The 66,009-nt window shown below is 43.6% G+C and overlaps 4 protein-coding genes across 4 annotated transcripts; 2 read left to right on the top strand and 2 right to left on the bottom strand.

The window, feature by feature from the left end:
* Window positions 1-8,492: 8,492 nt before the first annotated feature.
* On the bottom strand, window positions 8,493-35,493 carry CFAP57 (cilia and flagella associated protein 57; the record flags this gene model as incomplete). Its single annotated transcript, XM_082003064.1, has 22 exons — window positions 8,493-8,704; window positions 8,993-9,119; window positions 12,981-13,124; window positions 13,208-13,342; window positions 16,506-16,622; window positions 17,789-17,932; window positions 18,341-18,499; window positions 21,160-21,333; window positions 22,344-22,534; window positions 23,592-23,685; window positions 25,765-25,920; window positions 26,392-26,553; window positions 27,680-27,853; window positions 28,435-28,647; window positions 29,144-29,257; window positions 29,602-29,767; window positions 30,479-30,618; window positions 31,689-31,841; window positions 32,810-32,990; window positions 33,176-33,462; window positions 34,928-35,244; window positions 35,328-35,493. The coding sequence occupies 22 exons, from the start codon at window positions 35,491-35,493 to the stop codon at window positions 8,493-8,495; spliced, it is 3,726 nt and encodes a 1,241-aa protein (XP_081859190.1).
* A 117-nt stretch (window positions 35,494-35,610) lies between these two features.
* Window positions 35,611-40,013, top strand: EBNA1BP2 (EBNA1 binding protein 2; the record flags this gene model as incomplete). The annotated part of the gene is made up of 9 exons (XM_082002848.1): window positions 35,611-35,673; window positions 35,773-35,856; window positions 36,183-36,340; window positions 36,945-37,068; window positions 38,356-38,445; window positions 38,688-38,763; window positions 39,020-39,110; window positions 39,436-39,607; window positions 39,963-40,013. The coding sequence occupies 9 exons, from the start codon at window positions 35,611-35,613 to the stop codon at window positions 40,011-40,013; spliced, it is 909 nt and encodes a 302-aa protein (XP_081858974.1).
* Window positions 40,014-40,701: 688 nt separating this feature from the next.
* Window positions 40,702-43,819, bottom strand: CFAP144 (cilia and flagella associated protein 144; the record flags this gene model as incomplete). The annotated part of the gene is made up of 4 exons (XM_082002791.1): window positions 40,702-40,767; window positions 41,831-41,934; window positions 42,835-42,894; window positions 43,687-43,819. 4 exons carry the CDS (start codon window positions 43,817-43,819, stop codon window positions 40,702-40,704), a joined length of 363 nt encoding a protein of 120 aa, XP_081858917.1.
* A 217-nt stretch (window positions 43,820-44,036) lies between these two features.
* On the top strand, window positions 44,037-51,040 carry PIF1 (PIF1 5'-to-3' DNA helicase; the record flags this gene model as incomplete). Its single annotated transcript, XM_082002709.1, has 12 exons — window positions 44,037-44,513; window positions 44,600-44,705; window positions 44,783-44,908; window positions 45,005-45,158; window positions 45,738-45,852; window positions 45,927-46,033; window positions 46,452-46,591; window positions 47,246-47,352; window positions 48,144-48,231; window positions 48,859-49,004; window positions 49,978-50,169; window positions 50,505-51,040. 12 exons carry the CDS (start codon window positions 44,037-44,039, stop codon window positions 50,559-50,561), a joined length of 1,815 nt encoding a protein of 604 aa, XP_081858835.1. The 3' UTR covers window positions 50,562-51,040.
* Between the last annotated feature and the right edge of the window lie 14,969 nt (window positions 51,041-66,009).

Below are 66,009 nucleotides of genomic sequence, written 5' to 3'. Positions count from 1 at the left end.
GGGCAAGGGCACGGGCGGCTGCCCCGTGGTGCTGTGCTTAGCTGGGCTCCCCTCGGCACGGCGCCGTGTTTCAACCCGCAGCCCGGCTTCCCAGGCTCAACACCGCCCCGGCGTCCTGCCCGCCTTAACGCTTCTCTGGGTACAGTTTTACACCAAGCGTGGGAACCACTTGCATTTCTCTCATATAGCATCCTGCCCCAGCATGCGAGTGCTCCAGCTGATCCTGCAGCACCAGAGGGACCCTCCAGCACAGCTGATACCCAAAGCAAGAAGAGGTGCTGGGGAGGAGGGTACGGGGGTGCCTGGTGAAGCTCAGGTATGGCTGAGACCTTAAGACATGGGGCAGATCCTGGAGACCCCCGAACTGCCTCCCTGGTCACCTCCAGAACATGACAATGCACCCTTGGTCATCACGGGCACACACACACGAACTGCTCGGAGTCTGGCAGGAGCCCGTGGTGAGGATGGGAGCTGATGAAGATCCCCTGTCTCAGAGCTGTGTCACATCTCCTGGGCGGGAGGACGGCCACGCACCACCCTGCCTGCTAGAAATGGCTCTCCAGGAGCCCACCAGCCCACGCCAAACACACTCTGCTTGTCTTTGTGCCCTGCTCTGCACGGCGCTGGGACTCTGGGCTCATTATGTATGGGTGGGGATGGTTTGTGACCTCCATGCGTGGCAGCTCTGCACACACCAGGGATCTTTCCTCCCACAGCTCTCCCTGTCCTCAAAGTCTCCATAGACCGCATCCCCTTACGGCGCTGCCTTTGCTACTTGCCAACGCCTCAAAATCCCCCTCCGACAGGGCCGAGCCAACGTGGGGTGGGGGCAGAGGAAGGACAATGGTGTGGGGGGTGCCTGAACCAGACACCGCCTGACCGTATCAGGCCAAGCTCCTCCTGAGTCACTCCCCGGCTGCGACGGAGCATGAGGTCACTTTGGACGTGGCTCAGGGCACGCTGCCAGCTGGCAGCATGGGTGGAGGAAGTCTCTAACCACCGCGCGTTTGCAGGCCCAGGACCCGTCATGCTGTTCGCCGTTTCCCTGCATGGCTGCTGGTGCTTGAATCGCCTGGGCAGGGCGTGGGCTGGGACGCAGAGGCCCACGCTCCGCAGGGTACCCTTGTCTGGAGGTCTGTGGGAGATCTGCAGCTCCTGGCTAGAGCCACAACTATCAGAAAGCAAAGATTAGAGAGAAAAAACAAAGATGTGCTTGATCAGGCTGATCCGTGCCTGCTGGGAACCGTTTTGATTTTGCGCGCAGCAGCAGATAGCTCGCGCAGTCTGCACAGCCATGCGTGCCCAGGACACAGGTCCCCGAGAAGGTGAGGGTGTTGCAGGGCACTTTCAAAGTACAGGGGTGAGAAGACGTTGAGCCTGGAGACATCTCCCCAGCCTATGCAAACCAGCTCGGTGCTAAGCACTACTTCCTCCTGCCTTTCCTTCCCCAAGCACAGAGGTGCCTTATCACCTCCTTACCAGCAAACAGGTGAGTCTAGTAGATAGCAAGTTTGTAGATTAGATTGAGATTTTGGACTAAGAAAACATAATGCTTGGAGAAGTGCAAAGTCTGTGGCCTTCTGCTGCTTGACCGAAGTAGCGCACACAAGTTGCGAGTCAAACAGTAAGCAAAAAAACCACAACAGCACAAACCACAATGAGGGAAAACCCGACCAAACATTAAGCTACAGCACTGCATTCTCATGTTACTTTTTAAAATTTAACCATTTAAACATTTATTTGCTCAGAAGAAGGTCAGGGAGAAAACATCTGGCTGCAGAACAAAACAAGGTGTGACCTCTACGGGCATTTCCTACTGTTATATTAACCTTTATGAAACAAATTATTTGGAGAGGCAAAGACTTCTACTGAAGTGTGCCTCCATGGTTCCTTATGTCTGTTTGAAAATGTTCTAGGAATATAACCTTTTGCTCTACAAGCATCCACACTTGCTTGGGCTTCTCTATAGACTGTGAGGGTTTGTGTCGCTAGTGAGAGCATCTTTACTCTTAGAATCACAGAATAATCCAGGTGGGATGGGACCCTGTGAAGCCACCTGGTCCAACTGCCTGCATAAAGCAGAGTTAACCTCAGACTGAGGAGCTCAGGGCTTCATCCACTGATACTGCCAAGGATGGAGGATCCACAGCCCCTCTGGCATCATTCCAGTGTTTAACCATCCTCACCACCTATACATTTTTCCTTAAATCTAACTACAGCTGCCAATTCCTCAGCATGAGTGCATTGCCTCCCATCCTTCCCTTGTGTACCTCTTAAGAAAAATCTGTCTTTATATTTTAAACCAGAGCAGCCCTATCCTGGGCTGTCACCCATCACTCTTTGGAGAAAGGGTAAAACTAGATCTCCCAGCAGCTTTGCTGATCTGGTTGCTTGGTGTTATGCAGAACATGAGTTTGCCCACATCAGATCAAGAGAAAGGAAAGGATGTGGGTCCCTGCTCTGCCACGAGGGAGGACAGCCTTTCCACAGTAGTTGCCCCTTCTGTAGCACTTCTTTGAGCTACTTGGTTTCACTGGTTTGGGATAGACTGTAACACAGACCCTTTGGGAGTTTAAGCCAGTTAACCCATCAGATTAACCAGTTTGATAACATGTAATCACAGGTCATTATTCTCTACCATCTACTTTATACTGAACCCAGTACCTTCAACACACCCCTCTGTGTGTGTAAGAAAAAAAAAGAGGAGAGGACCAGCCCAGCCACAAAATGCTCTCTGACTGAAGGCCACATCTCAGGAAAAAATTGACAGGCTATCCTTCCCCACTGCTGGCTGGCAGCTGGGGCGGAAGAACAGGAATGCACTGGGAAGGCAGGAAAAGAAAAATGATAATGTCTTTCCTTTTTTTTTATCTTTTTTTTTTTTTTTTTTTTTTTATTCTGACAACATTTAACTGGGAACTGAGGGCCATCATCAGCTGGTTTCTGGCTCCTCCTGGGTGCAGGTGTGGGAGACACGCCTGCTGACTGCCTGGGAATGGTATATGCATTTATTTATTTACTTACAGACTTTTTATGTCTGATTGTCTGATATCTGACAGACGGGCCATAGACTGTGTGTTAATTAACACTTTCATTTCAGAGCCACATACAACTCAGCTTTTGAAATATTCCCCACTTCCCTCCTCCCCCTGAGCCATGAGAGGAGCGTCTCAAGGTACACCATGAGACCTTGCTTATCCATAGTGTTCAGGGGGGGAAGCCTGAGGGTGGGACAGGTTCTGCAGTGCTTCCAGCTTTCAGAAGTGTTTTATGCAGCTATGTGAGCTATGTGAGCATGATGGAGCTCAAATCTGGCACGATTTGCTGTGAAATAACAATACCTAATAAGATTTGCATGAGCAATCTAGATGAGAGCCAACAGAGCCTCACAATCTATCATCTCAAACAGATACAAGCCATCTCCTTCCCCTGCTTCTACAGTCCATCACAGCTTAATTGCTCCTTGGCCAGGTCTGGCCAGAGCCTGTTTGGGATGAACTCTGCGCCTGGTGTTACCTCTTCTCCAGCCCCACAAAAATCTCTAGTCCAGAATAGGCATAAATGTTTTCCCATCCTTTCATGTAATTTTTCGAACTCCCTAGTAGGCTCAAAGAGAATGAAGATCATTTATCTTGTTTTATGCGTGAATTACTGCCAATGCACAAAGCAGAAGCTCTGAATGTTGTAGTGTTCAAGGCCCATCTGTGCCTCTGGGAGCAGGGTCGCTGCTGCCATGGGACATGTGGGAATGTCCCCTCTCGTCTCCTGAGAACTCAGAAGTGGGGATAGAGGAACCCGCAGGGGATGGGAGTAATGGGGATTTCTCACCCAAAATCCTGGCAAGAGATCCACACTCCTTTGGCTGCTACATGAACCACCAATTCTCAATGCTCCTCGTTCCCAGGGCTGCTCAAAATCCAGGCAGACCTATGCTGCCTAATCTCTGTCTGGGTAGGGCCCACCCTCTCTACCCTGCCAGAGGGGTAATGCTTTCGCAGAAGCGAGCACCCCTCCCAGCAGCACTCCTGCCACCAGACATCAGGGAAGCCCTGGGTGATGGCAGACCGTCCCTTCCTTTCACCACGTCTAGGGGCTCTGGGGACGAGGCTGGTGGAGGGCTTGTTGTAGCAGCGTCAGCACGCAGCTGCTTTTTACAGAAATCTAGGTAGCTTTGGCATGCTCCATTATAAAGTTTCATGTTCCTCCTCCTCTCCATGTGTGTAACAGGCATCCAGCATCCTGACTCCACAGAGCTGGTCCTGATGCACCTTCCAGGGGAGACCTGGGAGTCCCAAAGGAACTAGAAAATCCTGAGCCTCACGTGCCGAGAGGAAACACAATGGCACGAGGAAGAAATGATGTGGAGGCAAGAGGCAGGATCTCTTAAGAAGCATGTCTGAAGCAGCCCCCAAACCTGCCAGCAGCTACTGATGAAGTACAGCCCTTCCCGCACGGGTCCCGGGGAGGAGGGCTCACTCACCTGCAGCAGGTGCTGCCTTCACGCCGCAGCCCAGCAGCGTTCCCTGCTCCTGGCTGGCAGCAATGGTTTTTCCAGACTTTCCTTCCACTGGATCGAGCCACCGAGGGAGCTCACGGGGAAAATCTCTTCCCTTCCTCCGGCAACCAGCTGCCAAGAAACAGGTGCTTCCTGGTGCGGCGCGGGCGCGGGCCGCGCCGATGATAGGCTGCAAGCCCTCACCTCTCGCCCGGGCAGGTGCATTCCCCAGCAGGGAGGTGTCTCAGCAAACCTGCTGCTGGCCTTGGAGAGGCTCCAGGGCCGTGCCGCTGTGCAGGCGCTACCCCTCCCTCCCGGGGCAGGGTCTGGCTGTGCACCCATCCTGCAAGGTGGCTCATTTCCTCCCAGCTGGGGAGTACTCGGCACTGGTGAGGCCGCAGCTTGAATCCTGTGTTCAGTTTTGGGCCCCTCACTACAAGAAGGATGCTGAGGTGCTGGACCGTGTCCAGAGAAGGGCAACGAAGCTGGTGAGGGGTCTGGAGCACAAGTCTTATGAGGAGCAGCTGAGGGAGCTGGGGTTGTTCAGTCTGGAGAAGAGGAGGCTGAGGGGAGACCTTATCGCTCTCTACAACTACCTGAAAGGGGGCTGTGGTGATGAGGGTGTTGGTCTCTTCTCCCAAGTAACTAGTGATAGGACAAGAGGAAATGGCCTCAAGTTGCGCCAGGGGAGGTTTAGATTGGATATTAGGAAAAATTTCTTCACTGAGAGGGTGGTCAGGCATTGGAACAGGCTGCCCAGGGAGGTGGTGGAGTCGCCATCTCTGGAAGTGTTCAAAAAACGTGTGGATGTGGCACTTCAGGACATGGCTTAGGGGACACGGTGGTGCTGGATTAATGATTGGACTTTATGATCTTGAAGGTCCTTTCCAACCTTAGTGATTCTGTGATTCTGTGAAGGGGTGCCAGAGCCAGGGAGCAGCTCCCAGGCGGCTGGTGAGAGGAAGCCTGCAGCCAGGTTGGCGGCGCTGGGGAAGATTCGACACATTCAGCAAGTATTTGGTGTTAAATAAAATAGCTCCTGCACTACTGTATAGGCTAGGGCCATCTGGTGTCATCAGGACTGGATCCTGGCATGGCATTAGCCCAGGCAGGCACTTAAGTCAGGTGAGATGCTGTTGCTCTTTTTCAAACTGCGGTGCCATCTCCCCATCGCCATTAGCTGCAGTGCCCCCCTCCATGGGAGACAGCAGCATCGGCAGAGCCCACCACACTGCCGAAGAACCAACTTCCTGGTGATCCAGGGGGAGGAAAAGGGTGACCAACTTGAGAGGGATTAGGGAAACAGAAAAGGACTCACTTGAGAGAGGAAGAGAAAAAAAGGGAGTAGCAGGAATGTTGAAGCCAGCAGGGGAATGGGACCCCCAGAACTGAGTGTGTGCCCCCTCCTTGGTGGCTGGGCTTAAAGACAGCAGAAGGGATCACTGCTGCGAGTCTGAGCAGCTACAAAATCTCTTTGAAAATGTAGGAAGAAGAGAATGGGGCTGAACAACGGCTCTGGCCTGACTAATGGAAAAGGAAGCTCAGTTATGAAGTTGCATGCTAGTTTTTTAGCAGGCGATGAGAAGGGAGGCTTGGTATATGCTAATACAATAGACACCAATTAGTGTGACAGCTTCAGGAGTTTGTCTGAGTAAAATCTGATAGATCTTTTGAAACTTGTGAAATATCATCTGTCCAGTGGTTGTTGTCCTAAACCTTAAACAACAAATGAGATGTGGCGGATTTCCCTACACAAACACTCTTGAACAACGAGCTTGCCCCTACCCCGAAAAACCTGTCCTTTAGTTGGGCCAGTTAACAAACATGTCATCCAAGGGCAAACCTTATTCAGCTTTACAGATAGCCATATATTCACTTTAAAAAGTGGGCTGTAACTTTATAAGAGCATGAGATGCTCACCAGCTCCTTTGGAGAGGTACCAAGAGGAGAAACAGACAATGCAGACCAAGAGAGGATGAAAACAGAAAGTGTCTTCACACCCTCAGAGAATTCAGAAGACCATTAGCATACAAAACCATACTCTAGTTACAACGTAATTCTGAAAACATTCCTACGGCACATGTGTGGAAAGTTGACCTTGGTCTAGTTTTCCCAGCATAGAAGGGACCTGCACATCTATTTTGCTTCCAGAAGGTCTCTGATAAACCTCAGTTGTAACATTCTGCTGTGCCTGACTTTTAATATTCTCCCTTACAAACAATGTTTTAGCTGCCTCAGCCACCAAGATCAAGTTCAAAATTCTCTTGAACCTAGTTTGCCACCCGTCTACCTCGGCTTAATCTGACAGGCCTCTTTAAAATCTTTCTAATGAGGGTGACACACGGGCATACTTTGAAGCATATTAATCACCACTTAGAAATCATTCTTCACCTGCCTATGCTGCTTCTTCTTACTAGGACAAGGTTCTTCTTTTTCAGAAAGATTGATTCCATTTCTCTAAACCATATCTATTAAAGCAGTGGCTTCTACCACTCAATTTATTCTGACAGAGGGGAAAATTATACCACATAGGAGTCTAGCAAATTAAAATGGGTGTGTTCTGAAAATTTAAGAGGGAACTAGTTTCTAAAATATTTGCTAATTACATTAATTACATCCTCTTTCTGTACAGGAAATATCAAGATGATTATATGGGGGAGTTGGGGGGGAAGAAAGGGTGTTAAGCTAGCACATTAACAGACCAATTCCATCATAACTTCTTCCTTTTGTTCCTGTGAAACCTAGGCTTCAAATGGGTTAAAGCTGCACAATGAAAAAAGTAAGACTTTAGTCTTTAAAAAATTAATTCCATGTTCATGGACAAAGCACTCAACTGAAGTCTCCCAGGTCACAGGAGCTCATGGAACCATCTGCTTTGCCATGGTGTTAGCCTGGAAATGAGTCTAGTATCCCTAATGGTAATACAGCTTACATGTTATCCAGCCTTAGCACCATCATCTTCTGTATGATATTATTGGTGGTATGTAGAAAGCACTCGTCACTTCTCTACAATTCAGGATAGGAAATGGAAACAGCAACATACTGCCTGTTATAATACCATATAGTTCTGTGCTCAATCAGTAGCTTAAACTTCTGATGTATGTGAAATATTCCTCAGTGAGACAGTGTGCCATGCACGGACAACAAAGGATGAAAAATTTTTTTTTTTTCCCCTCATTATTAGAGAAATTATTCTCTGCCTTTTTCTGTACATGAGTACTTTGCAGAGTGACTTTTTAGGGGAATTTCACTGAGAAACTGAACTAAAGGGATTGCAGATGTTGGAAAAACAACAAGCAAAGATTAATTTATCAGAGGTATGGAAGAGTTATGACATAAGGTTTGGATTTTATTCTGGATTTCGGAGTCTGAAACTGGGCTGCCTTTTTGTCCTGCTGAAATGATTGTAACCGATGAGACAAACATCTCTAGACAGGAGGCAGAGGCTTGAGCAAGGGCTCTAGCTTAGGTGTGCTTGACCACTAGTCAAAGGTTGCCCTCACAAGGTAATTATTTTTTAGTCTGTGACTGGATACCTGCTTGGAATAACACTGATACCTACCTTAAGCGTGGGCAGTCCTTCGTATGGACATAGGCAATTCAATACTGGAAAATAAAAGGCTGATGTTGATTTTGCAGCACAATTACACCAAACTAGAATTCTAGAAGAAAAGGCTTACAGAATTTGACTAGCTCTTCTGAACTAGGACACATTATTTTTCAAGAGCAAGGTGCATACCTTCCCTAGCATGAAGGCACAAAGCTCAGTCTTGCACTAACACAAATTTATTTTTTTTCTCTTTGCTCCTAGGCCTCATGGAAAGGGCAGATTCCAGGAAAGTAGAGGGAGTGAAGATTGGTGCCTTGTGTTCAGGGCAATGAGTGCCACACAAACGCTTGTATTAGAAGAGTATTGGAACATGGAAGTCTAATCTATGCTGTTGCATTTCTGATCTTGCCAGGAGAATATAATAATGTAAGGCATCCTTGAACCAGGTCACTGTTGCTGTGTCTTGTGGCTTCTTTCCAGATTCAGCTTAGGAAGATTTCCGTCTAAGAGAGGCTGAACTGCAAGGACTTGCCCCTTCTCCTGGATTTGGTCTCGCAGGTATTGAATTTCTAGCTGCTGCATTTCTATGATTTTCTCATTTTCCTTCTCTGCATTCAACCTCAGGACAGCTGGGCTGGACACCAGTTCACTGGAGGGAGCTAGAAGATAAAATCAGAGAGGGCAGAGCAGTGTAACAAAGGTGCAGCTTGCAGAGTTCTTTGGCATGAACAAGGAAAGGCATCTTTCAGGGCTGAAGGAGTAGAGCTAAATAGTAAGATTCTGCAGTATTTAGCAGCTTCTACAGCTAACATTACAATATAACAGGTACCACGAGGCAGACAAGCTGGAACATACGGAGAGAGTAACAGAATCATTCACCAGGGACAAAAAAGGGCTTCTGGAATGAGTACTGACAGTACAGAAAACATAAAAGAAGCACTATTCACCTGTGTCTTGAATTGCTTGCTCTTTCATGGTTAATCTTAGTGTTGACTGGAGATCATGTACCTGGGTGTGGGCCACCCTAAGTTCTTGCCGCAAGTCATTAATTTCCTTCATCAGACCCACATTTTCCTGCAAAAACATTATGCCCGATGAGGAAAAGCACAAGTACTACCTGGCTCAGCAATATGTATCTTCATATCCTTGGAAAGGACACTGGACAGTATAGGATCAGTATCACAAGCGGAAGATACAAGGCAATCAGTACAGTACTCAACATTTCAGATAAGGCCACAGTAGATTTGACACAAAACATTACAGTATTCAAACCATATTAGCTCAATAAGTTAATATTTGTTTTGCTTTTCTGACTGAAGCTGCACTCCAAGGTGTCATTTTCCATCCCAATTCCACAGGGAAGCTCAGGCCCCTTCCTGGATTGATCCAATTAATTCAGAATTAATGTGAAGAATTCACATTTCTCCCTGCAGCATGTATTATTTGCTTTTCATTTGCCACCATGTGTCTGTTCACTTAAATTATCTGTATCTCCTTGCAGTTCTTCAAAGTCCTCTTCATTAGTTCTGACAGACATCACTTTCCAACACACCTTCCAAATTATGAAGAAATACATAAAGCATATAGAGACTTCAGATACCTACTGCTAACATGCTGTTATGAGGAAAAGTTGGCCATGTATTCATCTTTTGTTCTTTTTTTCAGTCAGTTTTCAACTCATAAAAGTTCGATCCTCTAATTTCTTTAATAGCCTACCACAAAGCATCTTGCTGAAGGAGTTGTGAAAGTACAAGTGAATGTACTTTACTCATTGCTTTGGCAGATTCAAAAACTTCAGCAAAAACAGTATGGGCTAATACTAGTGAAGGATGATAAAACTGTTGCTCATGATACAGAAACAGGAGCACCATTAACTAAATATTTCTTTTCTGAATTCAAGAGAAGTAGAATTGTTTGTTTGCCTCTTACAAAGACAGTGAAATACCTTATCACAGCAACAGCTAGTGCACATGTTAAACAGCTGCCATCTATTTGAACCAAGAATAGCAATGATTTCAGCTACCTGTGGTGGTTTTTTAGAAGGTTTGGAACACAGCACCATTCCAACCCCTGGCACTTCATCATAAGTGGCAATATTTTAAAAAGATAAATGGCCAAAAGGCATGCTTTGGATACCTCACATAATACCAGTCTCGAGCTATAGGAAACCCACTAAAACAAAAGGAGATAAGAACAAGGATTAATGACATTTTCCCATGAAAAAGGTGTCTTCAAATCTTGATTTTTTTTTTAAAGATAGTTTTGGTTGATAGAGATAATGATGTTGCCATAAGAGATTTATGTAAGGCATATGATTCAGTTCCTTACAGTATGCTTATAAAGTATTGGCAGCACACACCTGAAAACTGGTTAGTAACAACCAGTAACGCTTACTGCAATTGTCTGTATATAGATGCACTCAAGGAGTTCAGGCTGGCAGCAGTGACTCAAGGTGCATGTACGTGGCAAGATTCACAGTACTTCACACTAAGACAAGTACACCAACTGTATTTCAGTTTCCCCTCAGCTGAAAGTCACTGACTGGAGGAAGATTGTGAGATGTGTTAAGGTCTGAACTTGCTGGGCAAGAGCAGTTGTTCTTACAGTGGTTGTGTTGGACTCTAAACACAGCAGGAGTTTGTGAGCTTAGGCAGCCTGCTCTGAAACCATATTTTTTTTGTTGACTCTAACTTGTTTAGTTCAAGACTTCAAACACAGATGAAATTTGACCCCTATGCATTTATCCCAGAGCTTGATCCTGAAAGGAATGCATGAAGAGGATAATTTCCAAGAATCAGTCAAGGAAATTTTCTTTTGACTGTCTTTCAGGGTTAGGTCATGGCATTTCTGTTTAGGTGTACTTTAGTCATGAACACCTTTGTAAGCTCACAGAATGCTGCTATCAAATGAAGATCTTGCTTTTGGTCTGTTAGACAGTATAATACATAGTATGTATTGTATAATACGTACTCATTTATTGTATGAGGCAATCTGGGCTATGTAGAAATGTCTTGTTTGCTTTGCTGGGTGCTAAAAGGCTGCTGGTTGACACTGATAGTATTTTTTTAATTCAATCTTTGTATTCTGACACCAAGCTTGCATTGCAATGCAATGATCATGCAATGCGTTAAAATAAATGCTTGTGGTAAAACTCATTATCATGGGATGTTGTGGCAAAGTGCCAATTATTTCAGAAAAGGGATTGATCAAATGGGTGGATGATGCCATCAGGTACAACTACATATGATGCCTGGATGTAATCTACAGCCTAGGAAGTCTGTGCTGACTGTCAGAGACAGGTAGGACATATTACAGAAAAGATCATCCCATACATGCTTCAGTTCAAGCAGCATTACTTCAAGATTATTCAATGTGTCTGTTCTTATGTATCCAAGTGACCAAAGAAGCCATTACAAATACAAAAGGCTGGAGGAAAAACTAACAGTCTAACAACAAGCAACTTGCCAACTGGTAAGAAAATTAAAATTATCTTGACAGTTCTAATCATCTGTTGCAGCAGTCACTAGTGGAACATACCTATGAACTGTCAAAGAGGAATGCACTGCTCTGAAAATGTAAGCACAACTGAGGAATAATAGAAACACAGAGCTAGAAGGCTGCCAAGATGTCATTTACTTTTTCAAAGCAAGCCCTGACAGAAGTTTGTCTAAACTAGTCTTAAAAGCCCCCTGTGAGGGACTGGAAGACCATGATAATTCCTCATGGCTGTAAAGTCTCATTAATCTACTAGACTTCAGAGAACTGCTTTTTCTTTGAAGAAACCAGGCTGGTTAGAATCTTTGATATCTTCATCTTCCAGATGTTTTATTAATTCGGTTTTAATCATCACTTCATATTAGGCTTACTGATCCAAGATATCAAGTATTATCATTATGAGCACCATCTGTCACCCGATTCCAGCAAGGAAATTCTTCAGGTTGTTCTCTGAAGCCATGTCCTTTTGTGTCAAAAGGAAATATCTAACACATAGAAGGAGTAAAAAAATTAAAACAGGGCCAGGGAAGAAGATTGCTGCTGCCTGGGCTTGAAGAAGCACTATGAATAAATAGCAAAGAACAGATGCTTTAGGAGGGGACTGAGGTCTAACGATCCTGAGGAAGCATAATAAAGTAACAATGAAGAAAGGGCTAGTGAGGGGAAAAGGAAATGCTGACTGAGCAGGAGGAGATGATAGTAAGAAGAGACTGTAAAAGAGCTATCCTCCGAGGATGTTTGGTGTGGGGTTTTAGATCCTCACTCCAAATGAAAACAAATCAGATCTTTGGTCCCAGCAGTCACAAGTTTACCTTGCCTTGGAAGGAATAAGGATTCTGAGCAAGAGATCTTGGTACAAATAGGCATATTCATCATGTGTTTCTGAACTGCCTCGGAAAAACCTGGATGTGAAAAGCAGAAAGTTCTTCTGAATTCAGACCAGTAGGCATGGGACTATGTGGCCAAAGTAATTTTTTTTCTTTTTCTTTTCTTCCTCTAGAATTACTTCCTAAACACCACCACACAGCAAGTACAGCTTGGTGCTCAGACAAAGGTGCAAATTGACTGTATTATTTCAGATAGTATTTATACTGTTTGAAATAAAAAATAAGTACATTGATTGCTTTAAAAATACCCAGGCAGCAGAAATTCCCTATCTCCTTTTACATTAGGGAGTGTGAGATAAATGAAAGTATCCACAAAACAGCAGCATTCTGAATTCGGAGATCTTGTACTTTTGTCCAGAAAATTATAGAACTTCAGTAGTTCAATGAATACTATCCCTGAATGGAAGCACTTGAAAAATTTAGGAATTTCTGGCAAGGAAGCAAACCAATCTGTTTCAAGTCCTAAGAAACCATAGCAGTAAGGCTACTAAAGTGTCTTTTGTGCAGCTGCTTCCTTTTTCCCTCTCCATACCACAAGGAAAATGCTTATTACCTGCACGATGTGCATGTAAGCAGCTTGGTGGATTTCCTGATCCTTCACCACCTTCTTTTTTAAAGCTGCCAAATTCCTCTCAAGATACTCTCGCTGTCTCATGTACTCCTGCTGCAAATCTGTGTCTACTGCTTCAGTCTCCACCTGAGGGGGCACAGCATGTTGCATCAGTAATTACACTACCAAAGAAATTAATCTGCAAGGAGAAGGCAAAAGCCCTGACTCACCGTGTCTGATTGCTGCACATACTTGGTGTAGAGCTCACGGATCCCATCCTTCATTTTTTTTGAATCCTGAATGAAGCCCACACAATTATGAAGATCTGTTTTAAATCGTTTGATGACAGCTTCCATATTTTGCTTCTGCAAGAACAATTTAGGTACATTCATATTTGGCTCAGAGCACTCTATCATATGCAATTTTCTAGAAAGTCTAGTAGAACTGGTGAAAGCTCTCATATACTTTACTTACACTTAATTTTTTAAAAATACATCATTAAAAAAACTGCTGGGGATGTGAGTACTGCATGTTGAACAGCAGTGATAAGTTTTAGCAGTAATATTAATCCAAGATATTTGCATTAGGTAATGTAAGTGCCAGCATCCAAAGGTCTACTCTGAAAACCAGTGGCCTATTATCATGAATGCTATGCCCCACTGTCCTTTCCCAGATGACCTACATTATTTATAAACAACATGCAAACAGTTAATGAGAGAAGGCAAGGGAAAAAACACATATCGGACACATGCACAACCTGAGGATTTCACATCAAGATAGCAAAACTGCTATCATGGACTTCTGGAGGGCAGACTTTGGCCTGTTCAGGTCACTGATTGAGAGAGTCCCTTGGGAGACAGTCCTGAAGGACAAAGGGGTCCAGGAAGGCTGGACAGTCTTCAAGAAGGAAATCTTAAAGGCGCAGGAGCAGGCGGTCCCCATGTGCTGTAAGAAGAGCTGGCGGGGAAGGCGACCGGCCTGGCTGAACAGGGAGATTTTGCTGGGACTCAGGGAAAAGAGGAGAGTTTATCACCTCTGGAAGAAGGGGCAGGCAACTCACGAAGAGTACAAGGATCTTGTTAGGTCAAGCAAGGACAAAATTAGAAAGGCAAAAGCCCAGCTAGAGCTCAGTCTGGCCACAGTCGTAAAGGATAATAAAAAATGTTTTTACAAATATATTAACAAGAAAAAGAGAGGCAAGGAGAATGTCCATCCCCTACTGGATATGGCAGGGAACATTGTCTCCAAGGACGAGGACAAGGCTGAGGTACTTAATGCCTTCTTTGCCTCAGTCTTTAATAGCCAGTCCAGGTATCCACAGGATATTCAGCCCCCTGAGCTGGAAGATGGGGATGGAGAGCACAATGTACTCCTCATAATCCAGGAGGAAGCAGTCAAGGACATGCTAACCACCTGGACACCCACAAGTCTATGGGGCCTGATGAGATCCACCCGAGAGTACTGAGAGAGCTGGCGGAGGAGCTTGCCAAGCCACTCTCCATCATTTATCAGCAGTCCTGGTTAACAGGGGAGGTCCCAGAAGACTGGAGGCTTGCCAATGTGACGCCCGTCTACAAGAAAGGCCGGAAGGAGGATCCTGGGAACTACAGGCCTGTCAGCCTGACCTCTGTACCAGGGAAGATTATGGAGCGGTTGGTCTTGAGAGTGCTCACAGGGCACCTGCACGACAACCAAGGGATCAGGCCCAGCCAGCATGGGTTCATGAAAGGCAGGTCCTGCTTGACCAACCTGATCTCCTTCTATGACCAGGTGACCCGCCTAGTGGATGAGGGAAAGACTGTGGACGTTGTCTACCTGGACTTTAGTAAAGCCTTTGACAGCGTCTCCCACAGCATTCTCCTGGAGAAACTGGCGGCTCGTGGCTTAGACGGGTTTACTCTTCGCTGGGTGAGGAACTGGTTGGATGGCCGAGCCCAGAGAGTTGTGGTGAACGGCGTTAAATCCAGCTGGCGGCCGGTCACAAGCGGTGTTCCCCAGGGCTCGGTTCTGGGGCCGGTCTTGTTCAATGTCTTTATAGATGATCTGGATGAGGGAATTGAGTGCTCCCTCAGAAAGTTTGCAGATGACACCAAGTTGGGTGGGAGTGTTGATCTGCTGGAGGGTAGGAGGGCTCTGCAGAGGGATCTGGACAGGCTGGATCGATGGGCTGAGGCCAACTGTATGAGGTTTAATAAGGCCAAGTGCAGGGTCCTGCACTTTGGCCACAACAACCCCATGCAATGCTACAGGCTTGGGGAGGAGTGGCTGGAGAGCAGCCCGGCAGAAAGGGACCTGGGGGTGCTGGTTGACAGCCGGCTGAACATGAGCCGGCAGTGTGCCCAGGTGGCCAAGAAGGCCAACAGCGTCCTGGCCTGTATCAGGAATAGTGTGGCCAGCAGGAGTAGGGAAGTGATTGTGCCCCTGTACTCGGCACTGGTGAGGCCGCAGCTTGAATACTGTGTTCAGTTTTGGGCCCCTCACTACAAGAAGGATGCTGAGGTGCTGGACCGTGTCCAGAGAAGGGCAACGAAGCTGGTGAGGGGTCTGGAGCACAAGTCTTATGGGGAGCGGCTGAGGGAGCTGGGGTTGTTTAGTCTGGAGAAGAGGAGGCTGAGGGGAGACCTTATCGCTCTCTACAACTACCTGAAAGGGGGCTGTGGTGATGAGGGTGTTGGTCTCTTCTCCCAAGTAACTAGTGATAGGACAAGAGGAAATGGCCTCAAGTTGCGCCAGGGGAGGTTTAGATTGGATATTAGGAAAAATTTCTTCACTGAGAGGGTGGTCAGGCATTGGAACAGGCTGCCCAGGGAGGTGGTGGAGTCGCCATCTCTGGAAGTGTTCAAAAAACGTGTGGATGTGGCGCTTCAGGACATGGTTTAGGGGACATGGTGGTGCTGGATTAATGGTTGGACTTGATGATCTTAAAGGTCCTTTCCAACCTAGTGATTCTGTGATTCTGTGATTCTGTGAAAGATTGCCTTCTCAGTCTCACTTGGTCTCTACCAGGCCCCTCTACCTTTTTTCTCAGTCCTGCACTGCCTGCTAAGCTCCTTCAGCTTCACCTGCAGTGCCTCTTCCTCCCTCATAGATACACTTGTTTGTCAAACACAGGGATCTTTGTCTCCTCCATTAATAAGCCCACCCGTCATTTCATCCTACTAATGCCTACATCTCATTGTAGGTGGTAGCTTATGTGCTGCTCCTGTTTAGGCCAAGTGTCCCCAGATTTCAAGCTTGGGCAGGAAAAGGTAGTCGGTTAAGCATTTGCCTCACTGCTCTGTTAAACCCACGAGAGTATGTGTTGACTGAATAAACTGACACATAAATAACTAGATTTTTAAAATATCAACTCTCTAACCTGCTTGCAGGCTTGGAAGTTTTCTGCCTTTGCCCCCACAGACCAGAGACTCTTCTGGTCCTTGGACACAGTATCCCTGAAGTACCTCTTTGTTCAGATTAATGCTTCTGCAGTGTTCTGTCTCCACAAACTTCATTACATAGGACCTGCACAGTGGTTGTACCCCATACCTTCTGCCTCTCTCTGTGCATCTCGCGATCAGTTGCCTTTAGTTTCTGTTGCAGTTGTGTAATGTTCAGCTTCAGCTGTGTGCTCTCTTTGTGGAATCGTTCCAGCTCCCCCTCCATCTGAAAGGAAGCAGGAGAAGGAAATCAGAACTAAAAGGAGACATGAAAAAACAACACGGTAACAGGAAAACCAGTGAGTGAAAATACAGACTTGAGGGAGTAGAGCCCCCTTCAGTTTAAAGTACACCATGGAAAAAGTCAGTTTTGGAACAACACTGCCCTCTGTCAGAACACACAGAAAACACAAAAATGGATATTCAACGCCCTTTTGAGTTACAGGTATTTAAGTGCTGTGATGCCCCTTCATTTCTTGAGCTGAACCCGAGCTTTACTGTTCCATCTGAATAAAAATGGGTGAGATGGAAATTAACAGTCAATACTGGAAAGAGTAAGTGCAACAATAACAAGAACTTGATACTGAAAACAAATGTATTGAAAAGCTGTGGCTATATATGTAGAACGTAAGGAAAAAAAAGCAATAAAGGTACTACAGCATTTACTGGCATAAGATGGTGACCAGAAGAGAGAACAGGGCTTTCATCATGCTAGTCTGATGTACATACAATTGTTCATCAGTTTGCATTTTATTTGAAAGGTGTTTGTTCTGAATAAACAGACTTATGAAAACTAACAGATCACTGAGGAGTTATGTCACCATAGTCCTAATGTGTCTGAGCTAAAGGTACATCTATGGAGAGATCACAGTAAGTTTCTATCATAAATAAGTTGCCTCAATGAATTTGCTGCAAGCTAAGTATGAATACATGGAAATTTTCCATGGTTCAGCTGATGTACAGTAATTTGTCCACACACCTAACCCCTAAACAGAGTTATGTTTGCATAAATCTGCAACTTTTCTGAGAGAAGAAGTTCACTCTCTTTTCCTCCAGATCAGTAAAGGCAACGTCTTGTAAAAAGTGTATGGAGGGCAACCATATAAGGCCAAGACCTATTTTTAAGCAAAACTGATATTACTGAATATTTAGAATTAAATACCGAAATAGGAGCTTAAATAACTGTGTCAATCACTGGAAGCATGTGATAGAAAATTAAATAGCAGCTATTGTGTGCAAGTATTTTTATTAGCTGTAAAGATATTGAGTCAGTGCTGTGTATCCTTGAAAGAACTCGAGGAACAAACAGGGTGGAGTCTTCCATTGGACTTGCTGGGTCATCTTTGTATTCAAAGGGCTTAGTAGCAGAGGCCAGATGAGAGTGCTACTCACCTCATGGATCTGCTCCTTCATTGTTTTGATATCATTTTCACGTGACTCTATTTGCTTCTTAAACTCCTCTATTCTGTAATCCAGTACAAACTTGAACGTTTCCAGTTCCTGATTTTTCTTTTTTAGGTCACATATATGCTTCTCCTGGGAGAAGTAGGTACAGAGACCTGAATCAGAAACAGCACTCTCAAACAGATCCCTAAAACAAATATGGTGGTGGTAAAACCGGCAGTCACAGATCTAGTGGAAGACTGGAATTCATTTGCACATCTACACAGATTGGGTGGGAAGGAAGGGGGCAAATAATGCAGAGAGCCATCTGCAGATCCCAGAACAGGGGATGAGAAACTCAACATCCTGAACTTCAGCTCCCCAAGAAAAGCTTAGAAAGTCAGGAAAAAAATAAAATCCCAAACTAAAGATCGCAAATTCTTTAAGTTAAAACTGAGTTTACAGTCATGTGATATTATCACAACACAATACTACTAAAATAAATATCTGTATTAAATTAAGGGAGGGTAACCCATCTCAGCCAATTGTCCAGTTTCTCACCTTGTCTTGGATAGTGTCGGCTCTCTCTTGAATCTCTGTCTTCAGTGCCAAGATATCCTTCTCCAGTGACTTAATGATGCCTTGCAGCTTCTGCTGTTCCAGTCTCATTTCCCCAATGTCCCTGTTTCGCTCCTTGAGCTCTTTCTGTAGGCTGTTCAACTAGTGAGGCAAAGTAGTAAGAACTTAGCAGTCTCCAGATGCTGTGCACATCTTAGCCATCCTACTCTGTAAGATATCTCATAGACAGTGTGGGATAAAGGATGTCGAATTAAGATATGATGAAGGAGCATTACATCACTTAAATACCTGTAACTCAAAAGGGGGTTGAATAGCCATTTTTGCATTTTCTGTTGTTAAGAGGCAGAGCAATTTGGCAGAAACTAAACTCCCTTGCTTTCCAGTCGATCCTCAGATATCAGAGGGACTGGGGGCGGCTGAGCTTAGGTTCCGAGTGATGCCCAAAGTCAGCGTTAGTAGTCTGGCCGCGCCCAACACCTTTGTTGGACTATCACGGGTCCGGATGCACTACTAACATCACACTACCTGCTCAGCCGGACACCTCCTGAACTAACACGGCCGCACTCAGAGGTACGGTCGCGTTCAGGGACCACACACGGCTGAGTCAATCAGTAGTGCGATTTATTGAACACATGGCTGAGTCAATCAATAGTGCGATTTATTGAAGCAACAGATATACAGGTTCTTTGGATTGCCGGTGATAAATTCACTACCTATAAAGCACGTGCAAATGCTAAAACTACGAGGGACACTACTTGGCTATAAACGTGTTAAAAGATGTAAAGTGACTCTATATAGAGATTTCTAAGTTTCCCAGGGAGGCACTTGGTATGACCAAGGGTTCGAATCTTACCCAACGGCGTCCCGATGGGGGGGAAGAGAGGCTCAGCCTGTCGACTGATCCCAGAAGTTAGAGTGGTACACGACGATGGTATCTTCCCTAACATCCAGCTCTTAAAACATTACTTTACAGTGTTTTACTTTGCAGGTGGAGCTTGAGTGACTCTAGTCATACATACCTTTATCAGGATTGGTGCAGAATTCTCTCGCTTCGCATTTAAAGGTACAGACTAGGAAAAATTCAGTGCGCACACTCATTGAGGAGGGGTTGCACCTTGGGGGGGTGGTAGCTTTTGAGAGGGGTGTGCGTTTTAGTATTATAATGATATTATAATTAGCAAAGTTCACTCTAAGTACAGCACTTCAAAGTTGGCAGGTCTTTGGCCCAGGATATTGTAAGCGCAGCTTATCAATGTACATCCTGTGCATCCCTAAACTCCCCTGTTCACAGAGCGTGGCCACGAGGTCTCCACTCCGCTCCACCCTCCATATAATCTCTCCCAGAGTCAGCACACCAGGCGCCCCTGATGTTGCCAACATCCAAGGCCGTTCAGGGAGTCTCCATGGCACAGACCCGTTGTACATGAGTGCTACGTTCCACCTGGTTTCAAGGCTGTTCTTAGAGGGTAAATTTCCAAAGTACCCCTCAGCGATTACTCCACATCTGTATATGCTGATAAAATACTTACTGTACTACAAGGAAACAAGGAATGTGCATCTAGAAGCAAGAAGGGTATAGATATTATATCCAAGCATGAGCTTCAGATAACACTCAAGCCATGGAAAATTATTTTAAGGTGATCACCTGTCACATATCTCTAAAATGACAAAAGTAGACTGGAAGGGTGCCTAGTTCATAGGTCTTGGGTACCCTCAAAATTTCCCCCTCAGTACTAAGATCTGTGAATTCAAGAAGGTCAGAACCAAGGAATGGCACTGGTCAAACTGTAAGGACCCATGAAGAAATTCCTGATGCCTAAAAGACATTGGAACTGAAGACAGTACCATGATAATAGGAAGTATAAAGCAAGACAAACCCTCTGTCTCCAGATAGATAACTGAAGAAACTGAAAAGAAAAAATGGCATATGGATAATACCCACCCAGTAAAAGAGCTAAAAGGTTTTATGCCTCCTTAAACACAGAATCACAGAATCATAGAATAGTTTGGGTTGGGAGGGACCTTTAGAGATCATTTAGTCTAACCCCCCTGCAATAAGCAGGGACACCTTCGACTAGGTCAGGTTTCTCAGAGCCCAGTCCAGCCTGACCTTGAATGGTCCCAGGGATGGGGCATCTACCACCTCTCTGGGCAATCCGTGCCAGTGTTTCACCACCCTCACTGTGAAAAAGTTCCTCCTTATATCTAGTCTAAATCTACCCTTGTTTATTTTAAAACGTTACCCCTTGTGCTATTGCAACAGAACTTGCTAAAAAGTCTGTCCCCATCTTTCTTCTAAGCCCCCTTTAAGTACCGAAGGGCTGCAATAAGGTCTCCTAATAAAAATCCTAGGACTAAAACCAATAAAAAATGATGATGCATATAAAACACAAAGTGCTTGTTGTATCAAATGAACCAGTAGAAGTATTTTTCTAACAAAGCAGAGCATTAGATCTTGGAAAAATGAAAAGCTTCATTTGTTTCCCATCATAGGATAAACAATATTACTATTTATGATTTAAAACTATGTAAGATAAAATAAAGTGTACTAATAAAAACACACTTCCTCTATAATCTATCTCTAATCATATCAGCAATACAATCAACTCACAGCTTCTTTTTCTGCCCAAATATTCTAAAACATTCAAATTGGTATAAGAAGGCGCTACTGTTCTCATATGAAATGCCAAATATTTACAGACTAAATTAACAAGACTAAACTGACATGCCACTAATCACATTTAGTCCTCAGCTATAGGTCACCACATGCAGGTCTGATCCTATCACGGAATAAAAGATACCCTTTTATTCATGACTCCTATTTCTCCTTTCAGTTGGAGGTTTGATTCCTTTTCTTCCAAGAGCCGTCTCTCATACTTAATTTTGATTTCCAGGATTTCTTGGTCTTCATCTTCTTCAATTTGTTTCTTAATTTCTTCATGTGCTTGAAGCTGTTGCCTCATATCCTCCTCTGCCTGCCATTAAGCAAAGCAAACATTAGTGAAGACAACAGTAAGAGACCAATAAAGAAGAGGAGAACTCTTTATTTGTAACTGTGTTTCTCCTGGGAGGATCTATATTTAATGGACTCTTCAAATGCAGCAATATCATTTACGATAACTTAACTTCTTAGGGGATTAAAGTAACTTTAAAAAACTGTTAGACAAACATAAAAAAAATTATTCTTAAAAAAATTTCTTCTTAAGGCTTGGATGCGACAAGTTAGGAACCTGGCCCAAATACTAGTATCAGCAAACTTGTTCTGGCAGCAGCAAACACAAACATGAGTAACACTTGAGAAGATCTTTTAAAATTGCTGTTTCTGATGCATTAGGACCAATAACCACTCAGGTTGGCATCATTCTCTGTATGCCTCTCTTCTCACATTCATTCCTCACATTCTTTACAAATTGGTATTGCAACATAGGGCTGCAAACAGTGATGTTGATAGAATTTATTGACTTTAGTTATATAAGCATCAGTTATCTGGCTGCCCGTTGTCAAGCCAAGTCTTTGACCTCAATACGCAGGAGTTTTGAAGTACTCAGGGTATTTCTCATTTCCCCCCAGATTATGCAGGCAGGAACCTCAGGGACTCAGGAATGGAACTGACCATTTTAGAAATGTTCTCTCTTCACTAGAACAAGGTTGATTGAGTCCTTCTTTCTTCAATTACAGTAAATGTATAATCTAACCCACATTAATAAACAGGAATTCTTGGATCTAGGAGAAAGAGTGGTGAAGCTGCGAAATCCCAGAGATAGTAATCTTACCAGGTTACTTACTCAAGGTATGAAGGCCAGAAAAGGTGGTAACTCAGCTGGGTTTTCCTCATTACTATTCTAACTGTCAACATATTTCCCCAAGGTTACAGGCAGATTAGGATTTGCATGGAGGGAGCCAACCTTTCTTCTCCTAGGGAGCATTTTATCACAGTTGGAAATAAACTTAGTCAATAATTCAAACTGCAAATCAAGTTTCCTACCTCTTGCAGCAGAACAGATTTCTCATTAAGTTTTTCCTCATAGTAGTCTGTTAGCTCCTTCACAGCCCTGCTTTTGCTTTCCTCCAAATTGTGCAACTGTTTCTCATATTCCTCCTGCATCCTCTGGGATTTCACTTGCAGCTCCTGGTATTTCTCATTTTCCATTAAGATTTTCTGATTACTGTCAGATTCTGGTAACAGGAAACATATGGAATGGATAAAACTAATAGAAAAGAGAGTTGTATCCTTCTACAGTCATGTCTTATTCTCTACTGTCTTTTTGGCAGCTGGTTGCAGTAAGTTACACTAGAAGAACTTCATCACTTTTCATTTTAGAATCTGTGTCCGTACAAAATTTTACATCAGAAAACCATTTCTTGAGTTTCCTGCTCTTCCTTTTACTTACCACTTCACAAATAATGCCTGTTCCAAAGTTGTGATTCACCTTTCTCAGTTGTGTTTCTGAATATTTTGCTATATTCCTGCTTGTTGCATCAAGACAGAATGTTGTCCTGTTCCAGCTTGAACAAATCTAAAACCTACACCAAAATCTCCTACTCTGCCATTACAAATTAATAACAAATAATAACATATTGTTATATATTGTTAAACAAATATATAACAAATTAATAACAGCTAATCATAGAATCATAGAATAGTTTGGGTTGGAAGGGACCTGTAAACGTCATCTAGTTCAACGCCCCTGCAATGAGCAGGGACATCTTCAACTAGATCAGGCTGAATCCTAATTTAGGCAATTAGGAACGCCTAATTTAGGCATTCCCTTGAGATGACAACCATGACAGAGCTGTGTAAGTACAACTGTTACAGAGTATGAGTAGGCAATGGACTCATTTACAGGTAGACTTGCCTTTTGGTACTAATTTGCAGTATTTCTACTTTATCTTGATTACAAATCTGGTGTCTAGGTACCTCCATGTTGTATGCATTCTACATTAGCCTCCTTGCTGAACTGTGTGACTTCACTATTCTTGCACAGTGAGTGATAAGACAACTGAAGAAATTACTAATCTCAAAAATCAAACATCTAAGATACAGTGCCCATGTGTATGTTCTCATCATGGTCATTTCTGTGGTGCAGTTTAGGCAAGCATTTGGTCTGCAATACCTGTATGACATACATGCACCTTTCCTTGTACTCTAGTAATCCCTCCCTATCACACTGTTTGCTATAAGTCTAATGCACTTCCTCCAGAATCTAGTTACGAACATTTGTTACCGTCTAACCTAGCTGTTGCACCTCCCTGGCCTGTTTATTCATCAGCTCAGACAGTTGAAACTGGTGTTGTAGCTCCTGCTTTTCTTTCTCTGACTGTAAAATCTGGGGAAAAAAAATAAGAAAAATAAATTTTAATTTGAAACTAGGCAAAGCAGTGTTCACATTGTTTGTGCTCTTGCCCATGGTGGGGAACACATACACAACAGAATTTATATTTGGAGTCTCTCACCAAAATTCGGATGCCATGTGTCACTAAGCCAAGTTTCCCCAAAGATTAGTTTATTACGACAAGTTACAAAACTATGGAAAGCTAAGGGAGAGTAGCAAATGGAGTTCATATAACACAGGGTACTGTGTAATCTAACAAGAAAAGTTTGCGAGCTACAAAAACCTCCACTTCTTTGTGTGTGCCTACTAGAGGAGAATTTGGAGTTCCACAAATTGCTGTCCAGATATTAAATTTCAAGCTGCTTCCTGTCTCAGTTGAAGCCACCTTGAGGTCCTAAAACACTGACATTTGCATAAAATGACACAAACCTAAGCAAAAGTGAGGTATGAGTGCCATTTGCGTGGAATGTCTGACTACCACTATGAATGACTTAATCTTCTAAAAAAGCACAAAGAACTGGAACAGGAAAATGGGTGAGAAATTTCCCAGAAAAGGTGGGAATCGTACCATGGGTACAATTTTTTCACTTTCTTCTCATAACTGTATGGGTCTTGCATAAGCAGAAATACTCCATTTGCCTGCTGGATACAGCAACTGGAAAGGTTAGCCCCAAGCCTGTCCAAATCTGTCGTTCAGTTTAATGTTAACACATACTGATACTCAGACAAGAAGTACCACTTGCCTGCCTAGAAAACTTTTATTCACCTTCAAAGGCATTTGCTTGCAAGCCTATAATCAACAAGCCTAAAGAAGTTTCAGTGTAGCTGAGATTATTATAACTCTATAGCCAAGCATAATGCTATGAAAAGACCTGAAGAACTGCAGAAGAAAACCAGCACAGGTAAAACACGAGTAACCTATGAGAAGTGAAATGGCTTTCTTGTGAAAGGTCAAGCCATACAAAAATGAGGAAAAATAGAAAGGTTAAAACTTAGGTTACTTAAAAGCAAAAACCACAATGAGAAAAGCCAAAGAGCCTGAGGAACTACCTGAAGAAAAAAATAAAATTAATAATTAAACTTCCTCAAAAAAAATCAAAATCAGAAACCTGCCAGAACATTTGTAGGGCCAAAAGACAGGAAAGGTATAAAAGGAGCACTTGAAAATGGCAAGACCATAAAATAATAAAACTAGTAAGTAACTTGGCAAGCTTTCATACTGGAATCCTTCTTTATGTGGAGTCAAACTGAAATACTGCTTGAAGGGACTACATACAACTCAACAAAATAAGCAGTAACAAATCACCAGGACAGGATAATATTAATCCAAAAGCTTGAAAAGAACATGAGGTTGACAGAATTGAATCATGAGATATGTAATCTCTCAGTTCAAGTCATCTTACTGCCAGAGAAATTGCTATTGGATCACTTGTCTTCTAAGTCTAAAAAGGGTCCAGAAATATAGCAAATTACAGGTCAGAAATATGGACAGATGGACAGAGTAGAATTAACGGACACTGGGAAGAATTATCGTGGCTTTTGCTTTTTAGGGAAGTCCTGCTTCATGACCACAGAGAAATCAATAAACATGTGAGCAGAGGAAATCCAGGGAATATATTTTACTTCTATTTTCAAAAAGCATACAAGACACCTCAGCAGACATTCTTAAAAAAGCTAAGCAGCCAGGGCATAAAGAAGGCAGCATTAAAAAGAATAATTATTGGATCTTGCAGCAGCTGCAACCTTATAAGTGACAGAGCTTTTAAGGCATGGTCCCATTTCTACTCAAGGGTGATATAGCTTACTGATCCTTCGTCTCAGGCAGCATTTATTACTGGAACTGTTTTTATGTACTTATAGGTTACCTAGAAGAACTCGTGCATCCCCTTGTACTTACAAGATACTTGACTCAAAGGTAGCTTCATGTTTTACAAATATCAAGAACATCTCTACTGGAAAGCAACGCTTCATTTTTCAGATGCTTTATGGCATTCATACATATATAGTGCAAGCTTGAATTCAACTCTTCAGTGAAAGATTTCTTGGTATTTGGTTCTGCAATATGAATCATACCTGGTGTTTGGTTTTAAGGGAGCCTATTTCCTGAGTGAAATTCTCTTCTAATTCCTTTATTTTTTCATTACAGTACATGTCCTTGAGACGTAGCTGGTAATCATTTTCTGTCTGTAGCTCTTTCACACGAATCTGCAGGTCTAGCATTGCCTGACTCTGTTAGGACATGGATGAGAAGATAGTTTTAACAGAGAGGTTTTCCATTAGCACCAGCTTAAGATGTTTTATTTATATGCACATAATTATGAAAGACAGCCTTTGCAGACAATTTTCAGACAGACCAAGAAGTTGTTCCAGAAGTAAGGTTCCTTTGTTATCTTACAAGATGGTTTATAGAAATGCAGCTTCTGACTTCTCTACTTCATTAAAACTGCTTTCAAGATATTGGGGAAAGTATTAGACAAAAGTCTAAACTTTTCTCCACACTCACTGTTCATACAATGCAGTTTGCATATTAACAAGCAGCTGCAGCTACTTGCTATAACCTCTTTCTATGAGGAAAGCCAAGCAAGCCCTCTTAAACAGAAGGCCATGTAGGAACAGCTAGTCACAAACATCATGCAAATGTAATTCATAAGCTGTACGCTAGGAATCCTATGGTTCATGTTCACAAGTTGCTCCTCCTACCTTCTCTTCTATATCTGATCTCATGATCAGCACTTCCTCAGCATATTCAACTTCCTTTTCCCATTTCAGTATCCCACCTCCTTTATCATACACTTTCCAGATAAATATAGAGCCATCCTCTGAGGCAGTCAGTAGAAATAGGTCATCATTTGTTACAGACATCTTAGAAGGAAGAGACAACAAAATAATAGTAGAGACAAGGAAGAATGGAGACACAGTCTAATTTTATATCAAGTTTTTCTCCCCACCCGTATACTCCTTGTCATTTCTACCACAAGACAGTCAACAGTGGAAATAGTAACATAGCCCCACTACCAACACTTTGACTATGTCCTCTACTCCTGCTCCACTCTGGTCCAGACAACAGGGGATGGGAAAGAAAAGAAGAACATGTGAAGACACTGGATCTGCTTCTGCTCTCAAAGGTGTAGGAAGATTTTGAAAAACATGGAACAGAAAAGACCTTCTAGACAGTTACAGCATAGACAGGCAATTTATATGACAATTACAAAAGTCTCTAGCTTTTTTTCTTCGGGAAGTTGTTTGAGCAACAGATGGCTAAATATTTTTTTTTAGAATCTGCAAATAAGCCCACCAAGAAGTATCTCGTAACAACTGCTGTCACCTCCTCCAGACCTCCTGTGACTGCATGGCCTAGCATAGAGTATGTGGGAGCTGACACAGCTTAGGAGTGAGGTAAAAGTAGAGTTCCAATAACTGACATTCATAGCCTAATGTTGGACTGTGCAGCTCTAAGTCAAGGTGCTGTATTTGACAGTGATACCTAAAATGCCAAAATTATGAACAGCTTTAACAAGACAGGATGTGTGGCTTCATGGAGAAAGTGCACTGAAATTTTCCATGGTTGCAGGCTCCACTCACCATATCCCCACCTTTCAGATGCTGTTCATTAGCCTTTTAGAAATACACTCTGGTTAGCAGACCAGCACTGCAATCTCTTCTGCTCTTTACCCCGGTAGCAAGTTGCTTAATATATTTATCTCATTCCTCCTTCCATTCTCACAAGATGTTTTCAAGACTGCATAACTTTATCTTCCTCTTTCCAGAAAGAGCTATATTAAAGTTCTCTAACAGGGATATGCTACGTTACATACCCTGGTGCAAGCCACTTTTTAGCCAACAACAGCTTATCCAGTGACATCTATTTCTAGAAACAGGACTTCTATGAATGCTGTAATATTCATTCTCCATGTGCAATTGTGAAGGAGAATCAGCACTAAAGGAGATGTATGCAGCTCGTATCGCAGGGAAAAGAAAGTACTCTTACCTTTGTAACAGCACCTGCATGGGCCTGATACTCGTTGAAATCCTTCTTTAAAGGTAATGGGTATTTCATAGCTCGAATTGTCCCCAGAGATGTACCAACAAATACCATGTGTCCCGAATGAGAAATGGCTACTGCAGTATAAATAACACCAAAAGCAGGCACTTCATGCTGGATCTAAAAAAAAAAACACCCCAAAAACACCCACACAAAACCCTCACATTACATTAAGTTCCCCAATACTATTTGATTACTTATTGCATGAGCACTTGTCATATCTCATTGAAAGAATCTACATGCCTATAGGAGTAAAGTCATGAATAATAATTAGTATTAAGCTTTATAGATATGCACTCTTAAAATTTCAAGCCAAGTTCCACAAGTTGATGATTTCTGTAAGATGTTATCACATACAATTTACTACTTTTCTGGACAAAAAAAAACCCAAAACCCTCACACAGCCTACAGTGGTAGATGCAATATACTTGTATTTCAGCAAAACAGTTGATACAATATTGCCAAGTTAGTTTGTTAGCTGGATTAAAAGATTTCTAGGTAAATCCAAGTTAAGTTATAAAAATACAAAACTACAACAAAATCTCAGGTAAAGGACATAAGAACACAAGAAAAGTGTCAGTAAATATTGCAGCTATCAAAACCAGACTGATTCCTGCTTACCAAACTGATGATAAGGAAATCAAAGCACTAGTGCCCTCCCCACAGAACCAAGCAAAATCCCAGAGTGCTTGTTAGCTCACCGAAGACTCTGAAATTTCTTTGAGAGTTTGGTCAGATCCAACAGCAAAGATGACTTTGGCATCAGAAGACAGGGCAATGCTGCTGTAGATGCAGGACTTGAGCACACACTCTGACTCCCTTTTACTTGTCAACAAGTTCCACTCATACACAGCACCATGTGTGTCACAGGAGACAAGTTTAGCATCATCTGCGCTCCATTTAACTGCATGTATCTGGCAAAAGCAAAACACAACAAAGAGCCCAAGGTGTAAGTTATAGACATACAGTACGGAGTCATTTTACTGGTATATCCATGACAACTTTGGAATCATACTTCTAAGTCTTACTGAAAGTCCCCTAGATGTTTCTCAACTAATTCCATTTTAGCATTTAAAAAAAAAATCAGTAAGAACTATTTTATGAACACACTGTCAGGAAAAAGTTCATTTCAATAGAGTAGTATATTTTATTTTTTAAATTTATGACTGGGATATTTTTCCTGGTTCAGCTACCTGCCAATCATTCACTTTCAGTTTAAGGACAGACTCTTTAGATGTATCTAGTGTGTGCATACATGGACTTCTGACCAAAGAAAACTGACTTTTGTATTTCTATTTTTAATTTTTAGGCCCATTTCTAATCCAAAATTGTACTTTACCTCTTCAAAATGCATTTTACCAACTAGTTCGTACTTTAATGAGTTGTATTGTATAGGAGTTGTTTACTAACCTTCCCACTATGTCCTTTCAAGTTATTAATATTTTCAAAGGTGATGCTGGAATAAATTTGAATCACATTTCCATTAACTACAGCAAAAAGATGGCCTCTGTTACTGAATGAGCACTACAAAAAGAACATAATCACCCATTACTGTAGATGCAGTGGATAAAAAAATTCTATAAAACTCTATAACATAATTAGGCTCTTACTGTTTTCTTAATTGGTGCTTTCCCCTGTAAAATTCAGTCCTTGAGTATATCTGAGCAAACTACCCCTCTGACTGCTTCCCAGGTCCACACTTATGCATCAGCCTCCAGGCTTATTTTCCAATAGTCAGAATCCTTTTCTCTATGCTTTGATATTCTAAATCCTACTAGGATCTACTGGAGAGGTTTCTACCTTCTGTCATGTTCTTCACCATTCTGCTCCCTATAACTCCACAATTTTATTTTTGCATCACTCCTTACCTCTCTACACTTTCTCACAGCAAACTCCTTGAAAACACGCATGTCCTCATACAGTAGACTTATAAATCGTAGGTTGTCAGAAAACCCAACCAAACAGAAAAGGCCAGTGGGATGAAGTGATACTGTGTATGCTTCCTCCTGATATTCCTTATACAGCTCCAAAGCGCTGAAAGAGAAAACCATTGTGCAGTGTGGAATAGTACAAACTCCCTGCGCACACCTGACAGGGCAATATGTGGCCCGGCAGGGAGACACCTGCAGCTACAGTCTGCCTCTGCCTTGTCCTTGAGGAAGTGTGTTGTCATTCAGTTAAGTAACGATCACACAGATGTTACAAGGCAAATCTGACCTTCCTGGCTCATAGAGAAGGCGTGGAAGGTGCAAGAGCAAGTCCTTGTTTACTGTAATATAATGAAGAAGGTAAATGAACCACTGATTACAAACCTACAAAAACATCTCTTCTGAGGTTTGTTTTTCTCCCCCTCTCCCGCCATAAAGCCTTAAAAGCTGGAGTCATTTTGAGCCTTAAAAGCTGGAGTCATTTTGCTTAAGAACTATGTCTATGAAGCAGGCGATGGGACAACAGTATCTTAAGACAAAGCTGAATGAAACATTCCTGAAGATTTTTTTTTCCAAAACACATGAGAAGTCTGACACAAAAATGGCTTAATAGAAAAGGCTTTGGATTCTTTTGACACTAATTTTAAAGGCACTGCATAACCACACTCCCCAAATCATGTCAGTAAGACCATTTACACCCCACACTACACAAGAATTTCACCAGAACAACACTCTCATTCATGTGAGATTGCTGCTGTTGTCTGCTAAATACAATACACAAAAAAGAAAGAGGTAATAAACACAAACAACTCTTTACTTTGTCTTGTAATTCCAGATGCGGACAGATCTATCCAGGGAACAAGTAGCAAGAATGGGTTTCCAAATACAGATGTCCAGACCAGTGATGGAAGCAGAATGCAATGGGAAATTCAGATATGTAAAATAAGCTGCCTTCTCCTGAGAAGCAATGAAAATATATATATAAAAAAATCACAAATATTTAACTGCAGGCAGTAAGGTAAGAAATCTATCATAGCTCTTTGCATACAGTAATCAAACAGATTTAAGGAAACCACTTCATCCTTTCACTGCACTGGTCTGAACATAACAGTGTTAAAAACATAACAATGTTAGAATCAGTTTTAACTTTATAATTAATAATCAAGAAAAGTGATGCAGAGAAGATGTAGGCTCCACAGTTCTCATACACTAGTGAGAGCAGAAGATAATTGTAGGTGTCCAGAGGAATGCAAGTTAGATAAATAAACCTGGACCTGCAAGAATTCAGTTAAGACCTCGTGGTCAGACTGATCCTTAAAAATAATCAAGTGCTGAGCGATAAGCAACTTAACCACGATATTGATGCTGGAAGCGAAGCACCAATAAAATTTTAGGCTGCATGCAGAAAAAGGACCCGTAACTACAAAACACCTTCCTGTAAAGACCTTTCTGTACATAGGTTAGTTATTTAACTCCATGCAAGTCTATTTTATGATAATACATTTACCACGTGTCTTTGTATTATTTAATCCTTTCAGAGTAGGGAATGTTTTTCATTATGTTTCTCCTTCACAAAGAGGATTCACTGCTAACTAGGACTTCAGCAACTAATTTTAAAGTAACAAGAGATTCCCATGGCTATTCAAGCTTTATCATTGCATTAAGGTTTCTGTGTATTACAGTGGAGCATAAACTACTACGGTTATGTTAAAAATCTCTCAGTTAAAGCCTTCCTTAAGTGGTTCAACAGTGACATGCATCCTTAAACAGTTTTAACAGTGTCCTTTATCATTCTGACGAATAACATCAGGTATTCATACAGAGGGGTGCTTGAGCAAGGGGGTACTGAAATACAGCTCTCAGAGAAGCACGCAGAGCACTTCATATCATGACCTTTAAGGGTTCAGATGCTATTTGATGGATTTTATGAGAAGGCATAATAGAAAGCAACACTGAATAGCCTGTGCCATTACGATACACCCCTTACTGGACATGATAGCTGTGAAATGAGATAAGATTGCACTCACCCTCGTAAGATTGGTGGATAGCATAGTAAACATGTAAAGCTGATTTTTATTTGTGTTAACAACCATCGTTTCCTCTGAGGGGCTGAAGCATATACATATAATGTCCTGTCTGCTTGACTGTTTTGGCTCACTGCTGAACAGGTCCTTGGGAAGCTGCACAAGAAATGCATCCCATGGGATATTCCAGGTCTCCATGTTTTAGTTGTAGACATGCACACACACACACAAACTTTTGCTGTAATGCTACTCTAATAAGCACATACATAATATCAGTAAAGCAGCTTAGATATTTAATAGTACATAACTACTGCAAGGCAGGGAATAGAGGACAAAATAACCTATCTATCTATAGCTTTACAGCTGAAAAAAAGTATCACAGGATATTTCAGCAGTAATCTTAAGTACTGTGTTAAACAAAAATGAAAATGGTAGAAGAAAATCATAGAGAAAAAAAATGTAGCAAGTGTCAGCATAAAAACCGCCTGAAAATTGTGATCTCAGAATAACAGTTCTTTGCAGTGTATCATTCAGGTTGATAACAGTCTTATTACAGGGGTTCATGCCTAGTAATCTAACCTTTTAGGCCCAAAGTATGAAGGCTTGACCAGGTCATCAGTTAAATGTTCTTATCCAGAGGTTGCAGTAAGTCAATGCATACAGCTCGCTATAGAAGAGTTAGAAATCTTACTAGATTACTTAAGAATAAGAGTGCACAAATCTCATGACAGGTATAACAAATATCTGAGGGGAGAAAAACTTTGCCTTGGAAAAAACCAAATAGCTTAGTTCTTCAAAACTGAGGTAGACTACTTCTTAGCTCCAAAAGTCTCCCTAAATAAGAGGAGGTTTCTTGAAGATTTCCTGAAGTTTAGCAGCCTCAAAGCACATTTTACATGTGGGAACATGCAGAGCTACCTTGCAAAAGGACATCTGTCACTGACTTTCAGTGTGACCTCTGACAACTCCCTTCCTTTCGACACCACCAGGACAGTTGGCTAATGCTTACAATGTAATTTAGAGATGTGCTAAAAATTACTATTAATAACTGAATTGGAAGCACCCCCACCCCTGTAAACAGGCCTCTGCTGCATAATTGCTTGGAAAAGCTTTTTTCTTCCTACCCAGATTTCTTGACTCTCCTTGTAGACTTCCTTTTTCTTGGTCTTCTCAAACAGAAGAACAACTCCTGGGCTAGATGAACATGCAAAGCCTTTGGAGTAAGCTGCAACTGCAGATATTGGAGGCAAAGCAGCCTGTTGTGAACCATTATCTTCAGAGGTCAGTCCACAAGAGACAACCGAACTACAAGCAGGAAATGCATAATGACTTAAGAATAAAGAAGGACAAAACAAAAAAATGCTTCTCAGCAGCAATCAAAATATTATTAACCATTCATGAACTGGACAAGAAGGAAATAAGTGAATGGCTTGCAACTAATCTGCATGCACAAGCAGGAAACTATTAGTAATAGTATTTAACAGATTTACCTCTCATATTCTTTTGTTTTTGCACCTTCTTCTAGTTCCCCAGGTGGTTTTTTGTACTCTACACTTGTCTCCCAGTGCAGCTCTCCACTTTCAAACAAGGTAAGTTTGCCTGTGTCAGTGCCACATATAACTTCCTCCTTGGACAGCCAGGCATGGCACAAGTAGTTTTGTGGCTCTCCCTTTTGTAAATTCACTTGCTTCAAAGTTCCTTCACTGTACTTAAAAAGTTTAAAAAAGCCATTTCCAGTGATACAAACCTGTGCATTGTCTTGAGGATTAAAGCTCACCTATGGAACAAAAGAGAGAGAAATTATTTTATACAACTATGTTCACAAATAAGCAAATATTATACCTGTTTTGAAGAATTTCAATACCAGATACAGGAAAACAAATATGGGAAGAAGGTTCATAGAAACACACAGAAATACAGAAGAGTCTAAGAAATAGCCATAACTACATATTGCAGTTTTCCCCTGCAATATATATTGCGTGTATCAATTTTACATGATGCTACAAATACATTAACTTTATTAAGCTAAGACACTACCTGAATGACAATGCAACACTGAAAATTCTCTCTGCCCTTCAGGACTGAATGACAAAAGTGAGGCCAAAATATATCTATACTGCTGATTAGCAAATTTTTCTGGTAGTAAGCTTCCTGAAAAGTGGGACCATTCATCCTCAAAGGCCAGGAATAAATTCTGTATTTCTGTATTTCAGTCAAGTGTTGCCCATTATGCATATTAATTCACATAATTAGGTGTTTACTGGTGAAAACAGTGGAATAGCCATCTCAATACACAACTTGAAGGATAGCAGGGGTAGTTAGACCCCATTTTTCATGCTTAATGGAACTTTAGACAGCAGTTGTCTTTTACAGTCACCCTTCTCGCGATACAAATTGAGCTCATGAAGTCAGTATTTCACCCAACCTCTGCTTGTAGCTGTACCCCAGAAAAAATGGCAGCTAGAGTCCAACCAACCCATGTACTGAAAGCCTCTTACCTCCCTGCAAGAAAGATACTAAAAAAGTGCACCAAAGCAAGGTGCAGGAATTGTTTGAGTGCCATCAGCCTGCTCCTAGCCACTCTTCCTGGGCTATTCCCCTGACCTGCACACAGAACAGACTGCAGGAAGCAAAAGGTGCATGAGCATGCTGAGAGCTTCCAAGATGCGTGTTACAGCTACTGAGCAGAGCCAATATAGTTAATGAGTGTTTCTGCAGGGACATATTGCACACTCGCTGGCCAGTTGTATTGGCCCCATACCATAGATCTCATGTGATACAAGAGATATGGACTTGAGGACGTCCATTATGGGTCAAAGCAAAAATTTATTTAGCCCACTGTCCTATTGCTGAGGAAGGCTGATGCCAAGAGAGGCCACAGAAACTATATAAAATCTACAGTGCGGCGCCCTCTCCACCCTCTCTTGCCCTGGATAGAAGCCATGTGGCTACAGGAAAACTTACTGCACACATATCCTGCAGACTGAACTTACGTGCTACCTGGCACCCAGTACTTGCTGAACTAAAGGCTGATCTTTTTATCTGCCTTTTTGAAATAGTGCAATATGTTCCCAAAGAACCAGTCAACTGTGAACCAAAATGTATAAGCCGCAGCGATGCTGGTGCAGCTCAGCTTTGGAGGCAGGCATGTGCACCTCTGTACCCTGGAAAGGCCAGGGAGAGCTGTGTGGGCTCGGGGCTGGCATGGGGGACATGGAGCCCGCGAGGGCCGCTGCGGTTACCTGGCAGACGCCGTTGCCCGGGGCCTCGACGCGGACCGCCGCCATCAGCCGCTGCTTCTCCCAGAGCCAGTACGTGAGGCGCCCCTCGGGGGGGGCCGTGGCGGCCGCCAGGTACCGGCAGTCAGGGGAGAAGGCCAGGGACACCGCCTCCCGCGCCGGCAGCTCGGCGGCGGTCAGCGTCCTCCGCCGCCGCGCCGACACCGACGACAGGTCGTAGACCGTCAGGACCGGCTGCTCCGCCACCGTCTCCGAGACGGCCAAGTACCGCCGGTTGGGGCTGACGGCCAGCGCCTGCGCGCCCCGGCTCCTCTCCGTGCCTGCGGGAAGGAGCGAGGTCAGGTCAGATCAGGCCAGGCCGGGCTGGGGCCGGGGCCGGGGCCGGGGCCGGGGCCGGGGCCACCTGGGATGAACTTGTGCCATTTCTGCTCGAGGTGGAGCCGGAGGCAGCCCGCCCCCGCCGCGTGCAGCACGACCTGATCCTCCAAGAAGCAGACGCCGCCGGCGACACGCGGCCGGCAGCCGAAGACGGCCACAGGCTGCACCACCGCCGCCGCCGCCGCCGCCATGGTGCTGGTGCTGCCGCCGTCGCCGTGGCAACCGCGGCCCTAGCAGCACCGGAAGCGGCGGCGGGGGCGCGCGCGCACGCGCTCGTGGCCGGAAGCAGCGGCAGCAGCAACAGCAGCATGGCGCGGCGCGGCTCCTTTTCCGACTCCGGCTCGGAGGATTCCTCTCTCTCGGACTCGGAGGTGAGCCTGTGGCTGCGGTGAGGCCTCCCCCGGCAGCCGTGGGGCAGGGCCGCACGGTGCCCCCGCCGCCGGCGCGGCCTGACGGTGCTCTCTCCACAGCTCCAGGAGGCCTTCTCGAGGGGCGCGCTGAAGCCGGGGCTCAACGTGGTGCTGGAGGGACGGCCGAAGCGACGCAACGACGCGGTGAGCGGGGCCTGCGGGCGGGACGGCGCCTTCCCGGGGCTGGGCGGAAACCCCGAGCCAGGGCCTGCGGAAACCCCGAGCCGGGGCCTGCGGAAACCCCGAGCCGGGGCCTGCGGCCCGAGCGCCGGGTGAGGGGCAGAGGAGACCCCGCTTGTGCGGGGACCGCGGGTGTCAGGGCCCTGCACTGCGGGTTCCTGCACGGCTGTGCTGATCTGGGGTGTCACTGCTTGGAGGAGCAGCCTGCGGTGTGAGCTGGGTGTTCAGGCGGGCCGACGCTGGGGAGGTGGTTTTGTGTGGCGGCGTGCAGAGCTGTGCTGCTTTCACAGGACGGCCTGAAGCAGTGCCTCTCCGAATTCAAGCAGCAGCTAGCTTGGGTGGAAAGGCTGGATGTGACTTCGGGCCAGGTCGTGGATCCCGTCTCACAGGGTGCTTCTGACAAAGATGCTGTTGACCCTGAGAATGATTTCCAGAGAGAGATGAGCTTGTAAGTGTAAAAAATGGGAGAAATCTTGTAGGGTCTGAGCACACTGCTGCACACTTGGAGTTGTGTTTCACAGGCCTGCTACAGACTGCTGCACTGGCTCTCACTGTGGCACTCTTGGGCCATGTATTTTACATTTGATGGCTCTGAATGTTTTCCATAATAACTACAAATTAATGCTAGTGTATTTAACTTGTCTTGTGATGAGGAAATAATTTCCCTCCTTGCAGCAGACTTCCATCCTTTGCTGAAAAGTTTATTTAAAAAGTTCCTTGGTTGCAGCACTATGGCTTTAACACAGAATATGGATTTTTCTTTATGATTTGTTTGGTGTTATTATAGTTCTGTTGTTTTGCCTTGCGTTTTATAATCCAACATATAAAACTAACTGGAAGCTAGGTAAACGTATATGTGCAAGGTATAAGCGTTTACATGGTACTGGCACCTAAATTGCTTTCAGTAGCACTGAATGCTGTAGGGCACAGCATATTGATATAATTCTAGATCAGTGCTTGTTAGATACCGGTACCAGCTAGCTTATGTGAGAAGAGTTTTTGTGAGATGCCCAATACCTGGTGACAGAGCTGATGCTGTGTTGTCTCCCTAGTTACCGGCAGGCTCAGGCAGCAGTCCTGGAAGCCTTACCTAGGTTGCGTAAGCTCCAAGTTCCTACTAGAAGGCCAGATGATTACTTTGCAGAGATGGCCAAATCAGACCAACAGATGCAGAAGGTATGTGCAGTGAATAATGGCTTTCTTTTCTGTGTTGGTTTTAGCTTGTGTTAGAGATTAACTTTACAGTGTGATGTGTGAACACTTACCTTCATCGCTTGGACAAATGCCTGTGACAGCATTTGTGTTTGAAATTTTGCTTGTGGCAGGAAATGTCTTCCTGTTCAGGTATTTTGGTGCAATGTGGGGATTTCCATAACAGGTTGGAACGTAACGTGGAAAAGCACGATTTATATTCTGTCCTAAGTCTATTTCATATTAAAAATGGAGACTTTTTCCTTCGTGTGTGAGAGTGGTTGTGAAGTTGTCTGGGTTTGTGCTCTTTGTCCTAAGATTTGCAGTCAACTGTGGCATTAACGTGATCCCTTTTCCATATTTAAGTATCCCCCTCTGTTTATACTCAGTGTGTTTTGCTTCTCTGTGGTTTTAAACTGTATGTTATGGAATTTATCACAGGTAATAAGTCAGATTTGTGTAGGAAATAACAATTTAATGAACTTTCTTCTTGATTGTGGTATTTCTTTAAAATAGAACTAATTTTTGTTTTAGTTTTGGAAAAAAAGACTATATTGTATCAGTTAAACATGAGCTGGAGTCTAATTTGGAGGTTCATGTATGACTTGGTCACTGTTTTGATGTCTGACAGAACCTTCCTAGAGAAGATGAAAGTTAGTAATTAGCTTGTGCTGAGGCTTAAGTCAATTCTGCACATCACTATTACCTTATTTTGCTGGCTTCTGTTTGAAGAACAGAGTTTTTGTCTCCTAGTGGAATCACAGACTGAATCCAGAAGGTCTGTGTTGAAATTTTTGTAATTCCTTGAAACGCAGCATCCTTATAGAAATGTTGGTGAGCAAGGAGGGAATGAAAAAGATGTTTTCTATGGCATGGAAGGAGTGTTGACTCTTCTTCAGTGCTTTACTTTTAATAATGACAAGAAAGAAACTATCAGGTCTTCTACATACACCTGAGTAGACTGACAAGATACTGTTGTTTAGCAGTTCCATTAGAGCCTATTATAAGGCTTTGTTTTGTCTCTGTGAGTTTTGCCTTTTTAACCAGGTTTTGGCTACACATCAGTTCAGGAGTTTCTGTAATAATTGCTCCTGTCCTGAGTTGAAAGAACGTTATACCTTGTAAGTCATTATCTGATTGAGAAATGTTTCAATTTTTACAGTCATTGATAGTTCATGTAACTACTAATTTCAGGACTGCACAGCAATCATAAAATCCTCATATTTTCTTTTGTGTTACTGATAAATTTTGTTTTTTCTATCCCCTAATAAGATTCGACAGAAGCTTAAGAGTAAGCAGGAAGCGATGGAGAGGTCTGAGAAAGCGAAACAGCTCCGTGCAATGAGAAAATATGGCAAGAAGGTGAGGAGGAGCTACAAAAGGGACCTATCTGTGACAAGAATCTAGAACCTGAGTGAGGAGCTTAGAAAGTGAGACCACAGGAGGCTGGCTAAAATATACAGAATCTGTCTAGTCTTCTGTCTAGTTGCTTTGAAGGAGGACAGAGCAGAAGATGGCATGCCTTAAAAAAAAAAAAAAAAAAAAAAAGGTAAAAGTATGTGACATTACAAGGAACAACACTAACATTCTGCTTCTAATCTCAGGTGCAAACTGAGATTCTGCAGAGGAGACAAAAGGAGAAGAAAAATATGTTGAATGCCGTCAAGAAATACCAGAAAGGTAAAACTTGTCTAAGAGAGCAAATGTGTAATGTGAATAGTGATGTGTGAGCAATGTAAGGCAACGTGATGTGTGGTGTGAATCTGTAGTGAGCTAGGCAGTGAGCTTGAAAGGCTGCTGCTGCACAGTGGCAGTGAAAATCCTCCTAGGTAGCAGTTCCTTGGTGAGGGTGACTTGTTGCTATTACTCACTTAGACCGAAAATTCTTATTTTCTGCAGTAGTAGCTGAGCAACTGTTACGTCTTTGCTCTTGCAGGTCTCTCTGACAAGCTGGATTTTCTAGATGAAGAGCAAACGTCATCTCAGGGGAAGAAAAAAGGAGGGGCAAGTCAACAGATAAAGAAGGGGTGAGACCAGAAAAGAAAGATACTTAAATGCAGAATCTCTGATTTTTTCAGTTTTTTAGGGGGTCATTTTGTGGAACAAGAAAGTTGTTCTGATTAATGTTTGTTAAAATAAGTCTGAGGTGGCTTTCTGTCCCTAGAGAGGAGGAAAACTGTGGCCAGAATGGATCGGAGACTGAAATGTGCTAATTTCTGTCTCTTCAATAAGAGGGGAAGGATTTATGATGGCTGATGGGAGTCCATCAGCAGATACATGTACCTTCTTGAGAGCTTCCTGAGGACCTGAGGAAAGGAATATAGGCGATGATGCTGTTCGGTTGTTTTTCAGACCAAATGCCAAAAGACGTTACAAGAATCAGAAGTTTGGTTTTGGTGGGAAGAAGAAGGGCTCAAAGTGGAACACAAAGGAGAGTTTTAATGATGTGTCCAGCTTCCGGTCAAAAGTGGCTCACAACAAAGGCCCAGGAAAAGCAGGAAAAGGAGGGAAAAAAGCCCTCAACGTAAGTAAAATGTTGCCTGCAAATGATCCTGGTTGGCTAGGAAGCCAGCCCTGATCTGGGAGGGAGAGCTGAGTATATGATGGGTGCCTCTAGCACCTGGAAGTGACAATGTCTGTCTTTCGGAGCTGAGCGTAGTTTAGTTGCAGAGAGAGTTGAGGACAATGGTTCAGTGTCTGAGCAGGGAAATGAGTGGGCGAGTTAGCAAATACTGTTTGTTGCTACCTGTGTCCCAAAATGTCCCTCTCCAGGGGTACTGACAAATATTGTCTCCTTGGTATCCTCCCCAAGCTATAGAGCTAGAAAAAAGATAGACTACATGAAAATGAAGATCTGAACCTGTCCTGTTTTTTTGCAGAAGAGACCTGGAAAGAGAGCAAGGCAGAAAATGAAGAGCCGAGCACGATAAGAGGGCTGTGCTCCCCAGTGGGCTGTTTCTGTGTGTTGCAAGATGTGTTTCTGCTGTCATCAAGCAGCCAATGGTGGAGCAAGCTGGATGCTTCCAAGAGGCAAGAAAAAAAAGTCAGTGGAAACTAGTGCCTTATCACTAATTTCTTCTTACTGTCTGTTTTGTTGAAGGATTGTTTTCTACTTAAACCTTTGGTGTGTGAACACATTAAATGGTTTGTACAGAACTATGTCTAATGCATGTTTAGTTTGTGCTATGTATGAATGGTGGCTGAAGCCTGCCCTTTGTTCTGACAGCTTTTTACACAGCTACTGTTGACATGTACTTGGTGAACTTAAGTTCTGGGTCATGTTGCCGACGTCAGAGTAAGAAGTCTGAAGCCTGTCAAGATGTTAAACTGGTTTTTAGAGTATTCATACAGATGGGTTTGGAAACAACAGTGAGACGTACAGCAATCCTATAATAAGTTTATTTCTGTAACTATTGTCAGGCTGCAGATCTGGACAGGCTGAGGTTCTCTCTTCACTTTTCTTATTATCTCTTGCCAGAAATCTACCAGACTCATTTAACAACAAGCAGGGCATAACACATTAGATGTCATTAACTGCTTCTATCTAAGTTATGTGGCTTTGCCACTCTACTACTGCAGGTTCTCAGACCACTCCTTCCCGTTCCCCACAACAGCTGTTTATTTAGTGATCTCGGTTCTCCGGCGTGGGAAGTAGAGTCTGCAATCCATACGGTCCACGTGAATCTGTGAAAGAAAAGTGATTAATAGTCAGGTGCTTTTACTAGAATCAGCAGTAGTAGTCCTTTGTGAGAAGAATGATGGACAGTGCTCTTGCTGCTGAGAAATGCCCAAATGACAAATGAGTAGGGTACCACTTATTTGAGAATATACTGTTCACTGCTTCGTTACAGTAAAACCTTGTGAAAAAGGAAAACTTAAGGTATCAAGCAGCATCATGAGTCCTGACTGTATAAATTTAACTTGCTTCCCTACACGCAAATTTAGTTGCTTCTTTCCTGCCAGCCTAATCCTACCAGCGGTATCTAACAGTGTAGAGCCCTGCTGGGATGTCTGTCTCTAGCCTTGTTATGAGTAACTAGTTTACCTGAAGTGTAATATGAAAAGTTGCAGTAGATTATCTTATTTTCTTACTTATCTTATTTTTCTTTGTAACAGGTCAAAATTAATCAGGCCCTCATTTACCTTTCTTGAAACGCTAATCTACAAATTCAGTCATCACAGCTGTTTGTTTGTCAGATATGATTGATGTCTCAGCTTGTTAATAAGATTTCTTTTCCTCCTGTTTGTTCACACTTCACCAGATGAATTCTCACTGGTGTGTTCTGGCTCGGATTTACTTAGCTGGTTATTAATTTTATGGTTATGCTTGCAATTTGTTTGAAAGATACTGTACAGCAGCACATTTCTTTTCACAGTACTTATGTATGTCATGTCATGTTGCTCACTACACCATTTCTCATCACTGAATGCTTTAATAAACAGCCGTGACTACATACGTGGCATGTGGCAATATGCCTGGGGATGACTGTCATTGTAGGTACTTTGCATGCAAGTTTCTCAGGGAAAGTCTACTGTTTCTGTGCTCACAAGCCTATGCCAAGTGTGAAGAGTCCTCTTTGGTGTAAATTTTAAAAACTTGTTGTTCATGAACAGCTCTGCTCATTCCTAGTCATTCCTATTTTCCACGTTAGTCACAAATTATTTTCTTGCATTAATATCTTTCAGTGGGATGGGATGAACCCCTCTGAATCCTGCAAAGAGCCGAGTCCTTAAGCACCTTACTCACCAAAGGTGTTGTGTTCCAGCCAATTTCTTGGCTTTCAGTTTGTGGCTCTGAGTATTTCTTTGTTGGCTCCAGTGCTGCATGGTGAATAAGATTCAGGAACTTGGCTGTTGGTTTAAGAAACAAACACAAATGAAGGAAAATATGTTTAGAAACCAGTCACCCATGGATGTACGTTAGAAGGGACATCCTAATTCTGTCCAAGCAATAGCAAGAAAGCCAAGGTTGGAGGCAACCTCTGTGCTTCTGCAAATGGTCTTGTAAGAGAATGCAGGGTGACATTTCTGCTCAAATTTATCCTAAAGTTTCAAGATTTGCCTGCCCATACTGTCCTGTTAATTCTGTCATCTCTGTCTACTGTATTGCAGCATCTTACTTTTCTTACACCACATCTAGTATCAACCAGTGCCCCATGTTAGCTGTCAGGTTGCCTGCCTGCTGCCTTTCCCTGTTTTGTTCCCCCTCCCCCGCCCCAGTCCCCCAAATCCTAGACTAAAACAGGCCAACCTTAACTGACCATTAAGGTTTTTAGACAAAACTGGTGTGTTAGAACTATGGAAGCAGTTGCTATAAGGGTTCTTGTTATTAGTGCTGTAAAGCAAGACTCAGCAGCCATTTTGGCAGTTTACCATATGTGGTGGCTAGGTAGAATCTGCAATGACAGGCAATGTGTATGCATGAAACATGTTTCTAGATTTTTTTATTTTTCCCTGAAAGAGTTTTAGATTCTCGATCAGAATTTTATAGTATAGTAACTAAAAACAAAAATAAAAGCATAATTGCATGAATGCAAGCTTGTACTGATAATGAAAAGTAATGGGAAAGGACCTTAAAGAGGAAAAAAAACCTGCCTTACATTTAACAAAAATCATGTATGAATTGAACTTTCTTATATTGTCACGGGTGTTTTCACGTACGCTATCTTTTAGACTAATTGGAATTTTAAAAATCTTATTTATTAGTAATTTTCTTATGTAATTATCACAAGCTGTTCAGAGATTTCTTACCATCTGCTGGCTCTTCCATGTTATCATGCCAAGACATAGGCTTCTTGGTGATGGTGTGAACTGGAAAGAAATGATGCAGGTGAATTACTTTAATGTGAATTAGCATCACAGCCAGGTATAGGATATCCATCCTTGCACATGTTCTTTTTGATTATTCCCCAGTCTGGGCCCAGCTACTTCACTGAAGTTGTAAAGGAAGAATAGCATGTGAACAGAACAAAACAAGTTAAGAGTACTGACTAATGGCAACTCCCTAGAAAGGGAAGGGTGTTAAGCATGCTAAAGGCCCTTCTACTGGATGCTGCCTGGATTCACAACAAAGTTCCACCCCACCCACATAGTGGCCTGCAGTGTGCCAGGTTTCAAACGATTTTCCTTTGGTTTGCTTTCATTTCACCATGAAAGGTACACCTGCATGAATCTATTCACATCACCCCTCCACGCCAGCATAGGTGATGACATTCTATGACTGAAGTAGTGGGTAGAAACCAGCCCAGGGGCTGAAGAAACACGGTGTAGTGTTTAGACTCTCTACCCCATCTTAGCTCTGTGGGTTTTTTTTTTTCCTCAAGATCCTTGAATTCTTGATCCTAAACAGTTGCCTCACTTCTACATGTTTACTAAAGGCCCTGACTAGTTTGGGCGAATTGGTCTCTTGTCAGTTCTGTCTTTTGAGCGTGCAGGCTGGTTTCTCAGCCCCACCAGTTGCTTCTTCCAGATCTACCCCTCTCGCTAGCCGCTGCTGGCGTTGGTGGGGGCAGCTGCTGCGGGGCCCCACCAGCCTTCCCTCCGCCCTGCGGCTCCGTGCAACGCTGGTCTCGCCCTCGGGGGCCCGCCCGCGCGCCGCCTCACCGCGATGGAGCGGGTTCACGCCGTACTGCGTGTGCAGCCGCTGGCACTGTAGCTCCTTCCGCACCCGCTCGCAGAGGAGCTGGTTCTGTCGCACCGGGTTCGGCGGCTCCTTCTCCCCGCCGCGGGCGGCCATGGCCCCGCCGGGCTACGCGGCGTCCTGTAGCCTGGCAGCGCCTCACCTGGTTCCCCACGAGGCTACTGATTGGCCCGGATGGCGCTCCGCCCCCTCGTCGGACCGATTCCCTTGCCGCCTCCTATTGGCTGTCGAGTTAAAGCCCCTGGTGCTGATTGGCGGCGGCTGCACGCGGCGGGTTTGAACGGCCGGTGGGGCAAGCCGTGGTGGCGGCAGGATGGGGGACGCGGAGCTGCGCTGCACGGTGGCCGTGGAGCAGCCGTTGCCGGGGGGACAGGCCCCGTGGCGCCGCGTGATGCGGGGCGCGTTGGTGCTGCTGGGTCGCAACGAGTTGCGGCAGCCGGTGCTGCGGGTGGTCGGCGGCGGGGCGGCGGCGGCACTGAGCTTCGCGCTGGCCGGTGACGCCGTGCGGCTCTTCACGCGGTTCGCGGGCGACGGGCGGGCGGCGGTGCGCGTGGGGCCGGGCGGCGCCCAGGTCCTGCTCTCCGACTGCCCCCCAGACACGCTGCGCCGCTTCCTCCGCCTCCTGCGGCTGAAGGTCGCCGCCGGGCCCCGGGGCGCGCCGCGTGGTTCCCGCCTGCTGGACCGGCCGCCGCCGGCCTTCGCCGCCATCAGCCCGCTGCAGGAGCGGGACCTGCTGCGCGGCCCCGGCCGCCTCCGTGGCGGCGAGGTGCGGAGGGAGTGCCCGGCGGAGGTGGGTCCCGGGGCGAGCGGACGGCCCCGGTTACCGGCCCCGGTTACCGGCCCCGTCCTCACAGCGCGCCGCCGCCCGTTCCGCAGGTGCCCCGCGCGGAGAGACGGCCCCCGGCGAGGCTCTCGGCGGAGCAGGAGGCGGTGCTGGGCGCCGTGCGGAGCGGGAAGAGCATCTTCTTCACCGGCTGTGCGGGTGAGGGGGCCGGGTGGCTGGCAGCAAGTGAAGTCCTTGTGCCTCGCCGCTGACCTGCTGCTTCTTCCTCCTCTAAGGGACCGGGAAGTCGTTCCTGCTGAAGAAGATTGTGGGCTCCCTCCCTCCGAAGAGCACCTACGCCACAGCCAGCACGGGAGTGGCAGCTTGCCACATCGGTGGCACCACACTCCATGCCTTCGCAGGTAATGGCCTGCCCCACGGTGAGGGGCGAGGAGCTCTCGCTCCCTTCCCAAAGAATTGGCAGCTTCCCAAAGCTTTGCTTTCTACTCCCCTGCTAGGGATCAGCTCTGGGAAGGCACCGCTGGAACAGTGTATTCAGCTGGCAGAGAGGCCCGGGGTGCGCCAGCACTGGCTGGCCTGTCAGCACTTAATTATTGATGAGATCTCCATGGTGGATGGCAAGTTCTTTGACAGGCTGGAGGCGGTGGCGAGGTGAGTCAAACAACTAACAGAAATGAGTTTCCCTCAATTTCCAGGTTGCTTCCTTCCTCTGGTTATGTGCATGGGTACAAGGCAACCGCTGGCCGAGGGCTGGAAGGAAGAAGGATATCCCAGTCAGCATCTGGGCAGGTCTTCATCTTGAGATAGGTTTTGATCATGTCCCTGCTCCCCAGCTGTGGCTGTTCTGGTTGCTGTTTCCATCTCTGGAGCCAAGTGTTGTCTATAGAGCTGAGTCCAGAACACAGCTGTTTGTGCTGTGCCCAGCAGTCCTCTCTTGCAAAGAGAAGCAGCTGTAGTATAACAGTTACCAAGGAACCAAGACCGGTAATGACATCTGGGGTGGGTAGACAAAGAAAAGTGAATGCCTTGTAACAGCATTGCTTAATTATTTGAGTTGTTCTGATACAGCTGAGGATAGTCACCTTTTACTGCAGATGGTGTATGTTTGCATATACTGATTGTCTAAGATGTAACTTCTAAGACGTGACTATGTCCAGATCCTGAAGGGCATTCAAAGCTTCTCTTCTCTCTCTTTACTCCCACCCTTTTTCTCTTCTCCTTCCTTTTCAGGGCAGTCAGAAAACGGGATGAGCCTTTTGGAGGAATTCAGCTAATCATTTGTGGGGATTTCTTGCAACTACCCCCAGTCTGCAAGGCTAATGAAGAAACCAAGTTCTGCTTCCAGGTACAAAACTGTCCCTTAAGCTCATTCTCATGCTTCAAATCTGCCTTTTTCTTAACAAGAGAATGATTTGCCAGGCAAAAAGCTGGAGGAAATGCATCCACATAAACATGGAGCTGACCGAAGTGCGGAGACAGACCGACAAGACCTTTGTCTCGCTCCTGAGTGCAGTCCGCTTAGGCAGGTGAGGAGAAACTCTGTTCTCTTTGTAATCCCTGCTCCCAACTGATGGGGCAGAGCAAAGAGCAGTTTGTCACTTCTTCCCTGTGCTCTATTGGGAATGAGTGGCTGGGGGCAATAGCTAGAAATGCTTTAGCTAACATAAGCAGGTTTCATAAATGTTGCTCTGATAAGGAAGGACCCTTTCTAGGGTCCCTCTTTGCAATTTCCACTAAGGAATGTGATGGATCCTGAGCTGGCAATGGGCAGGGCATGGGCAGACACATGCACTGCTCTCCAACTTTGTGTAGTTATCTTCCTCTGTCCCTCTCTCTAGAGGCCTGGGGCTTGCACAGCCTGATCCAGTTGTGTGGAGCTGTTACTGCTGCTCAAGACCTGTTCCCCACCACTTTAAATAATAATACCCTTTTCCTGGGTACCAGGTGCACAGAGGAGGTTACCAGACTGCTGATGCAGACTGCTGCTAACAGGTCTGAGCGTGATGGGATCCTGGCTACACGGCTCTGCACCCATAAAGATGATGTAGAAATAACTAATGAGAGACGCTTGCAACAGCTACCAGGTAAACTCTTTGGAGGAAGCTGCTGGCTTTGGGGCTGAGCTCTGAGTGGATGCAATGGCGATATTGCGGTGTCAGGAGGAACCAGTGCTCTGTCATGCACAGCTTAGATTGGCGCTGCTGTGTGTGTTGGAGTTGAGCTGCCTGGGGAAAAAATTTTGCTTAAAAGTCCCCACTGTTATTTCTTGGTGTGTAACAGACAGCGAGCTGGTTGCTTGCTGTGAGGAAGGGTGGGCCATTATTGCCTCCATACCCCTACTTTTTCTTTCTGTAGCATCTCAGAAAGGCAGTGCTCTATCCAGCCACAGCTTGAATTAAGAGCTATTTTATTTCTGCCTCCCTGCCTGGCCCTAGGATTTCTCCTTAGTCCTTTTTGGAGATCTGGTGCTGGCAGCAACTGAAACTGCTCAGTTTTTGTTTACTGCTGGCTTTTGATTCCTGAGCCTTCTCATGCTCTGGGAGTTATGTTGGGAAGAGAGGCAATCGTGAGCTTTCTGCTGTTAGATGTGACAAGGTTTGTGTCAAGATGTCCTACCAGCAGAGCAGAACGGATATTAAAACAGGAGTTGCTATTAAAAATAAATGCTGAGTCTCCTGCAATGCTGTGTAGAATATGTTCAATGGTTGCCATTTGTTAAGTCTTTCTTTCCTTAACAGGAGAAGTGCACGCTTTTGAGGCTTTGGACAGCGACCCAATGCTAGTGAGGTTAATTGATGCTCAGTGTCCTGTGGGTGGTAGAGTTGAGCTAAAGCTTGGAGCTCAGGTGAGTGTGTGTATGTACGTTCGTGAAAGACCAGTGGATCAAATAGCATAAGAAAATGCTAAAGGAATAGCAGGTAAATGTATAGAGTAGATCAATGTATAGAATGCAGATTCTGCATAGAATGGCTATGCCAGGCCAACAGAAGACTCTATCCCAATCTTTGTATGCTTTCCGCTTGGAACCTTATCTAGACAGTCAATTAGTTTGATTTGAGTGTGAGTCCATGTCTTGCGGACAGTGGTGACTGCTATGACTTTGACACACATTTCCAATCAGGTTTAGAAGCTTCCAGGTAGCAGAGAGCACAGGCAGTGCTTGCCTGAAGTCTCAGACCCAGGTACAGCAGCCCTTCTGAGCTATAAGGGTATGTCATAGCTTGCCAAATTTGCAGGATTGGGCAGCTTGCTGTGAGCTAGGCCTGTCAGTGGAAAGCATGCAGGATTGTGCTTAGCAGCAGCACTGTCTGCCTTGGGAAGTTGTTTGTTAGGTGTTCCCAGAATCTATATATGTCTAGGCTGGTTGGTATCTGGGGAACAGGAACCTGTTCCCTGGATCTGAACTCACAGCCATGGACAAAAGCAGCTCAAGTAGTGTTCAGTGCTGTGGAATGATGTAGCTGGGAATCCTAGGAAGAAAAGGCTGTGAAATAATTTGTCAGGTTGGAGATGGTGCTCTACCCTGCAATAGGATGTTGTGGCTGTGGCCTATCATTCCTGGCTAGAAGCTTAGCTGCAGGTGGCTGAACAAGCTGTAAAGCCAGTGCACGACGCGATTTTTCTTTTTTTCTGTAGGTGATGCTAGCTAAGAATCTGGATGTGTCCCAAGGGCTGGTGAATGGGGCACGAGGGGTTGTTATAGGATTTGAAAGTGAACAGAAGGGTAAGTAAAGCTTTTTGTGTTTTGTTTTGTTTTTTTTTTGTTGGTGGTTTGTTTTTTTTTGTTGTTGAAGGAAGAAGAAAAAACCAAAACAATTTCTCATTGATGGCTGCTGACTTGTTAATTTTGTTTACTGCTTGGTAAGAATAATCTGAGGGAAAGCAGGGAGGAGGTCTTTTCTGCAGTGAGAGGCTTGGGGCTCTCATGAGCTGTGATGTCATGCACTGCATCAGTTGTAGCTCTCTGCAGGCCCTCTTGTTTGCTTTTCTTTATTCTAGATGTGTATGCTCATTTGCATTTCCTGTCTGTTCTGTTGAAGCGATTCTTAGTGGGGGTTTTTTGTTTGTTTTTCTCAGAGAATAATGTTCTGCTACTTGCAATGTGTATTTTTCTCTGCATCTCAACTGATAAATTACCTGACTTTAATTCTCCTGCTTAAGTAGGTCCCAAAAATCATTTCAGTACATTCTGTTTACTATGTGTGGGTTTAGTATGGTATGCGATTTTTCTTTTTTAATGCAGCCCTAAAATTCATGAAAGACTGGCATGGGGAAGGAGAAAAAGTGTTCTTAGGCTGCTGACTTCCTGGCTGTTGAGTGTCAGGAATACATCCTGCTCCCATTCCTACAGGGCTGCCTAAGGTGAGGTTTCTCTGCGGGGTCACACAGGTCATCAAAATGGAGAAATGGGTCTTCAGAGGACCATCAGGAGTTCATCTGAGTCGTCAACAGTTGCCTTTAAAATTGGCATGGGCCATTTCCATTCACAAGAGTCAGGTGGGTGTTCTTATACAGCTGTCTATTGACTTCTACGCCATCATAACCCTTATTTCCTGTGTGAGCTTGCATTGCTGGTAAAACAGGAGGGAAAACTGAAAGGTCCTTGTTGTGGGGGACCTCTAGAATATGTGTGTCTAGCTGCAGAGAAGGCAGCACCTCTTCTGCTTGTGATGCTTGTCTATAGGGTCAAGGATGGGCTAGCAATACTGCTAGAGTTTCTATGAGGGTGCTGTCATCTGCATAGTTGGTGTTAGACTGTGAAGCAGAATTACTTACTGCTGTGGGCTGATCAGGGTAGCGTTTCCCCAATAGTCATCAGCATTAGTGACCCTGAGGAAGCTGCAGGAGTCACAGCTGTGCTCCATGGGCTGGACTCCCTCTTTGGTGATGTGTGTTGGGTTTTTCAATGTAACTAATATTATTCGTACATTTCCAGAAGACTTCATACACTCTGATAAATACTTGTCTTGCTATTAGACCTGTGAGTTTGTTCCCATGCCACTATTTAAACCACGCTGCGTTGTAAATTCTGCTGCCTTCTGGGATGTGTCTTGGTGCAAAAAGGGCTGGCCAGGCCTAACCCAAACCCTACTCAGATGGTCTGCCTGAGGACTGCTTGAGATGTGTGGTTGCACCAAATTAATTACTAGGAGTGAAAACATCAGGATTTCTTTCCCTGCTGTGTTGATTTTATGGGATTTGTGGAGTTTCACACAACAAGAAGCTCACTGGAGTGAGTTAGTGGACCCTACCGTCTGCCAGCAATTTCCTGACAGTGGAAAATCGTCCTTTCTACTGATTCCCATCTTCTAATCAGTTACATAGTCAAACAAGAAACTTCCTTATTTATCAAGTCCATACACCAAGGATGGTTCCTTTGACAGACTCGCAGGACAGGTTAGTGTTGGTAAGGCACAGTGTTCTTTTTTGTATATCTGTTCTGTAACAGACTTCTCTGTGTCTTTCATAGGGCATGTCTTTAGATTGTGTGGAAATCTCCCTGTCTCGTGTCTTTGAAAGTGGGCAGGCTTATGTAGCCCTTTCCCGAGCCCGTAGCCTTGCAGGTCTCCGTGTTCTGGATTTTGATCCGAAAGTGGTGAAAGCTGATCCTTCTGTGTTGCAGTTCTATAGACAGCTGAGATGTCATCAACTTCTAACTCAGGTAAAGAAAACTCTTGTGCTAGCAAAACCTGCCTTGTGCAACCAGGATGAGAGATGTTTGTGCTGAGATGCTACTTTTTCTTCCTAAGCAAAATCATTCAAATTAGAACTTGTAGTGGTAGGAGAGATGAAAGTGCAGAGAGGGAATGTGGTGTGGGGAGACAGCCTGTAGTGGCAGAATAGCTGCTGTAATGTTGGGATTCTATAATACTACCTGGCCCTGTAGGTGAAAGGATGGGTTGGGATTCTTTGATCTTCCTCTTGCAATAAGGACTGAAGGAGAAGTGGGCACACAAGAAATCTCTTCTATTTTTTTTTTTTTCCTCCTCTCACCAGGATTCACTACACACCCATTCAGCTGCTGATGAGAAGGAGAACTGGAAATGCAGCTGAGTGCTCTTCTGGCTTCTGTGAGGCATCAGCACAGACGGCTGAGTTGCAGTGATCTTGCTATTGAGTATATTTGATAACATCAAGTCAAAGGAACTTTTTAAAATGTTTGCTTCATTCAGCTGACTCCAGATGTGTAGAAGTAGCCCTGTCTTTTGCCTCTGAAATTTGGAAGGCTTTTATAGCCCCTTTGTGGGCCCACAGCCTTGAGCACTTCTGTGTCACAGATGCAACTCCAGCAAACAAAATGACTGAACAAGGATGTGCCTGAGGGACCTTCCTACAGTTCTGTCTGCCTTGTTGCATTTTACTCTCCACATATGTAGACTGAAACTTTTGTGCCTTTCTTCAAGTATACCACAGCTGGGAGATGGAAGGCATGTGTCGTCTTTGCCTGTATGGATTGGACCCGTTCACAAGAGCTGCTGACACAAGGGAAAGCAGTGCTAAGTATCTGGAATACATGCTTGATTCTCCTGCAAGCAAGCAGCTGCCAGGAGCTGGGCTATCACTTTATAGCATGCTAGGGTGTTCTTGCCTTCCAGATGCTTAACAGCAGGAGGCTTTGTGTAACTTCATCCACAAGCAGAACTGTAAAAGTTATACACTGCCTGTTATGCTGATACATAGCCTTTTTATTAGTCTGTTGCATGCATAAGATGTGATTTCTATTGTTTTAACCTTCCGAGATGAGCTGGCACTACGTCTTATAACCATAATTATGGAAGTGCAAGAATCATGAAGATCCATTACCCCTTTAGCAAGAAAGGAGTGAGAGGAGATGGGTGCTGGTGGGAACCCCTCTTGTTTAAACACATGAGGCTGGCTCAGATGGGAGGGAGTTTCTGCTGGAAACAATGCATCTGGCTAACAAGGTGGAAGCTAAATGTGCAATAGGGAATAATGCCCAAGAACATGTGAATTGAGCTGTAACTTCAACTGTTTCAGCAAAAGCAGAAAGGAGCAGAGCTAATGTACTGTCTTTTTGAAGCCTAAATAAAAGATAAGCTTTGGTCTTTGCATTTTAGCGCATTGCTTAAAGCTTAAGTAACTTGTATATTTTAAAATGTTTAATATGTGGGAATAATATGAAATAGCAACATCCACCTGGAAGTCATCTCTTGCAGGGGTGTGTCTCTGTAACAAAGCCTCTGCAGTTTGGGTGAGTTGAAGGCCACTTCTTGGCAGCTGCCTTCCTTAAATCCAGGGAAGGATGTTGCCTAGCCAGTGGTTAACATAACAAAACACAGATTTTCGTAGGATTTCAAAATGTATTTTTTAAGTGAGGTTTGGTTTTTCTGGGCTTGAGAGGTAAGTTTTGGAGGAAGCAATAGTAGAAAATGGAAGTATGAGAATTATTCAGAGATGTTTACTCTAAGGGGGTTCTTAATGTATTGGTACGTTGTTTCTTCAAAGAACTCTGTGTGTCGGGGGTAGATGGAAGTCCCTGAAGCTGGGACTGGAGTCTGTGGAAGGTGAGACCCTTCCCTTCACACTGCAGGCTGTGTCTGGCACTACCTCTGGACTTTCAGACTCTGTGTGTGGTGTTTTTTTTCTTTTTTTCCCCAGGCCTTCACTAGACCTGGTTGAGGGCCTGACTCTGTTGCAGAGGAGCTGCTGCAGGTGTCCCCACCCAGCCTGTGGGCTGTGTCCCCCAGCTGACTGGGTGGCAGTACCCAGCTGGGGTGACTCAACATGAGAGTGTTCAGGTTTAGCCCTTTCCTGCTGTGGCAGCACACATGGAGTGCAGGTGTGGCAGGCTGGCCTCAGCCTTTCCTTGGACACCTCTTGTTCTCTCAGCTGCCCATCAGCCCTACCCTGCTGTGCATCCCTATCTTGCAGCACTCTTGTCCTTTCCTCATGCGGCCATTCTGTCGTGGGTGCCTCTGTGCTGTGCCACTCATGCTTCGTGTGTCGTTCCAGCTTGGCCTCAACATGCATCCTCTACTTTTGTGGTGGGTTGAATTCTTCCTTTTGTTCAACACTGTTCTACTGACCATCTGCTGACATCGTGTTCATCTTCCCCTCCTACCCCTTGTGCAGGTGGTCAGAGGCTGTGGGTGCCCTAACTGTTAGGGGCAAGGCTGGCTGTGCAGGCAGGGAAGCCTGATGGGTAACCTGGAAAGCCTGTATGCTTGGCCAGTGGGCTGGGCTGGGGCCACTTTGAACTTTTATGGGTTTTTAGAGATGGGACACTGCAATATGAGGGCTTTGTGGTGCATCGGACGTTGAGGTATGGGGTCTGAAATGCTCAGGAATTTTAAAGTCAGTTTTACTGTTGGGTTAGACAGTTAAGAATATGCCAAGCACTTCTAGTCCTACACAATACATTGATTTATTGACAGATTGCATAAAAATAATAAGATAATGCAGGTTCAAATCCTTTAACATCTTTTGAAAAGTTCCCATGCCACTATAATGACAAGATGATTAAAAGTGTAAGAGGGTTGATTATGTACAATGCAAATAAACTTTTAATTGTGATCTTGTGAAGCAACTCACTTAACTGCAGCTTTCATAAGTTTAGGGACTGAAATCTTCCAGGTGTACAGGGTTTTTTTGGTGCCAATTTGAGGTTTGAGATAAAATGCTAAACAGAACTTAAAGCTGGAAAGGGTAATAAATATTTCCTGTTAGTATTAAATGTACGTGAAATATTGTGCTTGCCTTCTCAGAGGTGGAGCAGAGGGAACAGAATAGCAATGGCTGTTGAAGAGTTGGCAGCTGTCCTGAGGCCAGAAGGGGCCCGTCTGTGTAAATTTTGGATGTTCTCACTCACTTCCAGCTAAAGCAGATGTAGGGATGGGGGCTGAGGCTGAAGACTGTTACTTAAACCCTAAAAGCAGCAGTCAGGACAAATCTGAGCTGTCAGGCTCTGTCATGGCTCCCTTGCGGTCAGGATTGTGATGAAGCCTGTTTTTTAACAGAATAATGCTTCCATATATATGAGGTAAAAGTCTTGTAATACAATAAAAATCCCTTCTTCCAAATACTCTTTAATGTGTTGATTTTTTCTTGCAGAGGGATATTAATTAGTCTGTAGCTAGAACCCAGTACACCAACACAGGATTTTCTTTTTTTGAAACTTTTTTTATTGCAGCATCTGTACTGGAAGAACAGAGCTGCTAGTCCTCTCCATTAGTAAGTAAAATTAAAAAGAATCTGAAGAGCAAGCAACTCTTTACATGAGGCCACAACCACAAGCCATTTTCAAAATGTCCGTTGCTTTCACCTGCTGAGGCAAGGTGGTCTTACCACGTTGGATTTTTTTTCAAGGACAATTCACATGGCTTGTGGCAGAGTGAGTACACGTGCTATTCTCAGCCTACGCAACCTAGAGCTCACATTTATCCCTGCCCCAGCGCCGCCCTTGTCCACAGGCTGCGTAGGAAAGTTTCCTTCAGGAAAAACTCTGCGCCACTGTGGTCTCTCCAGGGGCTGTAGGGGAGTCTCTGCTCGGGCACGCGGAGCTGTTCCTACCTCTCTGACCTGGGTGCTTGCGGGGCTCGTTTCTCACACTTCTTCTCCTTGCTCCTCACAGCCGTGCAGTGTTTTCCCCTTCTTAAATCTGTTATGGCAGAGGCGCCACCAGGGTCGGTGCCTTGTGGTGAGGCTGCTGTGGAACTGGCTGGAACTGGTTGGAACCAGCTGTGTCAGGCGTGGGGCAGCCCTGACCTCTCCTCACAGAGATTCCCGCCAACACGTGGGCATGGGCACCTGATACACTAAGTATCAAGTGTGTTATCTTCCTTCGAAACTGCCTCTCTACCCTCTCCTGTAGATGCTCATAGCATCTGCGTGGTTGGATATCTGGGATACAGAGGTAAGGCTGGAGGCATGGTGCTAGGTAAAAAGGGAAATGGCCAGTGATGGAGGAGCCACCATTTCTGTGTGGCAGATGGTTGAAGGTGGACTGTGGTAGGGCTGCAGTCCAGCTAAAATGAGTGGCATGCCAAGAAGGTTCATGGCACTGCAGTGAATGGCTGGGGTTTCATTACTGAATGCCAATAAACGTGAGGTAATGAACATTGTCTCTCCACTTTCACAAACTGAGGAAAAAGTATTTAAACATGGCTTTTACCTTAACTTAACAGCAGCTATAACGAAGTCAATTAAGATATGAGTTTGATTCTTAGTTGTTTTTTCTGTTACCACAAAGTACAGCCATTCTCTCTTCAAATGCATTAAACTATAAGAAACTGCCCTATACCAGCTAAAGCTTCATAATACATTTATGTATTATTGGAAGCATAATTCACATGTGGAGTGTTATTAAAATCTTACCAGCTTCCAGTTTAAATCTTTGTACAGTGATTTTAAGTCCCTTCTCATTCTTTACATGACATTTTCATAATAATTAAACATGAATGTGTCCTTGCAGTCTGTACCCAGAACCCCTGTGGTGAGCAGGAAAGGCAGTAATAGTCCTGTTGATCTCAGATGCTGTAATAAGATTGTGTCCCTGAATTAGATCTTCATATCCAGGATTTCTCTGAATGGATCAAACAAATGCTACTTTTAAGTAATGGAAATACATTGCTATGAATGCTAATAATGTCATTTTTCTCAGAGATATTAAAAGTTTCTCATTTTGTATTATGCCACACTGACATGCAATTGTCTTCTGCTGCTAAATCTAAGCAGTTCTATTATTAGCATGAGAAAAAACCTGAATTATCAGAGATTGCGTTTAGGTGTGTAAAATCTCTACCTTACTATTTCCTGTATGATTATTTTATAATCTGAAAATAAGCATAAGGATGTTGGATGGAATTTTTTAGCTAAGCGACTGACTAGTATATCATTTCTGAAATCTGGTTCTACAAGCAAAACAAGTTGATAACAAATCTAAGAGTAAACCTTACTTATTGAATACTGTACTATCTGACTTTTTATTTTAATCTGTTACAGTGTTGATACAGGGGGCTGTCAGCTGTGACACAGAACCTACAAAAGGCCTTCTGAGATGGCAGCTGGAGGCTAGGTAGGCACCAAGAGCATCTTAAATGGTAACACGTGCCTATGTGCAGGCAACAGTATTAAGCCCGTAATGTTCCAAATGTAACTGCAACACATGTTTTAACTAAATTGTTTATTACAATCTTTTTGCAAGAAGGTAGAGCTATGATAAAGATGCCTCTGACAGAAATTTAATTAAGATTTTATTTTTTTATCATACGAAGTTTGGTATTTTAGGGTTTTTTCTTTTATTTCTTAAAAGATATTTTTTTTTTAATCAATGGGTAGGTGAATATGTATATGAATCACACCTTCCATCTACTCTTCCCAAGCCACTAGTCTGTATCAATTTTCTGTAGGTATATAATAATTTTTTTTTCCAAGTTACTATTAACAACCTGAGAATTACAGGGGGATTTGCCTAGACTTTCAGTTGGGGGTTGGGAGTTGGTCCAAGTCTTCAAAGATTCTGGATCCTGCTTTGCTTATTGAAAGATCTGTGATTCGCTATCATCTTAGAGAGGTTGGTCTTGAGAGTGCTCACAGGGCATCTGCAGGACAACCAAGGGATCAGGCCCAGCCAGCATGGGTTCATGAAAGGCAGGTCCTGCTTGACCAACCTGATCTCCTTCTATGACCAGGTGACCCGCCTAGTGGATGAGGGAAAGGCTGTGGATGTTGTCTACGTGAACTTTAGTAAAGCCTTTGACAGCGTCTCCCACAGCATTCTCCTGGAGAAACTGGCGGCTCGTGGCTTGGATGGGTTTACTCTTCGCTGGGTGAGGAACTGGCTGGATGGCCGAGCCCAGAGAGTTGTGGTGAACGGTGTTAAATCCAGCTGGCGGCCGGTCACAAGCGGTGTTCCCCAGGGCTTGGTTCTGGGGCCGGTCTTATTCAATATCTTTATAGATGATCTGGATGAGGGAATCGAGTGCTCCCTCAGTAAGTTTGCAGATGACACCAAGCTGGGTGGGAGTGTTGATCTGCTGGAGGGTAGGAGGGCTCTGCAGAGGGATCTGGACAGGCTGGATCGATGGGCTGAGGTCAACTGTATGAGGTTTAATAAGGCCAAGTGCCGGGTCCTGCACTTCGGCCACAACAACCCCATGCAATGCTACAGGCTTGGGGAGGAGTGGCTGGAGAGCAGCCCAGCGGAAAGGGACCCGGGGGTGCTGGTTGACAGCCGGCTGAACATGAGCCGGCAGTGTGCCCAGGTGGCCAAGAAGGCCAACAGCGTCCTGGCCTGTATCAGGAATAGTGTGGCCAGCAGGAGTAGGGAAGTGATTGTGTCCCTGTACTCGGCACTGGTGAGGCTGCACCTTGAATCCTGTGTTCAGTTTTGGGCCCCTCACTACAAGAAGGATGTTGAGGTGCTGGAGCATGTCCAGAGAAGGGCAACGAAGCTGGTGAGGGGTCTGGAGCACAAGTCTTATGAGGAGCGGCTGAGGGAGCTGGGGTTGTTTAGTCTGGAGAAGAGGAGGCTGAGGGGAGACCTTATCGCTCTCTACCACTACCTGAAAGGGGGTTGTGGCGATGAGGATGTTGGCCTCTTCTCCCAAGTAACTAGTGATAGGACAAGAGGAAATGGCCTCAAGTTGCGCCAGGGGAGGTTTAGATTGGATATTAGGAAAAATTTCTTCACTGAGAGGGTGGTCAGGCATTGGAACAGGCTGCCCAGGGAGGTGGTGGAGTCGCCATCTCTGGAAGTGTTCAAAAAACATGTGGATGTGGCGCTTCAGGACATGGTTTAGGGGACATGGTGGCGCTGGATTAATGGTTGGACTTGATGATCTTAAAGGTCCTTTCCAACCTAGTGATTCTGTGATTCTGTGATTTTTCAGATGATGCTAGACATTAAAGTAAAAACACAAGTAAAGCTTCTTAAGATTATTCCTGTAGCTAATGACTCACCAAAATGAGGCAACACATATCTTTTAATATCTCCAGCTGAAGGCTGGACAGACTTGCTGACTATAATAAATCAAATATGAAAAACACTTATGTGGATTAATGTAACGATAACCTCGTTTAAAAAATAGCTTTTAAATTTTATAATTTATCTTGGAAATCATACATAATGATCATCCTAGTCTTTAAGTTGTTCTGTGACAACATGCCAGGTAAGCTACCTTTATGTTTGTGTTGGATTAGTGGGACACCTTGTAATAAAATATTTGACCGTAGTAACACCAGGTACTTTCAACTGACACTTTGCAATGCAAAGTAAATTTTTAAAATAGATCTTGAATCGTGAGCAATGAGCTATTATTTAATTGCCAGAATTTCAATGCATAATGCATTAGACAAATGTTACCTGAATTAATTTAATAATAAAGAAGGAAGTTTGTTTTTTACATGTCTTCTCTCCAGATGAAAGAGACCTTACAATAACCTTAACCATTTTACTTGTGATAGTAGCAAGCTATGGCTATTTAACCATAAAATCCACACTGAAAATAGAACACATCAGATGATTCATTGTGGTCAAAATGACAAACTTTCATAAAATGTTGTCCCTTTGTCTTCATCAGCCATAATTATTGCTGTCAGCTGAAGTTTTGGACAAATATTATACATCTTCCTTATGTTTTAAAAATAAAGGATAAAAATTACTCAGTGTACAAAATTTCAAGTTCATGTTAGGGATAGAATATTACTTTGAGATATTACTGTGTAGTCTTATGCACTCTCAGATTTCAAAAAAGTACAAGGTCAAAAATATTGTTTCTGATGACCTATTTTACTCGAAATATTGTCAAAAGAAATGATAATCAGATTTTGACACTTGTCGTGGGAGTGTCATCAAGGACGTCTGTAAAATATAACACATCAGAAACAGCAGGCAAAAAGTAGTAAGTGAAATGCTCTTTCAATACTTCCATAAGGTATAGATCATCTTACAGTGTGAAGTTTTGGGATCAGGACACTAATATGAAAAAGAGGTATCAGCCCCTTGACAACCTTTGCTATGGCTTTTGGGAGATTTCTTTAAAAAAAAAAAGGATAAGCAAAAAACCCCAAACAAACCAAAAATCCAAACAACATAAGTATTTCTGGCCATCAGTGTGACTTGAGGCATTTCACTGTCAATGGAAAATAGTGCTAGAGGGAACCTCAGTCATGAAGACTGCATTTGATAAACTGCTATTGCTGCAGCAAAAGGAGGGCTCGATGAAGAAAGAGTTCGGTCACTATACCAAGTTGTAACGACTCCAAGTAGGGTGTTGGGAGCAGGATATCAAGATAAGGTGAAAGCTACGTCAAAAAGTGAAGATGAAGAGAGCACGTGACATCTGAAGGGACTCCATCTAGATCCAGAGAAACTGAATCATTAGGAATACGTCCAGCTCAAGGCATGCAGAGGAAATAGAGGTAGAATAGTTACCAAGTATGTTTCTAGATTCAGTACACCTATGGGCCTTTGTGATAGTTAAGAGATCTAGTATGGTTAAAAAGTATCTGATGGAGCAGGGGAAATCACAAGACCAGTACCATCCTTTAGCATCTTCAGTCTTACTGTGGAATGGCTAAGACGTATAACAGAGGAAATGATGCCTAGGAAGAAGAGCTAGGAGCAACACTGAGGCAAAGCCAGTGCAGTAGAGCTTGCAGAGCTTTGATGGACACAGAATGGAGATAAGCTCAAATGGAAAAGGAGCTGCTGACTGTGTTCTCTACTGCTGAATGAGCTTGTCGGTTCACCTTAGGGCACCAGGTGAACATGCAGACTGTTCAGAAGCCATGAGGAAGATATGGGGAAGGTAGTGCTGAAGGCAGCCAAATGACTAGAACCCTTGTTAGATGCATACCAGTCCAATGAGGTAATGATAAGGTACTTCCCAAAAAATCATGGCTAACGGTGAATACATTGTACGTGTTGTCCAGACTAGAGTGTAGACAACTTTTTGGAACAGAAGAAAACCTGCCAGCATGCTGCAGTATATCTTTTTTGGCACTCAGGAAGCATGTTTTGCTACGATGAACTCTTTGAAGGGGGGAGGGAAAGGTATTTCCAGGACACTTAAGAGGTGAAAAAGACAGGTGCTACATGTAGGTATATAGAATACATGATATGAAGATATGCCCACAGGCTGGTTATGTATTAATAAATTTCAGCCCAAACAAGTGGAAAAAGACACAAAAAAAACCCTTGAAAAAACTTACCAAAAGGAAAGAGGTAACAATTAGTATCGAGCCTAAATGGAGGAGATGATACTGCAAAGGAAATTAGTTTAGATTCTGCAATGCTCCCTCTTCTTCAAAAGGACCTAGTTTACTTTTACAAGTATGGAGCCCTTTTGTTTTATTTCCAAAGCACAGTCAATGGAACATATTTTGTTTTTACCTCTCAGTTCATAAAGACCTCACCTTGCTCTTGCTGAAATATTTGCTGGAAATCAAGGGTGAATTCTTTGCTTAGCATGCTTGCAGGGGAGAGAACAGCTTTATATCTGCTTTTTTTTCCTTTCTCTAGGATTTTGCTGGGGATTCCTTGTTTATTTTTGAATTCCAGTCAAAGACATCTCCATATTTCAAAGAGAATTGAGTTGTGCTAAAACCCCAAATCAGTATGCACTCTATAGTGAAAAGAAAGCTACATTTTTTTTCAATATTTGTTTTGCATATTACCCAACAGCTGAGGGGAAAAGATGTTACCTAACAAGTATTTTGATAGAAAATGTTGCTCAGGGAATAGACTTTAAAACCCAGCTCTTCTTTTGGAGGGAAGAGAAGTTGATCTGATGTTATTGAACACTCCAAAGTAAACAGCTGCTGTTCTGTTCACTTTTTAAAGAGTAGGATTGTTTTCTGTCTCTAAAACATACAGTTTCATTAAAGAGAAGATAATTGATGATAAAAGCAGGGGGAGAGTGCACATTTTGATCTTAAATGCTATGTAAGTGACATACTGTCAGAAGAAAACTGCATTGCCTACTTTAGTTGCATGAATTTTGATAGCAGGCTGGAAGCTGCTGTTATTTTCTATCAAATAAGATGAGATTTTCAAAATTCAGTTCTACAGCTTATAAGCAGTGTGGAGGCTTAATTGTTTCCTTATGCTCCATTCTACAAATATACTAAACATTAACAATCAATTAGCTACTAGTGTGCCAGACTGTTCCTTAATATGGGATGTCTGGTGTGTCTTAATTTTTGTCTTGAATAGGTATTTTCACAGAGCTAACTCATAAGGTCTCACAGTCTCAGTGCAATCCTAACTAATAATTTTGATACTTAGACCCCTGACTGCTTCTTGGACCTCCTTTGCCACAGGGTTCCTTCATAACCTCTCAAGGAGTATGACATGCACCTGGACCTGTACAGATGCCAGTGTGAGACAAGTCATGTGGAATGCCTGGAGGATGTAATAAATACTGCATGCAATGCAAATATCTGAGGGAGAGTGGGATTCTTTTCTAGCTATTTGAAGGCTTTTGTATGGAAATAAACTACTAGTAGTGCTGTAGGAATTGCCGTGTTGCATCAGACCATAAAGCTTGATTTCTTGCCTGTAGCAATGCCTATTGTTTTATAATCCTGTTATTGGAAGAACTAAGGACAACCCTTCTATGAATATGCCCATCTAAGTCAGTTGGAGAGAAGGGATACTTGTTCAGGGAAGAGGGGTAGATTCCTTGTTGTTTGGTGTTGTTTTGTTTGTTTGTTTGTTTTTTTGTTGTTTGTTTTTTTTTTTTTTCCCCAAGCTGTAACCTCCTTCCCTGGAAGATGAGATTATGATATCCTTGAAACACACACATCAACACAGCCACAACAGGTCTAATTATTGCACTTTAAAAAAACCAAAGAAGATGCAAGCTTTGCAAATATTTTGTGTCCAGTTTCTTTAACTACAGTTGGAAGAACTTTTTACCTGATCCATCTTAAATTTACTCATCTTTAGTTTTTCAGATATTTTCCCTGCACACCTGCTGAAGAAGAGCATAATTTTCTTATCATATTTCATTTTCAAATGCATCAGGTAAAACCCTTTAAGTTGTTTAATGTGATTAGTGTTTAGAAAGACACATGCATTCCCTTGAGTTTCAGTTGGGGCCCTAGCTGCTGGGCAAGGTGGATCAGACTTGTATGGACTGCAACTGTGAGCCTTAAGGCACACAGTAAACTGCGCTATCTTCAATCTGGTCAGACCTAACCAGTGCCTAGAATTTTACTTCTTGTATTTTAAACTAAGGAAGTGTAGTCTCAATGTAACTTATTAATTTACTGATAAGCTCCTCTGCAAAGTGTGAGTATTATGACTAAATGACATGTGAACATCCCCTGTAAGTATCAATAGATTTGCACGAATATTTGCATGCAGTTTATGATCCACACTAAACATTAATCACATGCAAACTTTACTGGCACCACTATTAAGTTCTCTTTTATCCTAGAGAAAGGGATTCATTCTAGGTATCTTTATTCATGTTTATTTTCTTATTATTCCTTTTCCTTCAATTTCTTACAAGGAACATTCAGGTCATGTAGGACCTATAGTCCATTTAATCCAAATTTAGGTCAAAGCATGTAAGAAGCTATATATGTAAGAATTAGACTATCAGAATATAGTGTTCTCTTGCAGATTTCACTAAGAGCTGTTTGAAAACAGTAATAGGCCCTTATCTAAAGGGGTTTGAGACTGTATTAACTTGTGCTTTTTCTTCCTCTGCAATACACTGCCTGCATTCAGAAGGCAGCTACAATCAGGGAGGTGTTGGGAGTTTACTGCTTGAAAGGTCTACAGTGTGGGTCATGCTGCACAATAAAAAAAGAAGAGTTTCACGTGGATGTCCAGTGATTCTCACAAGTTGTGGGAGCATCCCACTTTCTAGATGTGTATGTTCCAACTTTTCTTGTTAAGTGATAGGAAAGGTGGAGACACTCTTAAAAAACCAGAAGAGCTACAAACTAGTTCTCTCCCAATTTTATGTTCTGCGTCTGATAGAGTGGGTCATTTTGTTACTGCTGCATACTGGTTACGGTCCAGTTCACTCAGACTATCTCTGCACTTCCAGAAGCAGAAAAAAATAATCACAATAGAGAAACAGCAGCAGGGGGAAATGCCTGCTGTTGTGTGGTCTTGAGGATGAGGAAAGGTAAAGAAAAGGTTAAAAAAGAGGCTAAACATTGAATCTCTCCAGTCTGACACCATAGTCTGAAACACACTGCTTCATTTTCACATTTGTGGAGATTGTTGACCCAGTCCTGAGCCTGCAGTTTGACACAAGTGGGAATGTGCTAATTTACAAGCTGAAAGCGCCTGTAATTTTTTGCTAGTGTTTAATACACATGTATTAAATTCCTCTTTCATGGTTACCAAAAATACCAAGCTTTATTTGCATTTCCTTTTTGGTTGATAAGGGGAAGGAGTAGAGGGTGACATGTTTTTAGTATTTAGTAGGCATTTAGTATTTTAATATTGTATATGCTGCATAATGAATATCGCTAGGATCATCTTGATAGAGCTGTAGCTGTCAGTGGGTGAGGCAATTAGTGAGGGTATAGAAATACTCTTGAATCGAGACTGTGCAATAAGCTGTCATTTATAGGTACTAGAGAGAATATATTTCATAGTAAAATATAATTTATTTTATTTATGCAGATTTGGAAATTGCTGAATAGCTGGGCAGTCAAGTTTCAGGGATGTGTATGTGGGTATCTGCTTGTGCTTTACCTTCTGCAGGAGTAGCAGGATTCCTACTCCATCTGTTTGCAGAGATGGGTTCTACTGGTTGGAGAACATAATAGCTTTCCCTTAGGTACTCTCATCAAGCATCTGTTCAGCAGTGACCCTAAAAACCCAGCTCTGAAATGCTACTGCACCACTTACCACTTTTTTTGTCTCCACAAATATTTCTCACCCCTGGATTCTTAGAGTGCTGAGTTTTAGGCGTTTCTGAGGAGTGGAACATGGGGAAGATTATTTTATTGGCTTCAACTTGTCTTCCCAGAATGCTTGACTCTTACTGACAGTCATTTTCTTCCCTTCTTTCATCCCACTGGTAGGCTTTCTTTGCCTCAGGATAGTCTTTAAATCAAAGAGCCTGATCTTCTGATGTGCTGATCTCCTACCATTCCACCTGGCTTCAGCTGGCATTGTGAGTGCTTAGCACTACTGAAAATTAGCCTCCAAGTGTGCAACTGGTAGCATCTGTTCTTTGTTAGCACTGGCTCTGGCTCACTTGTGCTGATTTGCTGCTCTAGTAGCTTTGAGCTTTCTTAGGTCACTGAATCACAATTCATTTCCTATTGGAGTTTATGATTGTATGGGAAAAGCTTTGTCTTGTGGGAGACAAAGGAAAAGGATATACCGGGTTTGAGTTTCTTTTTGTTTTACCCTTCCCTTCCTGTCACCCTCTAAGTTAGTGACCTGAAGGGTAAAGGTAAACTGTTACAGAGAAGCAGCAAAATATTTTGTTTTAAACTCTGTTTCCATGATGCGATGAGTTGCTCACCACTAGTATTTGTAAAGGCTTATTGACTTTGAATTCAGAGGACTAATTGGGGTTGAAATTTTCATCCTGTGTTTTCCCTAACATAGTTTGCTGTACTTGTGTCCAGTTAGCCAGATCACCACCACATATTACCTGTAACCTAAGGCTGACCAGGACACTTTCTAAACCATATTGGCTCAAATATGTATCTGCTTATATGAACAAAGTTCAATGACATTCTGCAGTGGACAAACCTAGCATGTCAAGACCATCTCTGTAGTTCTTGGTCACATAGTGAGGTTAAATAAGATGAAAACTATCTCTAGGTCTAAGCTTCCTGAGCCAGATATGCAAGATTTGTCAGAAAGCTACCAGCTTGCTTTGAGAACTCTCTTTGCCATTTAAGACACTGAATTTCTGCCTCAAACCAGGCTGGGACCTGGGGTTAGCTGAGGGTGCTGGCTGCAGCTATCTGTGCTTGTTCATAGAGGACAGCATATCTCAGAAAGCTCAAAATTCAATGCAGAGACAAGTGCTAAGGGATAAAAGGAGATCCGTCCAAACACCCAAAGATGATGCTGGTGAGAGCAGAAAGGTGCTCGGGCAATACCATTTTATGAGGAATTTTGGGATGCTGTAAACTGAACACGAGGAGGAATATTAATGGACACAGCCTACCACAACATCTTCTGATATGGATAAGAGATGCCCCTGAAATTGAGACCAAATAGACCAACTTCCTGATCTCCAAATAGAACTTTTTCATACAGCACCAAACCAGTTGTTCAGCAGATTATTTCCTTTGGAGCAACCTGTACACCCAATGGTAGAATTGGCATGGTAAATGTTCTCCCTTGTCTGTGCTTTCAGGTAATCATTAAGTTGACAATTAAGAACACAAAAGGCAAGAATATAGCAGTGCGTTACTAGCCTTCCTAAGGTTCTTGTGACCAAAGGCTGCTCATGAGGCATGCCAGCTAAGCATGTTTGTCTGCCTGTCTCAGCTATATCCCCTTGTAATCCAGCACCATTTTTTCTTACAGGTATTAGTTGTTTTGGCAGCTATGTAACTGCAATATTTCAATCACATAGCACAGAGGATAAACTAATGGGATTTTACATTCTTTCAATAAAGTGTTACGGCAACTGGAAGACCACAGTGAAACGGCAGTGGGGCAACTGTCTGTAGCTATATAAAAGAGATGGTGGGATGCACAATAGCTGTAATGATTGCCTACTTAGCATACACTAACATAATTCATCCTCACAACAACTTTGTCATATGATGAAGGCAAGTTAAATGATGTTGCAAACATTGCTCACTGAGAGATGGCACTGTAGTCCTCTAGTTGTGAGTGCCAGTAAGGACAAACTCTGTGTGTAGAAGCAGGGAAAAAAGCAACCTTTAACTGCCATCTTATCCTTTGTATTTGTCTATTTCAACTGAGAGCAGTGCCTTCTAACGGAACCAAGATAATTTCAGAATGGAATAAAACCAGCATGGATTCAAGTGAATACATAGAAGGTGAGTTGAGGTTTCTACGGCATAGAAGCATGTTAGAAAAAAAAGGTCCATTTCTGCCCCCCTTAGTCCCCCAAAGCATCCTTTATCTGCACCAGAAGGGCTTTCTATTGTAGTATCATGTAGTCTGTGATTATTTATTGAAGGAAAAAGCTGCAGAACACTCAATTCACGGTCTAAAATCAATGCATCAAGTATAGTGGTCAGACTATTTCTTGTCCTCCCCACCTGTTTGTAGTGGTAACGATAAAAAAACCTTGGCACTTCCAAAGCAATTAATGTCACTAATGTGCTATAAGAAAATTAATTAAGCTACCCCAGGAAAAGTGTCTCTGTGTCTTTTGCATCCCACATCTTTCCCTTTTGCTGTCAAGTTTTCTTGCAGATCTGAGAGACAGTTTGTATAAAAGAAGTCATGAGGGACTCTCTTATGTAGCAGGTACAACTTGGCAGGGAGGGTGAAAAAAAGTCTTTATGTTATTTTTTCCACTTATATTTTGGCCATTGACTGGACCAAAATAAGGTAAGCTAGGGA

The sequence above is a fragment of the Phaethon aethereus genome (genome assembly GCF_964289735.1).
Source record: "Phaethon aethereus genome assembly, chromosome: 8".
NCBI classification, from domain to species: domain Eukaryota; kingdom Metazoa; phylum Chordata; class Aves; order Phaethontiformes; family Phaethontidae; genus Phaethon; species Phaethon aethereus.
This window is presented reverse-complemented; position numbering and strand designations above follow the sequence as displayed.